Raw genomic sequence first — 72,089 nt, forward strand, 5'->3', positions numbered from 1 at the left:
TCCTTTCTTTCAATCAATTTTCTATCTTTAACATTCTTATGACTATTTATTTGTATGTTATTTGATAAGTTTCCTAGTCATTCCCTTTGCTAATATTTCTATTCATGAACCTATATTATTCTTATTGATTTGTAAATGAACTATTTATATATTGAAATGTAGATATCAGCTGAGATCACTCTGCCCTTTAATATTTGGGACACAATGAATTGTACCTCCTTTCATGGCCATTGGACTTACGCTGTACCTTCCTCAAGATTTGTGAAAATTGACTTTCCCAAGGTTTGTAAACACTCTTCAGTTTTTCTCGTCACATCTCTCATAGAAGGAGAATTTGATCCCACCTGAAACAGGTAAGTTTACATATTGTTTTGCCACCACGTCATGCAATACATATATTATAGCATGTAGAGCCAGATAAATAATCTAGATTCTTTCCTTAATATCTTCTAAAAAATGCACAAAGTATCATATACGTTTTAGAATTTACTCAAGATTTGGGTAATATTTACATCCTTGTTCACCAGAATTCTCCACTGGGAAAAGGAGAAAGCTAAGAGTGGGATGTGATGATCACCTTTGTCCTAGAATATTGACTTTTGATCTGCTATAGATGTCACGTACAGTTTTCCTCTATTTTGGTTTGCACTTTGATTTTATATATGGCATTTTTTGCAACATAATTTTTGATGTATTCCAATTTATCGGTATTTTCCTTTAACCTTTCTGCCTTTGATATATTTCAAAAATGCTTTCCCTTTCATGTATATTCATGTATATTTTCTTATAGTATTTTTATAGCATTATTTAATTTTTAAATTTTTTTTTTAAAAGCAAGATTTGTTTTGGAAATATGATGTAAGATTAAAATGTAACCTTTCCCCCCAGATAATTAACTAAGATTATTAGATATTCCAAAATTTAAAAATCAGAAAATGATTGAGTACTGTTAATAGAAATGTAATGTGAGCCACACATGTAATGTAAAATGTTATTATAGTCACACTAAAAAAGTAAAAAGAAAGCCAGTGAAATTAATTTTAATAATACATTTTATTTAACCTAATATATTCAAAAGATTATCATTTCACTGTGTGATCAACATCAAAAGCTTTTTCAGTTAATTTTATTTGGTATGTAATAACTGTATATGGGGTACAGAGTGACATTTTAATACCTAGAAGTGATCAAATCAGGATGATTAGCATATCTGTCACCTCAAACATTTATCATTTCTGCTATGAACATTCAAAATCTTCTCTTCTAGCTTTTCAAAAATATATAAGAAATTATTGTTAACCACATTTACCCTACAGTGCTATGAAACACTAGAAATTATTTATTCTATCCAATTATAATTTTGTATCCATTAACCAACATTTCCCTACTGCCCGCTCCCCACTACCCTTCCCAGCCTCTAATAAGCATAATTCTACTCTCTATTTCTGTGAGCTCAATTTTTTTAGCTTCCACATGTAAGCAAGAACATATGGTGTTTATCTTTCTGTGCTTGACTTACTTAACATAATGTCCTCTAGGCTCATCCATGTTGCTGCAAATGACAGAATTTCCTTCCTTTTTAAGGCTGAATAGTATTTCATTTTGTATATATACCACATTTTCTTTATCCATTGATCTACTGATAAACATTTAAGTTGATTTCATATCTTGCTCTTCTGAATAGAGCTACAATAAACATGGGGGTGTAACTACCTCTTCCATACATTGATTTCCTTTGTTTTTGATAAATATCCAGTAATAGGATTGCTAGACCATACTTGACAACAACAAAACAAATAATCTGATTTTAAAATGGGCAAAGGATCTGAATAGACATTTCTCAAAAAAAAGACATACAAATGGCCAACAGGTATATGAAAGGATGCTCAACATCACTAATCATCAGGAAAATGCAAATCAAAACCACAATGAGATATCATCTTACCCCAGTTAGAATGGCTATCCAAAAAATAGAAAATAACAAATGCTGGTGCAGATGTGGAGAAAAGGGAATTCTTATACACTATTGGTGGGAATGTAAATTACTACAACCACTATGAAAAACAGTATGGAAGTTTTCAAAAATTAAAAATACAACATCAAACGTTATTAATATTTCAAAACAAAAAAATAAAAAATAAAACAGAAAAAGAAGAGGCGGGTGGATCAGTTGAGGTCAGGAGTTTGAGACGAGCCTGGCCCACATGGTCAAAGCCCGTCTCTACTAAAAATACCAAAAATTAGCCGGACCTAGTGGCAGATGCCTGCAATCCCAGCTACTCCAGAGGCGGAGGCAGGAGAATCACTTGAACCCGGGAGGCAGAGGTTGCAGCGAGCCAAGATCGTGCCATTGCACTCAAGACTGGTTGACAAAAGCAAAACTCCGTCTCAAAAAAAAGAAAACAAAACAAAAGAAAACAAAGTTCACAATATTTCATATTCTTTTTTTTTTTACTCAATCACTAAAATACAATATGTATTTTACACTTACAACACATGTTAATTCAGCCTATCCACAATTCCTGTGCTCATTAGCTATATGTCACTAGTAGCTACTGTATTGAATAGCACAGGCTTAGAGGAAGGTTTCTCACTCTCGGCACTATTGACATTTTGGACCCAATAATTCTTTTTTTTTCTTTTTTTCTTTTTCTGAGACAGAGTCTCGCTCTGTCACCCAGGCTGGAGTGCAGTGGTGCAATCTCGGCTCACTGCAACCTCCACCTCCTAGGTTTGAGCAATTCTCCTGCCTCAGCCTCTTGAGTAGCTGGGACTATAGGCGCCTGCCACCACGCCTGGCTAACTTTTGTATTTTTAGTAGAGATGAGGTTTCACCATATTGGCCAGGCTGGTCTCAAACTCCCGACCTTGTGATCTGCCTGCCTCGGCCTCCCAAATTGCTAGGATTACAGGCGTGAGCCACCGTGCCCGGCCAGACTTGATAATTTTTGGTTGCAGGCTCCTGTGCACTGTGCGTGATTAGCTGCATCCCTGGTCTCCACCCTCTAGATGACAGTAGCAATTCTCCCCCAGTTGTTGCAACTGAACATGTCTGCAGACATTGACAAACGTCTCAGTGGGAGTGGGGCAAAATTGTCTCCAGTGGAGAGCCAAAGGTCTAGAAAAACAGGGGAAAAAATACATGTGTGAAATGAGTCTTAGGATGATCTGAGAGGAAATTTTCATTTTAGAACCGAACACTGAACCGTGACAGTAATACTTATAACAATTAAAAGTCTATCCAGTTCCCATGTTTTAAATTCACAAAAAGGAGAAAGAAGAGAGGAAGAGGAGGGGTGGCAGAAGGAGAGAGAAATGAGAAGAAGGAGAAGACAGAAAGGAGAAACCTCTTTTTATATACCTTTGTGCTTATTTTGGGCCCCTATCCACAGAAAAAAATAATGACCCAGCATTGAACCCACTTTGGTGGCTGGCATCAATATGTAATTATTTCAAAAACCCTGAGGATCTTGACTTTGAAAACAAGCCAGTGCTTGGGTTGCAACATGCCTCAGACAATGACTGTGGGTTCAGGTTGTTGGGGACACCCAGTGTTCTCAATCCTAGAACTGCTTACTTCAAATAACAGCATTGAATATCAGAAGCAATAAGATGCCAAACTCTGGGTGCACTGATCTCTTCCAAAGTCTTTCTTATCAACCAGGACCTTGGTAATTGGAAGCCTCAGTTAACTACACAATATTTTTGAAGTCCTTAACTTTGTATATGTATACATATAAAGTCTACATAAATATATATAACCTCATATATAAAGAACTTTGAAAACATATATATAAGCTTTATACATATATTAAGGACTTTGAAAACATTAAATATATGTGTGCATGTGTGTGTGTATATATATATACACAAAAAAATCAAAATTATAGAAGATTAATTCAAGGAAAGAAAGAAAAAAATGGGGAAGGGCTGAAGGGAAGAACTGAATCAAGAACATATCTTGGAAAACCTAACACTTGTTATAATCTTATCCACCTGAATTTATATGTGTCTATACAATATTCAGAATGTTGACTTTTAGGTACAAGAAGATCCTGAATCATCAAAAAATAGCCTATTGTTTTCACTCTACTTCACAGTTTTTTTAAGTTTCTTTAACAACAAGAGCTAAAAGCTAAACAGTTTCTAGTTGCCCCTTGGTTAATAAGAACATTACACTAACCAGGAGTTTCCACTCCTCAAGTGTTCTAGCTCATGGGGGATTTACTTCAACTGAGCTCATTTGAAGATACTAAGAGTCTAGCTGTTGAGCTTCCACACTAGGTACTCTAGGTACAGCAGACAACAATCTGTGTCATTCCAAGTATCTTCCCAGGGACACTTAGGACTATTGGTATAGGAGGAATCGTTCAAGTGGCTCCGGCAGACGTAGCTTGTGGATGGCTTGATGACATGCTCGACCGAGACACTTCCGGACACACAGGCGGCAGAGCTGCGAAAGAGCAGGTGGGCCTGAGAGAGAAATGAAAATGGTGTTAACTTCATAGTGGTGGGAGATGGTGTGGAAGGGGGAAATCAGAGAACTGGAAGAGGGGAAACTTTCTAAAAGCAGAAGAGAAGCTGGATCTGTATAGGAACTATAGAATGATGTAGCGGACACTAAATACAGGCAGTGGATCCCGATTTGCCCCTCTGGAAGGGATGCATTTCTTTAAGATGATCTTCCAAGGGTACTTAGATTACCAATGTTGAAGAATGAGGCTAACCAGAGGCAAGTTAGGAATGCAGTGTGAGGTCTAACGGGAATGCATCTCATTAATGTATTGAATGTGCCAATGAAAGTAATACACTGGGCCAGGCGCAGTGGCTCACGCCTGTAATCCCAGCACTTTGGGAGGCCCAGGCGGGCAGATCACGCGGTCAGGAGATCGAGACCATCCTGGCTAACACCGTGAAACCCCGTCTCTACTAAAAAAAATACAAAAAATTAGCCGTGCGTGGTGGTGGGCACCTGTAGTCCCAGCTACTTGAGAGGCTGAGGCAGGAGAATGGCGTGAACCCGGGAGGCAGAGCTTGCAGTGAGCCGAGATGGCGCCCCTGCATTCCAACCTGGAGACAGAGTGAGACTCCATGTCAAAAAAAAAAAAAAAAAAAAGAGTGCACATTCTGGGGTCAGATGGCTTAGAATCTTACCTAATTCTATTATATAGCTAGCTGTGTGACCTTGCCTATGCTTTTCTTTTCCCATTTGTACCTGGCATAGCAACCAGCTACTACCGTATAAAGTTCCCACTGCTCTAAAGTTTTAAAAATTCAGTGAGATTGATCTATGTTTCAAATTTAGCCCAGTGCCTGGCACACGTAAAGCTGAATAATGATAATTGTCTTAATATTCTCCAAGCACACAAATAATCAATATAGGCTCAAAATATTTTCTTACTGTATAGATGTAAGAAGTTCTCTTCTGAATTTCAGATGCTCGACTTACCTCTTCTGGCATCATAGTTGCTCTTAATGCCCATGGTGGAAATGGGAATGAAGCAATGAGGTATGCAGACCCACCTACTCCCTGATCTGGGGAACAGGCACGCAACCTCACCATTTAGTCGGGTTTCTGAAATACTCTGTGTCCTCCCCTACTGACTCTGACTCAAGTCTTTTGAATTTGCCATCAGATTGTCTCCCAACATTACAAAGAGTTTTGGTTTGCTCAATCATATGCTTATGCCAGGACAGAAATGGAAATTCAACATTTTTGGGGTAAAAACAAGGTTTTCTGGTTTTCTTTTTTTGAGACGGAGTCTCGCTCTGTTGCCCAGGCTGGAATGCAGTGGTGGAATCTCGGCTCATTTCAACCTCCGCCTCCCAGGTTCAAGCAATTCTCCTGCCTCAGCCTCCTGAATAGCTGGAACCACAGACACCAGCGACCACATCCGGCTAATTTTTGTATTTTTAGTAGAGACAGGATTTCACCATGTTGGTCAGGCTGGTCTCCAACTCCTGACCTTGTGATCCATCCGCCTTGGCCTCCCAAAGTTCTGGGATTACAGGCGTGAGCCACCACACCCGGCCGGTTTTCTGGTTATTTTCTTGTTATGGAAAATACAAAGCAACACTCTGGTTATATGTAAATGCCCCTTGGTTTTTAGTGAATATACACAGCATATAAAATCCCAGAAGACAGGTCAGTGACAGCAGGGCTTGTCGCCTCCCACAATGCCACCTTCAATTAAAAAGAAAAAGGAAAGAGAAAGGAAAAAGAAAAAAAAGAAAGAAAAAAAAAGGAAAAAGAATAAAAGAAAAGAAAAAGGAAAAAAATGCTACAGATGAGACAGGAAGGGGAGAGAATGTGCTTATGGAAGAAGAATGGATACCCAGCCCTTGGTTACCTTCACGGAGCAAGAGCGCCTGCTCCACGCTGCTTTTTGGAGCCGCCAGATCAAGCGCACTTTTGCCCTGAGCATTTCTACGCTTCAGGTTAGCTCCATAGTCGGTTAGCAGGTGGATGACCTCCACGTTGGACTGCCTTGCTGCAGCATGGAGTGGGGTGTCCAGCCACTGGCCATGGTCGACACTGGCTCCTTAACAAAACAGATGGCCACAATTCAACACTAAATGGTAATGTAAAGCACAATGAGCTTCAAATATAGTAATTGCATATAAAGACATTTTAAGTACCATGACATATTTGACAAATCTTTGAAAACATGTGATTTAAGCCTAGAACCTCAGCAATGCCTACTAAGACTACTTGAAATTATTTGGTGAGAAAAGTGAATTTAGATATTTTTAATTATTTTAAATATTTGCTTTCCCATACAAACTGTGTGGCATACAAAATAAAGTATTTGAGGCTCTTGTTACATAGTTATTATGTTTGGGGGCAAAAGATAAAGCTAAGTTTATTTAGTATTTATATTATTTGGGGCTCAAGAAATGATTTCTGAACTTACTACAGAGAATAGTAAATGATGGGAAGTAAAAAAGACAAAAACTTCCTCAAGATAAAAATTCACAATAAAGGTTTTTACTACAATCTCCACCTTTATGTCAGGGGCTAAGTTTGTTGAATCTTTAGTCAAATAATAGTTTCAAGATATTTCATTTTTCCAGCCAAGCACAGTGGCTCACACCTGTAATTCCAGCACTTTGGGAGGCTGAGGTGGGTGGATCACCTGTGGTCAGGAGTTCAAGACCAGCCTAGCCAACATGGTAAAACCCTGTCTCTACTAAAAATACAATAAATTAGCTGGGTGTGGTGGTGTGCGCCTGTAATCCCAGATACTCAGGAGGCTAGGGCAGGAGAATCGCTTGAACCCTGGAGGTGGAGGTTGCAGTGAGCTGAGGTCACGCCATTGCACTCCAACCTGGGCAATAAGAGCGAAACTTCATCTCAAAAACAGAAAAAAAAAAAAAAGAAAAAGATAGTTCATTTTTCCACAGACTCTCGGTTTCTGTATATGCCTTTTAGAATTGCTTTTAAAATGACTAGATACTGTAGCAGGATAGATATAAACTAGCCTGTAGCAAATGTCTGTTGTTTTTACTGTCCAGCATCTTCTTGGCAAGCATACCTAGATTTCCCGAAGGGAAACCACCCTCTTGTGAGTTTCAGTTCTTGTGTTTCCAGTGAAGCCTAATAAATGCAGAGTAGGTTGAAATCTAGGCCTAAACCAATCAATGTATTGTATTTCCTTGGCCCCCATGAGGGGTTCAAAGATGGGCATGTGACTCAAAAAGAGCCAATGCTCTTTCTTGCTGTGTATGGATAAGGAGGGCTGTAAGCCCAGGTATTGCTGGCAGCCATCTTGTGACAACCAGGGAGAACAATATCAGGTAAATGGAGTTAACATCAAAGAAAGCAGGACTGAGAAATACAGTCATTTCTCTAGAGAAGTTTTGTTTTTAGCATTCAAACATAAAATGCTAACCGAATATTTTCCAACCATGACAAGAACTTCATCTTTGAAGCTACAGAAAACCAACAAAGTTAATAGGTTTCTTCATGAAAATAATTTTGGAAATTACCTAATTCTAGAAGTTTCTTCACACAGTCTACCCTCTGGTAGGTGCACGCCACATACAGGGGAGTTCCAAGCTGAGGCACCTCATGGTCAATGTTAACATTATTTGCCAGCAGGATCTCCATGCACTCTCTGTGACCTGGTGGAACACAAGATACCCTCACTCAAGTAAGGGACATATTAAATATTCACAGAATTATAGGATTGCTTATCTGAAATGGGCTTTAGAAATAACTTAGGTTGGCCAGGTGCAGTGGCTCAAGCCTATAATCCCAGCACTTTGGTAGGCTGAGGTGGGTGGATCACCTGAGGTCAGGAATTCGAGACCAGCCTGGCCAACATGGTGAAACCCCATCTCTACTAAAAACACCAAAATTAGCCGGGCATGGTGGCACACGCCCGTAATCTCAGCTACTCGGGAAGCTGAGGCAGGAGAATCGCTTGAACCCAGGAGGTGGAGGTTACAGAGAGCTGAGATCGCGCCGCTGCACTCCAGCTTGCCTGACAGAGCGAGACTCTGTCTCAAAATACATAAATAAAAAAAAATAAGTAACCTAGATCTCTTTTTGCAGTAGAAAAAAAAATTTTTGTTTGTTTTTGGAAATCTTAGGTAGAAACCCCCAAAATAATACCAATAAAAAGAGGAGCATGGCCATGCTTCCCCACTCCAGCTTCTCTTTGCAACCCGATTTAACTTTAACTAAACTAAGGGCTCCAAGTAGCACAGTTGAAATCACTCTCCAGAATGATGCCACCATTTTACAAATGGAAGTGACAAGACCCAGAGGGACAAACGACTAGGCCTATTATTACTCTGAAAAGCTAGTACTCAAACCCGAGAGAACCCTGTCCCCTCTCCATTATAAATCTCTCATTCTCTTCTTTCTCCATGATGTGAGATTGGATATATGGCCTGCAACTTTATTTTGGTTAGTCTGGAAAATACCTATGGGAAAGAATAAAGAAGTCTTACGTGTAGAATATATTTAAATACACTTTCAAATTCAGTGGCTAACAACAACTATGTAAGCAAGCATTCTCTTTTGAGAGTTTGCCCAATAAATAGATAGACATGATTAATTCGCAACCTGTGAATGCTTCGTTCAGGAGAGAGTGCTTCTGAGGTATTGATGGGAGCTTGCAAAGAGTTCGTTCTCTTTGAAGATTTAAATGTCTCCCTAAAAAAATCATGTCATTACTAATTAATTTAGCCAACCTATTCTTTGCCGATAACATAAAAGTAAGCTTCATTTTAGACCTACCTGATTTATCACAAATTCTAAATTAAGTATAAATATGCATTAAAATGTACAAATCAGGACTGTCAATTCAAACTATTTGTTCACATAATTAAATATTATACCTGGATTACAGCATCAGTATGTCAAGGTATTGATTCAAACTATGACTCAGCTTGTTCATAGAGGTTTAGAGCTATAAGAATCCAGAAATAATATCTAGTAAGTCCCTAAAACTACTTGGAAAATACAGGGTATTTAACACATATTTTTGAATAATTCTTGTCTTTTTTTTGAAGAACAAGAAACAGCCTAGTTTGAGTTAAATTTAAATATTCTCAGAAAGTTTTAAAAATGAATACAGAAAAGTTAAATGGCTAGCACTAATACAAAGTGTATAAAATAATGAATTTGCTAATCATGCTTCCATTCTGTGGATATTTATCCTTAACATGCTTTTACAATACAGAAAAATATACAGAAACACACAAAGTATGTGTTTATTACGAGCATATATATGTTTTATAGGCACACAGATACCAAAAGCTCCAAATATAATCAGCCAAGCACTGCAGACATACCTAATTAATTCAAACCATTCCCAATACTTATCAATTTTTAAACATTTGTGCGGAAATACAAATAATATTAATTTTTACTTCAAACATTTATATCAAATCAATATTAAATTTTTAATAAAGACTTTTTGTAATACCAGCACTTTGGAAGGCTGAGATGGGTGGATCACCTGAGGTCAGGAGTTCGAGACCAGCCTGGCCAACATGACGAAACCCTGTCTCTACTCAAAAATACAAAAATTAGCTGAGCACTGTGGCAGGTGCCTGTAATCCCAGCTACTTGGGAGGCTGAGGCAGGAGAATCGCTTGAACCCCGGAGGTGGAGGTTGCAGTGAGCCAAGATTGTGCCATTGCACTCCAGCCTATGAGACAGAGCAAGACTCTGTCTCAAAAAAAAAAAAAAAAAAAAGGCTTATATGACCAAGCACGGTGGCTCACGCCTGTAATCCCAGCACTTTGGGAGGCCTAGGCAGGTGGATCACCTGAGGTCAGGAGTTCGAGACCAGACTGACAAACATGGTGAAACTCCGTCTCTACTGAAAATAGAAAAATTAGCCAATTGTGGTGGCGGGCACCTGCAATCCCAGTACTTGGGAGGCTGAGGCAGGAGAATTGCTTGAACCTGAGAGGCGGAGGTTGCAGTGAGCAGAAATCATACCACTGCACTCCAGCCTGGGCAATAGCATGAGACTCTGTCAAAAAAAAGAAAAAAAAAAAAGAAAGACATTTATATCGTTTCCAAAGTAGTTCATTATTCTACAAATTAAAGGACTTACATGATGTTTGGGAAATGACTAACATCAGCTATTATTTAATAAATGTGTATTAAATACATTTAGAACATAAAATACATAGATAAATTTAGATTTGGGTCTTTTGCATCATTTAAGGTGATCCACTGGAAAAAAAATTGGCAAGTGACATGTTTAATAACCTGGAACAAATCTTTCACTTTTGCCTTTTGAAATAAAGTATTTCATCCCAAATTACACCAGCAAAGATCACTATTCTAGAGTGTTTTAACTTCACCATTGTATTTCTGATCTCAGTTAAGAGAACAACTCCCTCACTGGCTATCATCAAAATGTCGCTCTTTGGGTGTGTGACCTTTGACAAATGGCCTTGTCCTTTCAGTGGCATCTTCTCCTTCATGTCTAGTCTGTGCATATAGTTTTTAAATTCCTTGGATTTACTATTTTCCTTCACTTTGAAATTAACTGACAACACAGGAGTCTGGAGTCAGCTTCAAGATTTCCAATGCTATACTTTGGAAAGTTGCAGCCTTTTCTTTCCGATAATTATGACTTTGAAGTCATCAGTCCATCTAGATTGTGTAACTTATTATGAACAGTTACATTTACTATTCCATTAGAGATAGTATCAGCCTTGGGTTTCAGATACTTTCATAGTTTATTTTAGGTTAGTGGTTGGTATTTTATGGACTTTAGAGGATAAGCTATTCTTGCCTACCAAGGACAGAGACATAAGCATAGTACAATTCAAGTAAGTCACAACTACTGCCTTGGCTGTACCAGCTGCCACCAAAACACCAGCAAAGAGGCTCTGGAAAGGCCTGCCAACAGACCATCCCCAGGAAATGGGACATCTGAGTCAGGAAAGCATTCCAAAGTTATAAGTAGAGTTCTTTGTGCCACACTGGTATTTCCTGAAGATTTAGACAAATTAAAGTTACTGCTGTGGGATTTCTAGGCCACACATATTCTAATGGTGAGGAAGATCAGGGTCACCCTTGAATGACTAACACTAGACCATTGATTCATACAGATTGGAGTGAGCCCATCAATGTTTCACATGCATTGTGGTGGCTCATTTACCTCTCTTCACTGCCTCATGGATGGGCGAGGCCAGGTGCACCTCAAACTGGGCCTTGGCTCCAAACTCCAGCAGCACATTGACACATGCAGCACTGCCGCTGCAGCAAGCATTGAAGAGGGGCGTGGCTCCGTGAACTGTCACTCCATTGACCTAATGACGGGCAAAGAGAGAGCCAGAGGATTTGTTATTTCATTCTCACCATCTCCAAGTATGTCTTCCTGTGTATTTGCCTAGAGGAATTCCCCGTGCTGGTGAATAGGTGAGGGAACTCCACATCTTTACAGTATTATGAAACTTCATGAAGTTATTGGGTGGATTGAGCGAGTTACTATATGTCAAACACTTAAAACATTATGTGTCGCCCAGTCAGCACTCAATAAGCATTTGCAACAACAATTATTTCCATTTTCCATTTTCCATTAATATGACTCCCCTCTGAATCATGAACAAACATGGCAGGAACCAAAAGCACTGGAGAAATCAGCTAGCTGTGGTCCCAAAATCCATGCTTACAAAATCCTTGGCAATTCTCCACAGATCTACTGTCTTTCTTGCCACAACTTCCTCTCTGGTCTACTATAATCCAAGCAAATTACGCATGTCAGCTGTTACTTCTAGAGATAGCATGACCAAGCCAAAGGGACATAGAAAACAGCCATCAACATGGGGTCTGCAACCATCTTTGGTACCTTGTAGGGATGTGGGAAGCGCATGAGAACCAGCAGGGCTGGGAAACATCTCTGTGTATCAACAATAGATTGGAAAGAACATCAGGAGCTGCAGGAGTGGTAGGGAGCTCTGATGCCATTGAAATGTAGGACAGTCAAGTTTTTGATGTGAAACAATTTTGCTTCAACAACTAAGGATACATGCTTGTGATAATCAGGATTCTAAATGTCCTTGCTTTGGACACAAAAAAAAGACTTGTTTCCAGAGTTGCAATATAACCCGTGAAACAGGGTCTTGCTCTGTTATCCAGGCTGGAGTGCAGTGTTGTGATCATAGCTCACTGCAGCCTTGAATTCCTAGGCTCGAGCGATCCTCCTGCCTCAGCCTCCTGAGCAGCTGGGACTACAGGCATGCACCACTATGACCCACAAATTTAGAAGAATTATTTGTAGACAGGGTCTAGCTATGTTGCCCAGGCTGGTCTCAAACTCCTGGGTTCAAATGATCCTCTTGCCTCAGCCTGCCAAAGGGCAGGGATTACAGTTGTGAGCCACCACACCCAGCCTAACCCCCATTAAATTGGAAAGTTAAAGATAAGATGCTAAGATGGCAGAGACAGGCAAGGTCAGGGGAAAATGTGTGTCAATTCATATTGCTAGGGGTTTCTATATTTTTACTAAAAAGTATTTGGTAGGACTAGTTTGATTTGTGTTTTTCTAAGTATCATCCTCATCCCCAGTCTAGGAATTTGTCTTCTTATGTGATTTCCTATAAATTTCTCTCTTAGTTCACGTCAGCAAACATTTATTGAGCATCTACTAGGTGCTAATGTTTTGGAAACAATGATAAGACAATTGCCTCTCCTTGAGTAGGCTGAACAATTGCCTCTCCTTGAGTAGGCTGAATTCTATTAGGGAAGACAAACACAAAAAGAAGTTTTTATTGCTTTTTGTTTTTTGTTTTTTTCGGACAGAGTCTTGCTCTGTCGCTAGGCTGGAGTACGGTGGTATGATCTCGGCTCACTGCAACCTCCGCCTCCTGGGTTCAAGAGATTCTGCTGCTTAGCTTCCTGAGTAACTGGGATTACAGGTGCCCGCCACCACGCCCAGCTAATTTTTGTATTTTTAGTAGAGACGGGGTTTCACCATGTTGGCCAGGATGGTCTTGATCTCTTGATCTCGTGATCCACCTGCCTCGGCCTCCCAAAGTGCTGGGATTACAGGCGTGAGCCACCGCGCCTGGCGAAAAATAAATCATTTTGAAAATATAATAAAGAATTTAGATAACTATGGGAGTAGGACAAAGGAGAGGATAGACTTGGGAAAAACTTAGAAAGTAAAATTAGCAGGAGTTTTTCATTAATTAGATAGGGAGATGAAAGAAATAAGATGACTCTCAGGTTTGCAGCTTGGGAAACCACGAGGATGTTTCACCAGGCCTCTGAAACTAGGAACCCAAGATGAGGAGCAGGTCCCAGAGGGAAGAACATGATAAGCACAGTTACAGATGCACTGAGTTTGAGGTATTCATGGGACTGCCAATTGTGGGGGACTTTCTACTGAAGGTCAGCTTTCTCTTATTTCATTTCTCATTCTGATTTAAATGTTAAATGGTGTGATACAGTATTTATTGGCTGTTTCTTTATAAACTTGACAAAGACAAAGAAACATGTCTTATTCTTCTCTTTGTGCCCAACAAAACCTCCTCTCTGACCTGATATTGTCAGCAGTCTGCCTGTGACTCCAGTCATCTAGCTTGAAAGGAAATGGCTCTCACACAGCCTTCTTTCATCATTACCCATGAGCTGACTAAGCGGTGACTTAGAGAAGCGCTATCTAATGAAAATGCACGACCACTTGGCAGGGCACGGTGGCTCACACCTGTAATCCCAGCACTTTGGGAGGCCAAAGTGGGCGGATCACCTGAGGTCAGGAGTCTGAAACCAGCATGGCCAACATGGCAAAACCCCATCTGTACTAAAAATACAAAAATTAGCTGGGCGTGGTGGCGGGCACCTGTAATCCCAGTTACTCAGGAGTCTGAGGCAGGAGAATCGTTTGAATCTGGGAAGCAGAGGTTGTAGTGAGCTGAGATTGTGCCACTGCACTCCAGCCTGGGCAATAGTGTTAGTGAGACTCTGTCTTAAAAAAAAGAAAGAAGGGGAAAAAAAATTGAAAAAAGAAAATGCATGACCACAATGGCCTCAGGAAAAGTAGTTTCACAAGGAAGACTTTTATATTCAGTTCTCCATGTGGAAACCCAATTTCCACATAAAATTTTTTTAAATTGTCATTAAGCACTTAAAAACATTGCAGTTCATAAAATAAATATTGCAAGGACTGAGTTAAACAACAAAATTAGAAACAAAGAGCATCCGGCAACTAAATACAGAAGATTTTTAGAAGTTGTGATTTTATGATTCTATTCTGGTATCTATATTATATAATGCACCTCAATCACGCTTCGAAAAAAGTTTGGAGATAAATTTAAAATAAGACAAAGTCCAATTCTGTAGATTTCCCCCAATGTATTGTTTATTAAAAGGTCATTTATTTTGATAATTTTGCTCAATAAAAATAGTTGTCCATTGAAGATGTTGAATTAAGAGTGTTTTCTATTGTTCTTTAAAATCTTGTTATTAAACCTCATACAGTGTTAGTGGGATTATGAATTAGTACAACCATTATGGGGAACAGTTTGGAGGTTCCTCAGAAAACTAAAAATAGAGCTGCCATATGATCCAGCAATCTTACTGCTGGGTATATACCCAAAAGAAAGGAAAACAATACATCAAAGAGATATCTGCACTCCCGTGTCTGATGCAGCACTGTTCACAATTGCGAAGACCTGGAAGCAACCCAAGTGTCCATCAGCAGATGAATGCATAAAGAAAACATGGTGGCCGGGCACGGTGGCTCACGCCTGTAATCCCAGCACTCTGGGAGGCCAAGGCGGGTGGATCACGAGGTCAGAAGATCGAGACCATCCTGGATAACACAGTGAAATCCCGTCTCTACTAAAAAATACAAAAAAAAAAAATTAGCCGGGCGTGGTGGCGGGCGCCTGTAGTCCCAGCTAATCAGGAGGCTGAGGCAGGAGAATGGCGTGAACCCGGGAGGTGGAGCTTGCAGTGAGCCGAGATCACGCCACTGCACTCCAGCCTGGGCGACAGAGCAAGACTCCGTCTCAAAAAAAAAGAAAGAAAGAAAAGAAAACGTGGTACAGTAAAGATTTCTTAAGGTCAGCAACACAGTTTTAAAAGGTTCCTGTGAGTTGCCATGTCTGAATATTTACACACAGGGGTGTAAGCTGAAGAGAGAGGAGTAGCCTAAATGATGGAATAAGGACATGGATAGAACCAGCCCAGCCCATACCCACAGTGGGTAAGCCATCTGGAAGGTAAACTGTCTTTAAACATTAACAGATGCATCTGGCCAGACAGACCCAAGTGGGCAGGGGCAGTACTCACGTGTGCACCATTTTCCAACAAGGCTTTGGCACAGGCCACGTGACCTCCAAGGCATGCCTCGTGGAGAGAAGACACCCGGTTAATTGTCACGAGGTTCACATTGACACCCTATAATTTAGAAAGAAGAGAGTTTATTTGTTTTTTAGAGACTGTGGTCTCACTACGTTGCCCAGGCTGGTCTCAAACTCCTGGCCTCAACTGATCTTCCTGCCTCAGCATCCTGAGTAGCTGGGATTTCAAGTGCAAGCCAGCAAGCCCAGGGGAAGAGAGTGAAATGCTGCATTAGTGATAGCGATGAAAGCAATGTTGTTTCACATGTTTCTGACATTTTCAGAGTCTGTGGGTGTAATGTTAGCACCATAGAGAGAGAAGTAGAAGTTACAATCAAGGAAGCCTAAACACAGCATGAGAGTTTCACATTTATTTATCCAAGAAAATGTTAATTCCACATTCTGGAGCAGGTAATGTACTAGGACCTGGGTCTTCAAAACTTATGACATGTGTCTCTCTTCTCCCAGAGCCTACTGGGGAGGCAGAAATGAAAGACAAAAGAGCAAGAATATTGCTATACTGGAAGCATGTTCGAAATTCATTTGGGAGCATAGGATATCCTGGAATCTGGCTTGGGCAGTAAGAAAAACTTCGCAAATGAGGTAGTATTTAGCTAAGACTTGAAGCATAAAATGTTTCAAGCTGTGAAGACCAAGAAAGAGTATGCCATTAGGAAAGAATAGAAACTGCAAATTCAGCTTCCTGTTGCTTCCTGTGGCAGGGCCACAGTTGGATTTCTGGAACAGAAAGAACCCACAGAAATAAGAAGCAGGAGATGGGAGGAGATGAAGGAGGACAGTAAGCTGGAGCTAGGTCATGAAAGGCCTTGATTTCCAAGCAAGGAGTGCATGTCTTAGAGGAAATGGAGCACCTATGAAGTCTGCTAGGCTGCAGAGGGTCTGGAGCTAATAGATTAGCCCTTTTAGAAGCCTACTGGTAGCAGCGTGGAGGGTTGATCGCAGGAGTAGGGATGTAAGATCAAAGCAAGGAGAGCCACAGAGATGCCACTATGAGTCTAGGAACAGGCTGGCATGGGCCTGCTGTGGGTGTGAATAACAGCAGGTATGAGGTATAGATGATGGAGTGCAGACAAGTTCAGGAGGTCGAACTGCATCTGGAACAAAACAATAACTCCCAGGCTTAAGAGTAAGTAGACTGTGCTCCCAGGATTCATGTGCTGTGTAGTAGCAGCACTGCTTTGGCCATGACTCCACTGTGTGCAGGGGTCCCTGAAGTCCTAGAGTCTGGGGCCAGCGGACTTCTCCTAACCTTCATTTCCTCACCCAGGTATGAGTATCTCCACCCCGTCCTAACACATTCTCCCTCCCCATACTACCATGTGTCCCCTTCCTTGTCCTGGACTCCATGTGACAGATGACAAGGTCAGCCTAGCTGCTGGACAACTCTGACTTCATAACCTGATTTTAATAACTTGACTCTTACCATTTCCCTCCCTCTGATGATCACTTTCTATCTGCTAAAGTGTTGACAAAAACAGTCAAACTCTGTAAAATATTTGAAGAGATTTATTCTGAGCCAAATATAAGTGACCAATGGCCTGTGACAAGCTCTCAGGAGATCCGGAGAACATGTGCCCGGGGTAGTCAGGGCACAGCCTAGTTTTATACATTTTAGGGAGACATGAGACCTCAATCAAACACATGTAAAATGTGCATTTGTTTGGCCTGGGAAGGTTGGACAACTCAAAGTGGGGGCCTGGGGCTCCAGATTATAGACAGGTTGAAAATTTTTCTGATTGGCAGTTGGTTGAAAGAGTTATTATCAATAGAAATGTATGTCTGGGTTATGATAAGGGGTTGTGGAGACCAAAGTTTTATCATGTGAATGAAGCCTCCAGGTAGCAGGCTTCAGAGAGAATAGATTGTAAATGTTTCTTATCAGACTTAAGGTCTGTGTTGATGTTAAATTCTGCTCATCTTTTCCTGAGTTCCAAAAGGGAGGAGAGTATAATGAGGCATGTTCAACCCTCCTTTCCTGTCATGGCCTGAACCAATTTTTCAGGTTAGTTTTGGAATGCCCTGGCTGAGAGGAGGAGTACATTCAGATGGTTGCGGGGGTGGGGGCGGTGCTTAGAATTTTATTTTTGATTTATAAAAGGAATTAGGTCCCTGGTCTGTCCTTCCCAGCTGAGTCCTGCTTCTGATCCTCTGCCTTGTAACTGACCAACTGAAAGCTTCCAAAACCCAATGCCATGACCCTGAACCCCAAACTCCAACTTACACGCCCACCATCTCCTGCCAGATCTCTGGCTGCATCCTTACTGTGGCCAGCAGCTGTGATTTCCCATAACTGTCTGTCCCTTCATCATAAGGCATCTTTTTGACTCCTGAATTCTGTCTATTTTCATGTCCTGAATATGACGTCATTGCCCTAGATCTGTGCTACATATTTCAAACTGGGCATCTAGTAAGAGTTAGAAAAGGTCTTTTCATTTTTGTTTTCCTTTTGAGAAAACAAGAAAAAACATACTAGTCCACAAGGTGGCAGAAGTGTGCTAGAAAAAACTTTGTTATGGCGCAAAATCTCAGAATCCCTAAAATTGTAGAAACGTAAGGCTGGACAGGCCTGAAAGATCATCTAGAGTAGATCACCTCAACTGTGCATGAGAAAATGGAGAAGTAGAATGTTCAAATACTTTTTAAGACTGGTTGTCAGTGACAGCCAGCAGTGTAACCAAGAGCTCCTGAATCTTGGTTTAATGTTTTACTCACATTTACTCACAGTGGCTTAATGTTTTACTCACATAGGCTTAATGTTTTACTCACATCAGCTTAAAGTTTTACTCACATCGACCATATTATCTAAATGTAAAATAAAGTTTATAAAAGTAGACAAATACATTTTTTAACAGTGTATAAGGGTAAAAAAGTAGGGGTGTAAAAGGAAAAGGTTGAACTTTTCTATAAAGAATGCCCCTTACACATTTAATCATATTATTGAAGCTAACATGCTTATTAAGTATAATTAGTGCAATGTGGGATCCTGGAACAGAAATAGGACATGAGAGGAAAAACTGGTGAAATCCCAATAGTGAGCAGTTTAGTCAGTGGTATTGTATCAATGTTAACTTCTTATTTTTGACTAATGTACCATAGCTATATAAGATGTCAATATTAAAGGAAGTTGGGTGAAGGGTACAGTGTATATGGGAACGCTCTGTATCCTTTTCAACTCTTCTTTAAAATTATCCAAAAATTTTAAAAGCCCATTAAAAATACACCAATGAAAGTATTGAGGTGGGAGACTGAGAGAGAAGAGGTGGGTGCAAGACGTTTCATTGTGCACCTTTTTAGTTTTATTTATTTATTTTTGAGACAGAGTTTCACTCCTTCACCCAGGCTGGAGTGAAGTGGCACGATCTCGGCTCACTGCAACCTCCACCCCTCACAGGTTCAAACGATTTTCCTGCCTCAGCCTCCCAAGTAGCTGGGATTATAGGCGCCCACCACCACACCCGGCTAATTTTTGTACTTTTAGTAGAGACGGGGTTTCACCATGTTGCCCAGGCTGGTCTCGAACTCCTGACCTCAGGTGATCCACCCACTTCAGCCTCCTAAAGTGCTAGGATTACAGGCGCGAGCCACCACATCCGGTCAGTCCACCTTTTTAGATAATTTTAAGTTTTGAACTATGTGAATATATTACATATTAAAAATAAATCACATCAAATTTAAAGTACTTAAAAATAAATAAGCAAGTGATAAAATCAGGTACAAAGTTCATTTGATCATTGCTGGCAGTGCTGATTTCCATTTGCCTCTACTTTTTAAGAAGTAACACAACTCATAAAGGAGAGAAATCAAAAAACAAATAAATGAAAAAATACATACAAATGCACAGAGAGAGAGAGAGAGAGAAAGAGAGAGAAAGAGAAAGAGAGAGCGAGCAGTGTACCCAGCTGTTTAAATTCAAAGTAGCAAGAAAGCCAGATGATTGCCAAGTTGTGGAAGAAAGAGGTGATGGCTTACCTCCTCTGTGTAAATGTAGACCCTAAAACATACAAAGCAAATGGAGCCTGCACACTTTCATTCATTCATTTCACAAATACTTACTAGGCCCCTATTCATTGTTCAAGGTGCTGGGGATGTAGTCATAAATATAAATAAAGTAGCCTTCATAGTAAGACGTCAATAAATGTTCCCTAGGGAGTCAGATTTAGCCATTGTCAACCTATTTTAATGTGCGTTCTTAAAATAGTGTATCATTGGGATAGGCAGTCTCTAAGACAGCACCCAGTAATCCTGGAATCCAGGCGTTGGCTCCCTTGCATAATCCCTTCCCCTTGAGTGTAGGCGGGACTTGTTGACTCACACCTAATGAGTAGAATATGGCAGAAGTGACAGAATGTCATTTTGGAGATGAGGTTATAAAACAACTGTGACTTCCTTCTTAGGTGCCTCTTGCACTGTCTCTGGGGGAAGCCAGCTGCCATCTCGTGACACAGCCCTGTGGAGAGGCTCATGTGGCAAGGAATTGAGGTTTCCCAACAACTACATGAGTGAGTTTGAAAGCAGATCCTGCCCCACTTGAGCCATGAGATGACTGCAGCCCCGGCTGACACGTGGCAGCCTGTGAGAGACCCAGAGCCGGAATCACCTAGCTAAATGCTCCCTGGCCCACAGAAACCATGAAAATCCAAGTATCTGTTGTTTTCAGCCAGTATGCTTTGAGGTCATTTGTTAGGCAGCAATGGCTAACTTAACTTCAGGACTGCTGATGCTAATGCATGCTGGAAGAGCATGAGGTGAGTTAGTGCAACAAACATTTGAGAGCATCCTCTATCGTCCCTCATAGGGAAACTTCTTATGAGATAAAGGAAGACCCAGAGGAAAAGAAGGGAACTAGGCAGAAAATGAAGGAGCTCTCCAGGGAAGGAGAGGCAGGAGGAATAAATGGTGAGGTATGAGAGGGCATACATACCTAGAATGGCAATGGTGGGACCTGGATAGGGTGAGCCACACCTCTGCTACAGCCAAAGCTAATAAAGAATGATGTGTAATTATAGCATAAGCATGAAGGATCAAGTCTTCGGTTCACTTACTTGTGCAATTAAAGTTTTAAGGGCCAGTAAGCGCCCCTGAGCTGCAGCTTCATGAAGTGGGGATCGATCAGCCCAGCAATCTGAAACACAAATCAAGCTCAAAGTCAAGGCCTGGAGACTTCTTCCTGCAACTTGTCCATGCTGCCCATCCACTGTGAGAGGAGGTTTGGGGGAAGAGGAGGGAAGAGGAGGAAAGCAGGTACCATGCATCAGGCTCTCTCGTCAGCCACTTTCAGGGAGGCAAGCTACTGAATGTAAAGTCCTTTACGGTTTGGTGGTGTGTGCCAAGAGAAGGAACAGTCAATCTCTCTGGCTTTTGGGGGGCAATTTTAATAAGCAATAGATTTAGTTCAAAAATATAGTGCCCATTGCTTGAATCCGATAGCTCTACATAAGGCAAAATGAAGGGCCAAAAAGGTCAATGAGCTTTCACATTTTATCCTTTCCTTGCCTTCCACCTTTACCCCACCCCAAAGACCCAATAGCCTGTGTATTATGAAGGAGACTCTAAGACAGGGGTCTTATGCAGAATGTCATTTTTCAGGCAATTTAATCTTCCAAAAGGTTTTCCCTAAAAACTTTGTTGTGGGCAGCTTAGTGTGATGACTGAGCATGGGCCAGTGGAGCCAGACTGCTATGGTTCAAGTCCTATCTTGATCACTTTCTCTGCCAAATTCAGCAAGTTACCACAATTATTTGAACCCCAGTTTCCTTACTGGTAAAATGGAAAAATAATAATCTGATATTTGTCAAGTGCATTGGTCTCTAAGTAGGCCAATCAAATACAATCACGATGTTAGGTGCTCCAGACATTGTATGATTAATAAGTAGGCACAGTAGAGCAGTGCCCTAAGGAACAGCCTTAGAACTGCCTTCCAGACATATTTTTCTTATAATTGTTTGTCTGCAAACAAGACTAACTAGTTTAAATGAGCATTTGAGAAGTAACCCCCCATTAAACCTGCCAAAGGGCAATCAATTGTTTTGGAAGAAAACCTACTCCAGTTTGCAAAATGTGGGACTTTTTCACATTATGGTTGTGCTCTTCATGCACTGAATAGAATGTAATATAATTTGGATTTAACACAAAGGCTCCTCAGCCTCTTGTGGGTGATCCTGACGGTGTTAAGAACTCGCGTTTCCATACCTGTAAACTTGGTGACATGAAAATCCCAGCAAAAATTGAATTTTGTGAATTTGAAATAACTGAAGGCCTTAAGGAAAGAAAGAATTTTTCCAGTGGATGAGAATCAGGGTTAGAAACATTTCAATAAGCCTTTTTCCTACACTGAAACTCAGTGTATGAACTTCTCTGACCCTTTGGGTTCTGAAAATGGGGAAAACTTGAATGTACTTTACGGGGTTGGATTGATATTGGAGCAATTGGCATGAAAATGTGACTTTCAATATATCTAGATATAAAAGTAAATTTAAATGTAAAACATAGATGTGTGTATATACACATTTTTTTAGCATGGCGCACTGAGAAAACCTGAACCAGGACTCCTTAGAGAAATGTTGATCCCAGATCTGGGCCAGGTAAAATATAAGATGGGCCTTAAATATCTTGCAAGAAAGAAATAAAGTGCCGACCAGGCTCACTGTAATACCAGCACTTTGGGAGGCTGAGGCGGGTGGATCATGAGGTTAGGAGTTTGAGACCAGCCTGGCCAACATGGTGAAACCCTGTCTCTGATAAAAACACAAAAAAATTAGCCAGGCGTGGTGGCGCGCGCCTGTAGTGCCAGCTACTCAGGAGGCTGAGGCAGAAGAATCGCTTGAACCTGGAGGCAGAGGTTGCAGTGAGCTGAGATTATGCCACTGTACTCTAACCTGGGTGACAAAAAGACATAGATGCTGGCTTGATGGGGCTTCCACTGGCCAAATATGGGGCAACCTGAGTATCAAAATAAACAATGAGATAAGAGATTATATCCTATCAAATAAAATGGTAATCTAGAAGTCCTCACTGATATAAATGAATATATAATGACAGAGAAGAGAAAGTGATTCCTTATAATAAAATTCCAACTTAGAAATTGAAGAAATAATAGAATCAGCTTCAACTCATTTCCCTGCAAAATAATTACTAACTAGAAAAGGAACAGGGGTAATTTTATAGAACAGAATTGTTGACATCACTTTGCCCAAGTGATCAAAGTTAACATCAGCAGTGATCAAAGTTAACATGGGTGATGGAACAGATTGTCATCTGATGGAATGCGATGAGCAACATCATGTGCCATAAGAAGAAACATAATGAGAAGAACACACCACCGCTTCTGTGACATTTCTGCCCAAAATGCATAACCAAAATCTGATAAGGAGGAAACTGTGCACCAACCCAAACTGAGGGGACATTTTGCAAAATAATTGAAGAGACTGAGGAACAGTTTCACATGAAAGGGATGACGAAATGCACTATCTAAAGGCATCACACCTGATCCTTTTGCTATAAAGGACATTATTAGGACAGTTGGAGTCTCTGGGTGAAGAGAAGCAGGAAATTTTTTGTACTGTTCTTGTAACTTTTCTGTCGGTTGAAATTAGTTCCAAACATTTTAACAAGAAAAAAAAAAGATAGATAGATAGACGATAGATAGATAGATAGATAGATAGATAGATAGATAGATAGATAGATAGAATCACTGGTGATCCCATACTCCTGATATGAATGTGTATTGCTTTTTATAATAACAAAGAAAAATAGATTTAAAAAATCCCAAGAAAATAATTATATGTAATAGACATCATCAATTTTTTTTTTTTAACTTTTATCTTAAGTTCAGGGGTACATGTGCAGGATGTGCAGGTTTGTTCCATAGGTAAACTTGTGCCATGGGAGTTTGTTTTACAGAGTATTTCATCACCCAGGTATTAAGCCTAGTATCGTTTAGTTATTTTTCCTGATCCACTCCCTCCTCCTAGCCTCCACCCTCTGATAGGCCCTAGTGTGTGTTGTTCCCCTCTATGTGTCCGTGTGTTCTCATCATTTAGTTCCCGCTTATAAGTGAGAACACGTGGCATTTGGTTTTCTGTTCCTGTTAGTTTTCTAAGGATAATCGCCTCCAGCTCCATCCATGTCTCTGCAAAGGACATGATCTCATTCTTTTTTATGACTGCATAGTATTGCATAATGTATATGTACCACATTTTCTGTATCCAGTCTGTCATTGATGGGCATTTGGGTTGAGTTCATGTCTTTGCTACTGTGAATGTGCTGTAATGAACATATGCATGCATGTGTCTTTATAACAGAACAATTCATATCCCTTTAGGTATATACCCAGTAATGGGATTGCTGGGTCGAATGGCATTTCAAAAACAGATAAAAATTTTTAACATGAGCATATATTGCATTTGTATTTACCCTTGTCTTTAGTTTGTTGAAAGTTGACAAGTAGAATATTTTAAAATCTCTTTGAGGCCGGCACGGTGGCTAACGCTGTAATCCCAGCACTTTGGGAGGCTGAGGCAGGTGGATCACCTGAGGTCAGGAGTTTGAAACCAGCCTGGCCAACATGAAACCCCATCTCTACTAAAAATACAAAAATTAGCCGGGCACGGTGGTAGGTGCCTGTAATCCCAGCTACTCGGGAGGCTGAGGCAGGAGAATCACTTGAACCTAGGAGATGGAGGTTGCAGTGAGCCAAGATCGCACCATTTGCACTCCAGCCTGGGTGACACAGTGACACTCCATCTCAAAAAAAAAACAACTTTGGATATTTATAATTTGCATAAACTGGAAATAATGAGACAATGTATGAATATAATTATCAATTAGTGAGGCTTTTCCTCTAATACATCTCCATCTCATTCAATATGAAATATATTTCAGACACGTTATGCTCTTGCCTAATTGCTCTTAGAAGTGAACGCAGACACTGGGGTTGATTGGACAGTCTTCACCCATGGCTGCCAACTCAGCACCCTGACCAATGGAAGAGGCAAACCCATAAGTGTGGCTTTGTCATTTCATTGTTCTGACAATAGCCAGTCAACTTCAGTCACTTGAAGGTACTGTAAGTATTCCATTTAAAAATAAAAACAAGATTTAAATGGCAACTTGCAGTTAAAAGAGTTAACTTAGGTTATCAACACGAATGTTTTCATTATTTCTTTTTTTTTTTTTTATACTTTAAGTTCTAGGGTACATGTGGATAACGTGCAGGTTTGTTACATATGTATACCTGTGCCATGTTGGTGTGCTGCACCCATCAACTCGTCATTTACATCAGGTATAACTCCCAATGCAATCCCTCCCCCCTCCCCCCTCCCCATGATAGGCCCCGGTGTGTGATGTTCCCCTTCCTGTGTCCAAGTGATCTCATTGTTCAGTTCCCACCTATGAGTGAGAACATGCAGTGTTTGGTTTTCTGTTCTTGCGATAGTTTGCTGAGAATGATGGTTTCCAGCTGCATCCATGTCCCTACAAAGGACACAAACTCATCCTTTTTTATGGCTGCATAGTATTCCGTGGTGTATATGTGCCACATTTTCTTAATCCAATCTGTCACTGATGGACATTTGGGTTGATTCCAAGTCTTTGCTATTGTGAATAGTGCCACAATAAACATGTGTGCGCATGTGTCTTTATAGCAGCATGATTTATAATCCTTTGGGTAGATACCCAGTAATGGGATGGCTGGGTCATATGGTACTTCTAGTTCTAGATCCTTGAGGAATCGCCATACTGTTTTCCATAATGGTTGAACTAGTTTACAATCCCACCAACAGTGTAAAAGTGTTCCTATTTCTCCACATTCTCTCCAGCACCTGTTGTTTCCTGACTTTTTAATGATCGCCATTCTAACTGGTGTGAGATGGTATCTCATTGTGGTTTTGATTTGCATTTCTCTGATGGCCAGTGATGATGAGCATTTTTTCATGTGTCTGTTGGCTATATGAATGTCTTCTTTTGAGAACTGTCTGTTCATATCCTTTGCTGACTTTTCGATGGGGTTGTTTGTTTTTTTCTTGTAAATTTGTTTGAGTTCTTTGTAGGTTCTGGATATTAGCCCTTTGTCAGATGAGTAGATTGCAAAAATTTTCTCCCATTCTGTAGGTTGCCTGTTCACTCTGATGGTAGTTTCTTTTGCTGTGCAGAAGCTCTTTAGTTTAATTAGATCCCATTTGTCAATTTTGGCTTTTGTTGCCGTTGCTTTTGGTGTTTTAGACATGAAGTCCTTGCCCATGCCTATGTCCTGAATGGTATTACCTAGGTTTTCTTCTAGGGTTTTTATGGTATTAGTTCTAACATTTAAGTCTCTAATCCATCTTGAATTAATTTTTGTATAAGGAGTAAGGAAAGGATCCAGTTTCAGCTTTCTACTTATGGCTAGCCAATTTTCCCAGCACCATTTATTAAATAGGGAATCCTTTCCCCATTTCTTGTTTTTCTCAGGTTTGTCTAAGATCAGATGGCTGTAGATGTGTGGTATTATTTCTGAGGACTCTGTTCTCTTCAGCAAAGTCTCAGGATACAAAATTAATGTGCAAAAATCACAAGCATTCTTATACACCAGTAACAGACAAACAGAGAGCCAAATCATGAATGAACTTCCATTCACAATTGCTTCAAAGAGAATGAAATACCTAGGAATCCAACTTACTAGGGATGTAAAGGACCTCTTCAAGGAGAACTACAAACCACTGCTCAGTGAAATAAAAGAGGACACAAACAAATGGAAGAACATACCATGCTCATGGATAGGAAGAATCAATATCGTGAAAATGGCCATACTGCCCAAGGTAATTTATAGATTCAATGCCATCCCCATCAAGCTACCAATGAGTTTCTTCACAGAATTGGAAAAAACTGCTTTAAAGTTCATATGGAACCAAAAAAGAGCCCACATTGCCAAGACAATCCTAAGTCAAAAGAACAAAGTTGGAGGCATCATGCTACCTGACTTCAAACTATACTACAAGGCTACAGTAACCAAAACAGCATGGTACTGGTACCAAAACAGAGATATAGACCAATGTTTTCATTATTTCTAAAACTTGTCTTCAAGTGGGCTGTGGTGATCCTCAATTTCTAGTAACTTTCCATTACTTATGAGTCCCATTAGACTCAACTCATATACACAACATGGATAAATCTCACAAACCTAATATTGAGTGAAAGAAGCCAGACACAAAAGAACGTGTACTGTGTGATTTGGTTTCTATAAAGCAGCAGTCCCCAACCTTTTTGCCACCAAGGACTGGTTTCGTGGAAGACAATTTTTCCACAGATGGGGGTGGGCGGGGAATGGTATCAGGATGAAACTGTTCCACCTCAGATCATCATGCATTAGATTCTCATAAAGAGAGTGCAATCTAGGTGTCTCACTTGGGCAGTTCACAATAGGGCTCACACTCCTATGAGAATCTAATGCCACCACTGATCTGACAGAAGGTGGAGCTCAAGTGCTAATGTTCCCTCACCTGCCGCTCACCTCCTGCTGTATGGCCCAGTTCCTAAGAGGCCATGGACTGATACCGGTCTGCGGTCTGGGGGTTGGAGACCCTTGGTATAAAGTACACAGGAAAGGAAACTCGCCTTTGGTGTTAGGAGTCAAAAGCACCCCAAGGAGGGGTGAGGACTGTTTGCAAGAGGGTATGGTGGAGGCCGTGCTGATGATATGCAATTTCTTGCTCTTAGGTGCTGGTTCCTGATTGTGTTCACTTTGTGAAAATTCACGCAGTTGTTCACTTAGGATTTGTGCATGTCTCTGTATTTACATTATACTTTCATAAAGAGTTTCTAAAGTAACACAGACTAGCCCTCTTTCTAACTGTAATCTCTGATCCTCTTCACAGCTCTTGGCCTTTTCCCACTCCCAGGGCAGGGTATGGCCTTCTGCAGCCCGCCCAGCAGCTGGAGACAGAAGGGCAGCATGTTCTTCACACGCTTCCCACCTCTTTCTTCTAGGGTACAAACCTCTAGTGCCTTGGGAGTGGGGAGAAACAAGAGGGACAGGAAAGGGAAATGGGATGGGAAATGTTAACTGGAAGAGGAGGCTGGTCCTGCTTGATCAGTCTCAACTTCAGGCCTCACTCCAGGTCTGTGGCATGCCCTTCGCACTGGGGCTTATGCCCATGCACCTTTCCTACCCATTGGCATTTGGCCACCTCTCCTAGTGTCTCTTATCACTGCAGCATCCTCTGATGTCCCCAACTCCAATCCTGTGCCTCTGAGATCAAGGTAACAAGTCTGTGGTGCCATCTTTCATTCCACCAAGAAAGAGGGAATGGTGGTTGTCCTGGGCTTCTCCCTCCCCACACTGCTGCTTTCAAATTCTCTTCCTCATATTCTTGTGGTATGGGGGGTTCAGTAACTTGTCTCTCTAAGCAGATTTCCAACTTGAGAGTGAAATAGCAGGCTCCCCTCCTTTTGAATGCCCCTTATCTAAACTTATATTGCTCCTAGAGTACCCATCCCATAGCTTCCAGTGAAGGGGGGAAGAGCCTTGCTTTTATGAATGGTAACACCCCAAAATGCATGACAACCACTGCTCCACATGAAGCTGTCTCATGGCTAGGAAGTATCAGAAACAGGACTGAAACCCAAGTTATGGGGACTTTAGAACACACCTTGTTCTGGTTTTAAGAACTATTGGTTTTTAATTTCTCCTTATTCTCATGGTAGATTGACTTGTCTTGGGTTGCTCTGACATCCATCTCCTCTCTATAAATCAGGGGTCCCTAACCCCTGGGCCATTCCATGGCCTGTTAGGAACTGGGCTGCAGAGCAGGAGGTGAGCAGCAGGTGAGCAAGTGAAGCTTCTTCTCTGTGCCCCAGGCTGGAGTGCAGTGGCGCAATCTCGGCTTACCGCAGCCTCTGCCTCCCAGGTTCAAGCAATTCTCCAGCCTCAGCCTCCCGAGTAGCTGGGACTACAAGCACACACCACCACTCCCAGCTAATTTTTGTATTTTTAGTAGAGACGGGATTTTGCCATGTTGCCCAGGCTGGTCTTGAACTCCTGACCTCAAGTGATCCACTTGCCTCGGCCTCCCAAAATGCTGGGATTACAGGCGTGAGCCACTGCACCCGGATGCTTCTTCTGTATTTACAGCCACTCCCCATTGCTTGCATTACCTCCTGAGCTCTGCCTCCTGTCAGATCACCAGTGGCACTAGATTCTTATAAGAGTGTGAACCCTATTGTGAATTGCGCACACAAGGGATCTTGTTGGGCGCTCCTTATGAGTCTAATGCCTGATGATCTGTCACCATCTCTCATCACCCCTAGATGGGACCATCTAGTTGCAGGAAAACAAGCTCAGGGCTCCCACAGATTCTATATTACAGTGAGTTGTATAATTATTTAATTATATATTACAATGTAATAATAATACAAAATAAAGTGCACAATAAATGTAATGCACAAGAATCATCCCAAAACCATCCCCCCACACCCCGGTCCATGGAAAAATTGTCTTCCATGAAACCGGTCCCTGGTGCCAAAAAGGTTGGGGACCACTGCTATACATGGTGTGGAATAAATCAATTGTACCGCCTTAAAAGTAGAAATCCTTTTTGTTTCCCAACTGGAAACAAAGTAACTCTCAAGAAAGTAGCCTTTCTAGTTCCATCATTTCCCAGAACTTGCTTCAAAGGACCTTCAAGGGTTTTCACACAGAACCCTTTTCCAGAAACTGCCACGGTGGAGTCACCTGCTTTTCTATCCTTGTTCCCAACAGAGTCTCTCACTCTTACATTCTCATTTTGCAAATTGGAGCTAATTGTGAGAAATTAAGGATAAAAGTTACTTGGCAGCTTGGGAGTTTTTCCATTCCCTTCAGGAAGTATGCAACTGAGCTCTCCAAATAAATGAATGCTTAAGTAGGACTCAATCATTCTCTTCTAAGGCAATCTATATTTAGTTTTTTGGCAGACTGCCCGTGTCACAGGGCTGCAAACATATTATGAAGATAGTTTACGCTACAAATATGTTTGCTTATTCCTGATGAGGTGTGTGGAAAATGTTCAAGTACTTTTTCATTTCCCCCTTTGAATTTTTCTCAGAATGTGATTTGTATCTCAGACTGTTTGAATGACAACTTCACAACAACTTCTAAAACCATATATATTTCAATAACATTGGTTCAGATGGAGTACAGTTGTCTAAGTTCCAACCATTTGAGATAAAAACCGATTAAACTGTTTTTGTCATTTTTACTCTAATTTTAACAAATATTTCAGATTACTGTTTTTTTATTTAAAAAAGATGACCTAACGGGCGGGCACCGTGGCTCATGCCTGTAATCCCAGCACTTTGGGAGGCCGAGGCGAGCAGATCACGAGGTCAGGAGATCGAGACCATCCTGGCTAATGCAATGAAACTCCGTCTCCACTAAAAATACAAAAAAGTTAGCCCGGCGTGGTGGCGGGAGCCTGTAGTCCCAGCTACTTGGGAGGCTGAGGCAGGAGAATGGTATAAACCTGGGGGGTGGACCTTGCAGTGAGCCAAGATTGTGCCACTGCACTCCAACCTGGGCGACAGAGCGAGACTCCATCTCGAAATAAATAAAAAAAATAATAAATAAATAAATAAATAAATAAATAAGACGACCTAACTGGTTATAATCCCCAGTGCACATGGAACAATCTTTATTCTCTTTATTCAAGTTCTAAAAGCATATGAGGCCAGTGGCTCACGCCTGTAATCCTAGCACTTTGGGAGGCCAAGGCAGGTGGATCACCTAAGGTCAGGAGTTCGAGACCAGCCTGGCCAACATGGTGAAACCCTGTGTCTACTAAAAATACAAAAATTAGCCAGTGAGGTGGTGGGCGCCTGTACGCCCAGCTACTAGAGAGGTTGAGGCAGGAGAATCACTTGAACCCAGGAGGCAGAGATTGCAGTGAGCCAAGATCACATCACTGCACTCCAGCTTGGGCAATAAGAGTGAAACTCCATCTCAAAAAAGTAAATAAATAAAATAAAATCATATGAAACATCTTCTGTAGCATTTATTAAGGAAAAGAAAATTCATAAGGAATTTTAATTTTGAACCAAAATACAGGCAAGAGCCTAGCAGAATTAATGGTATTTTATGTGAAACAAGGTAACTGGGAAAATAGAATATATTTCCTGAGATATCTAAAATATTGTAATAAAACTGAGTTAAAATAAATATTCTCCAGAATGTCCAGTTCTAGAGAGGAAATGAGACACAGTGAGCTGTGTTAGACACAATTAACTATGTTGCAGTGTATTAGAAAGAAGGCTCCTTTGAACTCTTAAAGGCCAGAGAACTGAGCTAAAGGGGACTGGTGGGGGGCAGAGCTTCTGCCAAGGACTAGTTGTCCCAACCTAGGAAAAGCCAGCAGGCACCTGATATGCAACTTAGAGGATGGTTAGGCCAATGTTTGTGGAGACAACCAGCAAAACTAAATAAGAGCAGAAGGCTAGGTCGAGGTTTGGGCATGAATGAAACAAAGGCTATCCTATTGGAATGGAAAAGACAGGAAAAAGGATTCAGAATGCTGAGTTAGGCAGAGGCATAGTTGTCAAATCATGGTCAGTCCATCAACAAGTGATTTTTAGCATAACCCTTAGAAGAGTACTGATCTTTCAGACACAGCTTAAAATAGCCTTTTTGTTTTGGTTTTGTTTTGTTTGAAAGAGGGTACTATAGTTCTACAACCTGTTACCTGCACTTGTAAAGGTCCTCCAATTCTGAAAACCAAGCTTTACCCCAAATTTGGTGCAAACTTGTTTAGCAGCAAAGCATGGTCAGGACCCAGGTTAAGCAACTTATTATTTTTCTTTATATTTCCACCTAGTGTTAATACTTATATGTCCACTATGGAAAGATCAAAATGTTTGCTCGTGGGAGGCAGCTCCAGGCCCCATCAGAAGTGCTGTATAATAGACAGCATGCACATTGTGTGATCTTTCTAACATTCAAAAGCTATTGAATTCTGAAACATGGCTGGATGAAGGGTTGTGAATAACAGATGATCAATCTGTATCTACACTATATTTTCTTTCTTGATGACCAAGTCACAGTACTAAACATAGCTTAGTACAAATTAGCAAAGCTTGAAAAATCATGCAACACATCTCTCCTGAGAAAGTGCCTGCAGAAATATCTGTGGACTGAAGGTGGGATCCAGTGATCCATCTGGTGCTCTAGGCATAACACCAAAGGCCAAGGGCAATGTTTTAAACTTTAAAAAAGAAAAAAATATACATATAATTGACAAAATTAACAAAGAAGCTTAAAAGCCAAAACTAATAACAGTCAACCATGGCTTAATTCAACTATGATGAGTGATCAGCAAATGTAATAGTTTAAGCCACAAAGACATATAAAATAATGTATTCCAGACTATGAAATCCACCCCTACCGCCCCACTGAAAAAACAACAACAACAACAACAACAAACAAACAAACAAAAACTTTCCAAAAGGTTTTACAGCACAAAGAATGATATTTAACGAGGCATGTGGTGTTAAATGCAGCTTCCAAAAAAAAAAAAAAAAAGAGTGCTTTGGACCTGTGAAAGTCTAACCTGTGTCCTGGCTAGGTTTTTCCTGCCCTTCCTTACTTTTGACATTGCTGACAATAGTTTACAGGAATAGCATATGCTAGCAGAATCAAGAAACTTAACCTTGGGCTGGGACTTTTGTAAGTCAATTAGCTAATTTACTGATTAAATGTCATACATTTTCCCAACAAACATTCGTCTGACCAATGCAAAAGTGACCAAAAGCAAAGGTGATTTCTGGTTTAACACTTTCACAAAATTTTGTTCTTGGTTTTTAATGCGCCTAACTTTAAATATATTGTTGTGGGATAATTTAGGAATTAGAGAGACTGAGGGGTTAAGGAGGATTTATTATTTAGGTGTATTGGCCTACTTGCCTTAATATTTAAAGGACTGGGTTTGGAATACAGAGTTGTTATTTTTTAAATATTTTGTGAGGCAGGGGGAGATTTGTAATAATACAGTATCTGACTGTTAACAGTGGTATCTAAAGAAAAAACACAGAACCATGTGAAAAATACTGGTCCTGGCATATTACTGCCTACATTCTTATAGAAAGACTTACTTAAGGGCCAGGCACAGGGGCTCACACCTATAATCCCAGCACTTTGGGAGGGCAAGGCGGGCAGATCACTTGAGGTCAGGAGTTCGAGAACAGCCTGGCCAACATAACGAAACCCCATCGCTACTAAAAATACAAAAATTAGCTGGGCGTGCGCCTATAATCCCAGCTACTCAGGAGGCTGAGGCATGAGAACTACTTGAACCCCAGAGGAGAAGGTTGCACTGAGCCAAGATCTGCACTCCAGCCTGGGTTACAGAGCAAGAATCCATCTCAAAACAAACAAACAAACAAAAAACAGAAAGTCTTTTTTACCAAATCTTGGTAAATTTGTGGAGGGGGGGATTCATGTATATGTATACACACACACACACACACACACACACACACACACACACACGCAAAAGAAATAAAACTGGGAAATTAACATGCACCATTCCCTGCCTCTTTACCAATAATTGAAAAATGCTTTTGACCTTAGAATACCATGCTACTTGCAAATTAAACTATTTTAAGAGATTGAACAAGTAAAGATATTTGCACTACAAAATGAATGAACTATATTTAAGAGATTTGTATTCCAGCTCCAGATTAAATTCAAACCATGCTTACATGGGTTTTGACTGTAAGAAGGTTTTATACCTTTTTTAAGAGTGCACTTAAGGCTGGGGCGTGGTGGCTCATGCCTGTAATCCCAGCACTTTGGGAGGCCGAGGTGGGCAGATCACGAGGTCAGGAGTTCAAGACCAGCCTGGCCAAAATGGTGAAACCCTGTCTCTACTAAAAATACAAAAAAATTAGCTGGGCATGGTGGCGCATGCCTGTAATCCCAGCTACTCAGGAGGCTAAGGCAGGAGAATTGCTTGAACCGGGACCTGGGAGGCGGAGGTTGCAGTGAGCCGAGATTGCACCACTGCACTCCAGCCTGGGCTACAGAGCGAGACTCCATCTCAAAAAAAAAAAAAAAGAGTGCACTTAATTAAAGACCACAAAGACAGAAATAATGTACAGGAGCAACAGGAGAAAACATTTTTAACATGTTCTTGCCAATATTGACTTTGTTGGACTTCATCTAATTTAAACCAGAAGAATGATGTATCTATGAGAACACCAAAATTATTACTGAGAATTTTAGAAAGCCCTTGCCCAAACTGACAAATTAAGTTAGAAGATAACTTTTCAGATCATGCTTAACTTGAAACTTAACAGAAGCATTCCTTGTTTTTTTTTTTTTTTTTTTGTAACTAGTCAAAGTAACATACCTCCCTGAAATGTGTGACAAATATAATCCCCAAAAGAGATCTCTTTCCATGGTCCGGACCTTCTGACACTTTCTGAAACTTCACAGTTCTTCTCATTTTCCCCAGTTAATTGAAGCATTCTGATGCTTCGTCCTTGGAGGTCTTATTTCTTTAGATAAGACTGCTGTTGTCTAGTGTCTTCCGAGTTGTCTAGTGTATTGGAATCACATAAGACTATTTTGAAAGAGAATCCTGGATGCAAATTGAAATGGATACTAGATAAAGAATGATGTAATCCTGGAACCCCTGCGAACACTAAAAATACATGGGGAAATTCTGAACTCTGTTTATGAATAAATACTCCTCTATTAAGTGACAATCCCAGCAGTGACAGGGATATGTGACTCATTTACTTTTGTAGCATCTCACTACAATTAAAGGAAATCATTTCTTTCAAGAAATCGACACTATTCTCTACAAAGCGTGAGAATTTAAAATTTGCCCAAATTTTGGCATTTCATATTAGAATAAACTTTGTTTGGAGTGCTTTGCATGCTACCATATAAAATGGGTTTAGTGAAGAGCTTTTCCTGACAGCGACAAGTGGTTAATCAATTCCAATTGCTAATGACAGCAAAAAAATACACATAGCTTGCCACTTCCAATTGCTAATGACAGCAAAAAAAAAAAAAAATACATATAGCTTGCCACGTTTGCTGCTTTAATCACAATTTATTAGTCTTTCTATTTCCTGAGAAATTTTAGTCTGGTTAGAATGCCCTTCATTTTTAAAGTTTGCTTTAAAATATTAAAGAAAATAATTATATACAAGTAATTATTTTGGCCAGTAGAAATGAAGTTTCTCAAAATACTCTTAGTAAGCCACTACCTATTTACTTCTTAAATAACAACTGCTACAAGATCTACTAACTTGCAAAAAAATAAAGCTGAAAATCCTCCACAAACTGATGCAGTCAACAGCATTTGCTACTTTAAGTGACAATTTTTCAAACTACCCACTTAAAATCAAAGTATAAATATAATCTGCCTTCTAGAAATACTATTCATGTGAATTACCCAGGAGGGATTTTTATTAAAAAATAGGAACAAATTCATGTACTTTTACCTGAAATTCCACCATAGATCTCTTCTGCTATCCTAGCTGCTTCTTTCCTATTTCCTTTGACGATATAGAAATGGGTTAGGAGAGCCAAAAAAACTTTAATTAAAAGCTTAAAGAAAAAAAAGGTAGCAAACATTGTAATAAAAATGTTTTTCAAGCCACAGAAAGCAGGAGCATCCTCCATTTTGGCTTATGCTCTGTACAGGGTCCTAGGACTGTAAAATTTCACTGAGTTATAATTGGTATCATATGACATCTATTTTAAACCTTCTAGCACTCAGTGCTCCTGTTACCGAGAATTCGGTTTGTAGGTTCTAATCTAACTGATTTGGCGACTGCATGTGCTGACTCCACAGCAGTGTTAAATAAATTGAAGAAACTTCCTTCTAACCAGAAACATCCAATAGTTCTAGAACTACACAACTCAGTACTATCTAACCAATAAGATTCATATCCAAACATTTTATACTCCTAAACCCCTATTTTTCCTATTTTATGTCAGAAAGCAGGGTTAGAAAGATAGAAACTTCTCAGCTTCCATAGAAACAAAGCAAGTTATTTGACATACAAAAAAAGTGCAAATATGCTTTATGTTCTAAGTGGGAAGTACTACTCCCTGGGGCATTTCATTTTCTCTTAATTCTGAAGTTTATAGAGGATTAAGTCCAAATCTAAAATATGACCAGTTAAAAAAGACCATTTACCTGGTCGGGCGCAGTGGTTCACTCCTGTAATCCCAGCACTTTGGGAGGCTGAAGCAGGCGGATCACCTGAGGTCAGGAGTTTGAGACCAGCCTGGCCAACATGACGAAACCCCCCTCTCTACTGAAAGTACAAAAATTAGCCGGGCATGGTGGCAGGTGCCTGTAATCCCAGCTACTCAGGAGGCTGAGGCAGGAGAATTGCTTGAACCTGGGAGGCAGAGGTTGCAGTGAGCCAAGATCGCACCACTGCACTCCAGACTGGGTGACAAGAGCAAGATTCCATCTCAAAAAAAAAGAAAAGGAAAAAAAAAAAAAAGACAATTTACTCTAAAGCTGTATGTATTTATTTATTTAGTTTTAAGATGGAGTCTTATTCTGTTGCCCAGGCTGGAGTGCAGTGGTGCAATCTCGGCTCACTGCAACCTCTACCTCCTGGGTTCAAGCAATTCTCCTGCCTCAGCCTCCCGAGAAGCTGGGATTACAGGCTTGCGTCACCATGCCTAGATAATTTTCGTATTTTTAGTAGAGACGAGGTTTCGCCATGTTGGCCAGGCTGGTCTCAAACCCCTGACCTCAGGTGATCCGCCCACCTTGGCCTCCCAAAGTGCTAGAATTACAGGCGTGAGCCACTGCACCTGGTCAAGCCTTTATTTAATAAAAGGCCTACCTTGGATGCCTCTCCAAGTAAAAGTGTCACACTAGAAGCATCAGACTACTTGCCATGGTAGTTCCATCTGGGACAAAGTCCCACGGCAAGGTTCCCTCCTGATCATTCACTTGCATTTCAAGCATTGGTAAAGGTGGTGCCCATTTCTGAAAAATGTGGGCTATCCTTGATCATGGAAAAGTCATAGTGAAATGGACAAAAGAGATGCCCTAGGTTCTGGATGAAGTACCCAAATATTTCATGAATCAACCTTCTCCAGCTGGGCAATTTTCTCTTATCAGCGGCAAACAGAAGTGAAATGGGTTTATTTTTAGTTTTCCTCATCACTCTAGGCCTCTGCCTTCATTCTTGGCTATGTTAGATTTTGTAAATTTCTAAAATCAATTGAAAAGACAAGCCAAAATATAGTTATACCAGCAGCCTAATAAATCTTAACGAATGCTTTATGCAAAAATATAGGAATTTCTCCTAGCATGCACGCAAATTAGAATGACTGCCTGGTTAAGAACTGTTTCACTACATTAAAAAGCTGACATGTAAGAATACAACTTTGAACCACAACATACAGCTCATCGATTTCAGTGTATCAGAGCACTATAAAGACCTTGAGTTGTCTTAACTCTCAAGGAATGGATACTAACATAAGATTTACTTTACTGAGCTTATATTACCTGGTAGAATACCAGTGTATGAAAATACATGAATATAACTCTTTTAGTCCTTTTCATGTATCTCTTTCTTCAATTATACTCTAAGTACGCAATCATTTAGTCATGTCAGACCAGTAATGTATATTGTTCTATAACATTATTCAATCTTGTTTTGGTTTTTTCATTTAAAACATGGCTGTCCAATGTTTTACACGCCAAAAAAGTTGGCCATGAGAAGCTCAACTTTTTTAAGGTTCAAATGGATGTCTATACTATTTCCGAGAGACCATCTTTTTTTTTTTTTTTTTAATTGAGACAGAGTCTCGCTCTGTTGCCCAGGCTGGAGTGCAGTGGATCTTAGCTCACTGCAAGCTCCGCCTCCCGGGTTCACACCATTCTCCTGCCTCAGCCTCCCAAGTAGCTGGGACTACAGGCGCCCGCCACCATGCCCGGCTAATTTTTTGTATTTTTAGTAGAGACAGGGTTTCACTGTGTTAGCCAGGATGGTCTCGATCTCCTGACCTTGTGATCCACCCGCCTCAGCCTACCAAAGTGCTGGGATTACAGGCATGAGCTACCACTCCCGGAAAGGCCATCTTTACTATATTTGAACATTACATTTGAGATGGGCATAACAGGCTACTGATACACAAGGACATTTGATTCATGCTGTCTATCACGGATGAAATAATCAACAGCACCAAGGTTTCTCAGCCTCAGCACTATTGACATTTTGGGACAGCTACATCTGTTGTGGGGGATGGCCCAGAGCATTGTGGAATGCTTAGCAGCAACCCCGACCTCTACTCACTTGATGCCAATGCCCCACCCCCATCTAGTAGTAACAACCAGACATTGCCGGATGTCCCCTGGGAAACAAAATTGTCCCCCCAAACCCCAGTTGAGAACCACTGAGCCATACCCAAATAGAAATGATAAAGGATAAAGTAAAATCAATTCCCCCAAGTACTATAGACTACAAATCAAATTCTACATAGAACTTTTTCATAATTTTATATTAAAAAATCCAGCCACAGGATACAATTTAACATCTAGCCACATTCATTTGGGAATGCAGAGATGGATAAAGAGGCTTTAAAAATACTTCACAAAAGTAAACACAGACCTATACTACCCTGACTTTGCCAAAAATAAGTTTTGGCGTAAGATAAATCAAAACATAAACATAGGTGACTGCTTTCCACTGCTTTCCACAAAAGGGGTGGGAGAAACTAAATCAGGGATATCCAATCTTTTGGCTTCCCTGGGCCACATTGGAAGAATTGTCTTGGGCCACACATAAAATACACTAACAGCAGATCACGAGGTCAGGAGTTCAAGATCAACCTGGCCAAAATGGTGAAACCCCGTCTCTACTAAAAATACTAAAGTTAGCCTGTGTGGTGGTGGGCGCCTGTAATCCCAGCTACTCAGGAGGTTGAGGCGGGAGAACCATTTGAACCCGGGGCAGCCTGGGCAACAAGAGTGAAACTCTGTCTCAAAAATAAATAAATAAATAAATAAATAAATGAAAATACACTAACAATAGCTGATGAGCTGAAAAAAAAAAGAAAAAAGAAAATCACAAGTCTCATAATGTTTTAAGAAAGTTTACAAATTTGTGTTGGGCAAAGTAGAAAGCATAATTATGTAGCTCACATACGCAATACAGTTTGTAGATCTTTTCCTTTGTCTCACATGATAACGCTAGGGCAGTGAAAAACAAGGGCTTATTTGGGTAAGGAAACAAAGGCACAATTGAACTTGCTATTCCATGAGTAAGAGAGAGAAGATATTCTAGAAACAAAAAATGACAGAGTAATTCATCGCCCAAAGGGTATTTCTTGTTTTACTAATAGACCAAGCAACACATCCAAATTGCATTGGAAAAGAATGTGTCGGGGGCAGGGATAGCCTGTTCCACTAGTAAATAACAGTCTGGTCATAAAATAAGACAAACAGAAAATTAGCAAAATGTCATTCTGGTCTTTATTTTTGGACATGTAGCATGTTTTAACAAATCAGTTTTTCATAGGCAACCTTTTGAAACATCAAAAGAAATACAATATAGTTTTCACAAATTCCTCATCCTGTAAATTCACTTTAAAATCAACGTAAGTAGCAGGGTAGAGCAATGTGTTTCCACATACCGACCAGTGCAACACTGACAGTTACAATTAAGGTATCCAGGAAGGCTGAAAATCAAGATTTACGTAAAACAAATTTACTTCCATTTGTTAAAAGTAGTAATTTGCAAATTACATGTCTTACAAGCAAAGACAACTAACTTTAGATCTTATTTCCATCTCAAATAAATGACAATTTAAGAATTAAATGACAATTTTAAAAAATCAAGCAAAAATATAAGGAAAAAATGGTGGCGTGCGTCTAAAACCTGTTGAATAGAATAATAGCCAAATATTATAGTTTCTCACTTTACAATGAATATTGGCACTGTTTATTTCATGTTTATATGTGAGTTTTTATGCATAAAAATCCCAGTAAGACTGAATGCTTTAGATCAGTCCATTTTTCTCCAACAAAAGTGCCCCTAACTTCTAGATTTCAAAAACTGCACTCTTGCTTTTGCATTTTAGTACAAACAAAACACAAATATATTTCTTTTATATCAGTGCAACCAGGTAATAGGCATGTTATTTTTTAAAAAGTAACAAATTTTGTGAATGTTGTCGTTTTTAAAAATCCTATACAGTATCACAACACTGTCAGAATCTATGTAGTGCACCCACAAGTGCCTCACTGTTTTGAATTCACAGTCCTTTTCTCACAAAAACCTCAAGAGTTCAAAGAATTGATAATACACACCATGTGAATAATTTGGGGTTAAAAAACCCATGGCTCTGGGCAACAACAATTACAGTTAATACGATCCAACAACAAAGACTGTTGCTAAAATTTTCAACTCGGTTTGCTATAAATAAAACATTCTGAAGTAAAGCTTTTTGCATACTGACAATACTTATCAGACATCAGCGAGGCCACAGTGAAGGGGAGTGACTTACATTAAAAGGACAGGGTAGCAGCTGGTTTTGGGATGGCACACCTCATACATTCCGCTCAGAAAACACGAAGGCATTTATAGAAAACTCAAATATGCACTGAAAAATATGGAGGGTTTCTCTGCACTATCAACAGTGATATCGGTCCCCAGTATTGAAAAAGCAAAAAATATCTTCATAAACACAACTGAAGATGAAGGCTCTACCTAGGAGAATGCATACAACAGGTACTAGTAGTGTGTTGGTGATTTTTTTCCCGGCATTAACTGGCATGAGCATTTTTGGCATGTTGGATATTTATCTCATATCAACAATGATTATGATGAAGTAAGCCATTTGAATGGTAAACAGAGAGTGAATGCACCCCTGGTCCTTAATGGCGGGAAACATCTAGTTCAACATTCTGCACAGAGCAGGGGTTCAAAATGTGCTGGTTACTAATGGACTATCTTACTCAAGGAACCTGTTAATTATATGTAACACCTACTGAGTGAACCTAATAAATGTTTAAAGATGTGATTTAGATTTCTAATAAACGTATATGAACATGATATAAAACAGTTCATATAATTGTTGTAGTTCCCTAAAGAAAACTTGTAAACATCTGGTGAGTGTCTAATGGTGTAACATTAAAAACTGGCCAAAAAATGCCCAGAAAACGTTTGGCCCTTCAGCACCCAAAGCTCTCAAAATATAATGTTAAAACATCTCTGCTACAGGGATTTCAGTAGTCTGAAAAATTTCATACCTGAGTGGCTTAAATGTTCTCTCCTAAATTTTAAATAAGTGCAAGAAGTTTCTACACTCAGGAATTGCATAACTTTTTAATCTTTCCTCAACAGAAAATATTGAATGATATAGAGGTAGCATAACTTACTAAATTAACTCTAAAAAAAACAAAACCCCCCAAAAGCAAGGTTATTTTCCATAGTCTTAATAGAACTATTAGAAATGTTGAAAATCTTACAATCTAGGCTTTCTTCTACCTGGTTTTAGATATCTCACTATTCTCACCCTCTCTTTTACTGTGAGAATAGTTATTAGTCCAGGCACCCTGTGGCCCAGTGGCATCTACTGCAACATCAATGATAGAATCTGGAGTCATCCATCTCAAGAAAACGAGGAAGAGGAAGCTGAAAACTGCCAACAAAGCAAAGATGTAGCCTGTTACTGGGCCGCAGTGAGAAATAAGTCTGTCTAGTCGTTTGTCCATTGGCAACACAGCTTCCATTGATACCCGGTCATACACCTAGAGGGAAAGAAGGCAAGTGTGAGCACTTTCACCCATCACCCCATCACCTGTCCCATGATAAACAATGACCAGATCCTGCAGGAACATTTTATAAACAAACGCAAACAAAAGTTGCTTGTGTTTTGTTGCTGTCATAGTAATGATATCCTTAATGAACTTAATCACAATAATCATTGCCATTTGATTCAAAACTTACTGGGTACTTATTCTGGGCAAGACACCAGGCTAGAGGCTGTGTGATACAAAGAATAAGCCACAGTACCTCTCCCCTAGGGAGTCACCATCAATTTTAGCCAACTACTAGAATTCCAAAGTCCCGCAAAGTCTGAACAGCTTTTGGGGTCACCACTGTAGGGTCAATATTTAATTCAGCAGTACTGAAGCAGGATTTGCCTTTGAAGATTCCTTGACTAAGCTGAGATGCTCTCACCGGCATCTGGCAGACATCAACCACGAGCAGAGAGCTACAATCTAGCATACTTCTGGGAACACAGAGGCTCCTCTTTCAACAGCCACATGAGGCTGTACATGTTGCTGAGCATGGATGGTGAGGACATACAGAAGCATTTCATGGATTTCAAATAAAAGAAGATAAAGAGATGGCGGAAATTTCAGCAGATACTATAGGTCAAACGTTGACAAATGAAATAATGTTTTTTGCTGAGCAAGTAGGTGGCATGCTTTTTAAACACTGCCAAGTACTAAGCTCTAAAATCTCAAAAAACAGAGATCTTTAAACATACTTGTTCAGAACACATCAAATGGGCCAACATTCATATTTTGTAATTTGAGTATTACTTCTGTTTATTCTCATATATCAGACCTGTAAACCGTCTCCTTTTGAACTCAAGAAAGTTATAACATGCGGTGCATGTTGTACAGGTCAACAGCCCTTGAAAGGTACAGCATGTTTTCATCCAGCTCTTTTACCCTGAGGACGTCCTGAATACAAACATTTTAATAAGAATTACATTGAGAATTATGCTGAGACTGGTGAATTGCAATTTAAAAAGTATGTTTACAACATGAACTCCAAATTCATTTCATGATCGATTTTCTAAATAGCACAGTTAAACTAAGAAGGAGGAATTGAAATGAATTAAAATGTCATAGGGTTAAAAGAGTAACTACAAACTGACTTTTTGTCCGGCTTTATTTCAGGTCAATTAATCTACTTATAGTTTTAAGTGATAAAATAACAATTTACTACTATGAAGAGGATGTTAGCAATGACAATCGATTATAGGCAAGGATTTACTTTTTTCTAAAAGTGTACTATAAATTACCATAGAAGTAAAAAAATACAGATGCTGTACTATTACTTTAAGTATAACTAAAAGAAAAATGTGGTTACCAAAAAAATCCCAATTAACCCCTTTAATATATACTGACAAACCGTCACCATAGTTCTTTCCCTGTTAACTTATTACGTACAGTGGCTCAGGCTTCTGAGGTTTATATGATGTCAATCAAGAAGGTCAAGTCGCAACTTACAGTGCCGTGGTTCTCAAAGGGAGTGGAGATCAGGATGGTATCATCAAAATAACCTGTCTAACCAAATATCCCTGCCAATTATATCCCCAATTCTATCTCTGCTCCTAAAGGATAACATTGGAATATAGGGAGTGGTTGGGGAGGCAGGGGGACATCAAGATGGAGTAGAGAGAGTCTGAAAAGGCTGCCCAGGGACTCTGACATGCACTCCTCAACAGGTAAGCACTACACTCCAACTTTCCATGTTTCATATGGGGGAGATAGTACAAGACTTGTAGAAGGTCAGAATGTCTCAAAATGCTTCAGTCAAAAATGTTTGACTGTTGCAAATATCTCAGGTTTCAATGGAAAACGTGTAAGACAATTTTTAGAGATAAGTTTTTAGAACTTCCATTCAAATGAGTTCATCTTATACACTGGAATTCATCATTCAAACCAAGTAAGAAAGCCTTACAGTAAAGAGCTATTCTCCTCAGCTCCAACTTGCTATCTACTCTAGGTTAAAAACTCATTGCTCCACTGAATATCACGTTGGTAGCATTAGTCTAAACTACTACCTTCTCCATGTTCCACCTGGTTATCTTTCCGGTTCACAATTTCTACATACTAAGAAGCTGAGTTGTTTCTGTTCAGCTTGTTACATGGTAATAAGAGGCATGAGGCGGAGAACATCATGAAAAGGATGTAAAGGATGAAACTGAGAATACAAGCAGTCCCTAATTCAAATTCAGGAAGCATTTCCCACAACTGTAATCTCCTACCTAAGGGTGTTAATCTATTTCCTATACCCGTCAATTCTCTGTTGCTGCTTTTCATTTGTGATTTTTCCCACTTTTGTCACGTACAGTTTGAATTCTAACTTACTATGTTCTCAATCAGCCCAAAGATGCAAAAATCCTTTTCCTGGAGAAAATCATATTAGTTAGCAAAAGGGCTACAAGAGGTTTAGGAAGTAGCCTGAATAAAATATTCACAAGTTATAAAGTTGCCGCAATCAGCAAAACCATGCATTTCCTAATAGAGTTGTTTGCTTTAGAATTATCAACAGCTTCAAGAAAATATCTAAGAGTAGATTTAACACTCATCTTGTCTCTATTCATTGTGACTTTCAGAACATTTTGTAACTTCTTTATGCCCATTTTAATGACGGGGCCAGACTGTATTACTGCTATTTTCAAATGTCAAACGCAGTAACTTGACTAGACACTTAGCCCGGTAAGTGTACCAAAATCTGTTTCTTTTCATCTGGAAGAGGTTTCATCAACTTAAGCAATAGAACAGAAATGGTAAACGTCTATGTAAGAAAAAGCAAATGTGTATGTGAAACATCAAGTAAGAGTTCAGACACAATCTGTTCTCACCATGTGACATACCTTTTCAGTTCTTTCCGCAACATTCCTCCAGGTGTAGAAAGTCTTGACTATGTTATGGATGTTTTCTGGAGCCAGCAATGTCCCTGACTTCAGTTGCAAAACAGCCTTTTCCAATCCTTCACACAAAGATTTTACTGAAGGCTCACATAAAATAATAAGGTCTTCTGGAAGCACCTCAGGAATTCCACCAACTCTGGTACTTACAATCTTAAAAAGAAAGAAAGAACGCATGCTCCACCATAATCATGCCCTCAGGAAGATCAACAAAACCAGTTAAAACATTATTATGAAATGTGTCTCATTATTTTTCAAAACATACAGAAATCCCAACCATGAATGCCCTCAAAGCTTTTTACCTGTAAACCACAACTGGCTGCTTCCACGATCGCCATGCAGAATGCTTCAGTAAGGGAGGTATTAAGAAAAATATGTCCTTGAACTAAGACATCTCTAACATCCTTGTGTTCTAAAGCTCCCAAAAGACGCACCCTGATTTTTCAAATGAGAGGGGAAGAAAGAAGGCAGTGAAAACTCATGCTACAAAAGAAACTTAATTTATAAACCAAGTCTGCTATTTATATGACACTTAAATTCTTATTGCTGCTAATGTTCTCCACCTCAAAAGATTAGTATCACCAAACACTGATGTAATAGAAACAGCCTTATAAAGCAGTTGGGTTAAAACTCATACAGCGAACATTATTTCTAACTTCTGTTACACATACCAAACTTTATCTTCTCCAAAACTAGTTTGTATGTAATAATATGAATAAACTTTGATAATTAAAATGTTAAAGTGCCATTTCTAAACAGGAAAATGGCCCTTTTATTAAAATTGACGCTTTACATGTACATGCCTTGTGTTGTGTGGTTATTGAGGAAGAGACCTGTCCAAATCTGTATGTGCAGAGCAATTTACATGATTTGAGCCCTATTACTTAAATCACTATACAGTATGGCCTGGAAATCTGCAAACGCTTCCAATTAAAGCAGTTGTTTTTTGTGCCTTTCATGGTGCCTCCAACAATGGCCCGCCAAAGTCAAATAATATTGGGCTAATGGAAAAAATAAAATTGTGAATTCTTCAACTAGGTTTCCTATTTTATATAAAAATTTTGAAAAGTCCTTGCATTAGATTTATATCAATTATATGTATACCAATTACATGTAGGAGAAGCAACACACCTAAGGTAGGCATGCAGTTAAAACCAAATAGAGATAATTGACAACTTCTCCCTCAAGACAACATGAAATTCATCAATACCTGTCATGCAGCTGGTATCTTTCCCGAACTTCTTCCAAAATGATTCTCTTTGGTCCCTCTCCTCCAATTATGAAATTTAAATCTGGATATTTCTGACAGAGTTCAGGTATTATACCACTAAGCAAATCGATCCCTGAAAATATAAATTTGAATGTTGGAGATATTAATATTTAAACTTAAAAAAAATTCACCAGAACTACTGAGAAATCCACTCATTTTGAAAAGTATTAGCTACGCACTCCATAAAGGAGAGAAACTCTCTTAAACCTTTCCCAGGAGAGTGGAATTGTTCGCAAACTGGCAGTGGTCCCCCAAGACTTACAATTCTTGAAGATGTAGACCTTGACATGCATTACCTTCCACACACCCAAAATATGGCCTATTCTGTTCCATCTCAACAGACTATTCTTTAAGTTATTCATTTGTGTTTACACATTACATACTTCTAAAAAAGGTAAATTTAAGGTGGTTAAGGTTTGAGTTCATTTTCTCCAGAGCAGGCAGCTGATTGGAGATCTGGGTCTTGTCCCAGCTTTTTTACCAGCAAGCCCGTTGATCGTGGGAGAGTTTTATGATCTATAAAGATTCCTATGTACCTAAAGTTTCTTTCAGCTATAAGATTCTATCAGTCTGTGATTCCACCTACTGCCATAGGAAAAGGCTAAGCAACGAAATCTAACTGCTGCCTCCACTTTGTTTAAAACGTGGCTGGTACAGAGAATTTTGCAGTGAACACTACATTATTAGCAAAATTTAAGTTCAAACCAGCTATAGCCCACTTTCCTGGAATGGGGGTAAATGAAGGCGGCAGGGCATGAACTGTTAGATCACTACAGTCCGTAGAACAAAAGGATGCATCTTGGTTCCTTTCTTCTCCAAAATGATTTTCTTATAATATATAAACACAATCTCAGGTAATAGAAAACAATAAAGTAAATTGTGCCCTATTAGTCTGAAAAAGTGAGTGGCTATCCAAAGTCACAACAATGTCAACACTATTTGAGAATCTAGTTCACTGTTCACTAACAATTACAAATCGTACATATTCAAAAGTAAATATAAAACAATCCACCTAGAGCTAAGTTTACTAATTTTAAAAATGCACACACACATAAAAATTGTATTTCTTACATTAATCTTCCACCCCAAATAGGCAGATCAGTTATAAAATAGATGACAGGAGAAATGACATATATATATGACATATATATACACATATATATGACATATATATACACACACATATATATAGGGTCATTTTTATTAAATAATACAAAGTAGAATTCATTAACTAAACTCTGCTAGTACTTTCAAACTATTATTATATGTATCAAAAATTCCCACACAGCTTTTCTGAATATGAAGGCTTCTCATTAAAATCATAGCTATCTTTGTTTCATGTCTACTACCAAATCACTCAATTAGATTTCTAGATAAACCAGAAGGTAGTTTAATGACTTTTAACATTTAGTCATCTACAATTCCTTCAATCCATTTTCTTCCTCACCCTTTTCTTTCTCATACAAGGTTAAGAGCCCATTCTTCAAACAAATAAAAAACAACATAGAGCAATAGTCATAAATGATAATAGCTAACAGGAACTGAGTGCCTGCTGTGACAGGCAATATACTTTAAATTCATTATGTCATTTACTCCTGACAACTATCTCATAAGAAATGGAACTGATTACTATTACCAGTGATCTATATTCTTATTCTAAGAATAAAGGCTTTTCCCCACCACTATAAAAAAATTTATTCTGGAGCCTCTAAGAAGGGTATAACGCAATGGAACCTAGAGACTTTCGACTGCCATGTGAACACAAAACAGACAATGAAAATCTCTGATTCAAACTGCTTTTAAAGCTCAGTCTAACAATATTTTTAAGAACCTTCTGATCTATACCTAGGATATGAGTGGCTGGGCATGGTAGAGGAAGAGGAGACCTTAGCTCAAGAAAAGCTGGACTCACGTGTGTCATCTCTGTTACTTACTGTGTAACCTGGGTGAGTTACTTACCCTCTCTGAGACTCAATTTCATGTAGATAACATCTACCCTACAGTTGTTGGGAGGGTCAAATGAGGTATTATACCACGAACAGGCTTTATCAACTGCAGAATACAAATGTAGGTTGTCATTACCACTACAGAAGGAAGCGGGCGAGCGTGCCTACACATGCACAGAGTGCTGGTAAATCCTGACTGAGAGCAAAACAGACTTGGAAGAGGAGGCTCAGGAAGAAGGCAGCCAAAAAGCCTGGATAGGGAAAACTTTGATTTATCCTCTCTCTCACTTAAGACATTCTAGTGGGACTTTGATATCTGGTCCAATAAACTCCTGAGGAAATTAATTTGTTAATAAGGAATGGACCATTAATAGAACTACTCATTCTGGGGCTACAGGTATGGCTGTTCCTTCTAAGAATGTTACTTTCTGCAGGGTGCCTGGCATCTGGAGAGGGTTCGATAAATATCTGTTTAGTTACTGAATTGAGTACAGGAAAGGCCATACCATCACTCCATTGGTGGTTAGCTCAGCTGGTTAAAATATCACGTTAGAGAAGGAAAGGTAACAGGTTTAATCTTTGTATGGGTTGTTAATTTTGCTGATCCTTGATCACACATGCGTCATACTCTTTCTTAGCTAGCTATCTCAAGAAGATATGCTATTTGGTTAAAAAATAAATTAGGTACATTTCCTAAGTTACAAAAAACACATCCCTAATGTCCCAAGAGGAATTCAGAATACAGAATGCCAGTCGGTTCACACGTCCCTGATTAAAGAATAAAAGCATGTCATTGCCTTCAAACCAGAAAAGGAAGTTCAGGCCAAGTTTCCTTGCCAACCTCCACTTAAATGGACTGCTGGGTCAATCAAGGTTCTCCATTCCAAACGTAAACTGACCAAGGCCCACATCTAGATTTTAGGCCACTCCCTAGCACACTGGCACACCACTGAGCTCAGTGCTTATCAAGAAACAGTTGTGTTTGTTCACACATCTGTTTGATGTCAGTTGTACTTGTCATCGTGTTGAGTAATTTAATTCAATATCACATAAACTGATAAAAAGAGTTTCTACAAAAACTAAGCTGAACAGTTTGAAAAATCCAATAAAGGAAAGTCACAGAAAAAAGTTCTTGGCAGATGAGGGGTGTCCTAAACTGCTGTATAAAACTGAAAACAAATTAAAATTCCTGAAGCATATCAGTTCATATGCCTTTAAGTTCTGACCCCACTCAAAAGAAACTCAAAGTAGCAATGGTAGATTATGTTTTGTGAAAGGGAGTGTACAAGATGCAGCTGAAACCAGTGGCCCAGCACTCAAAGCTGGCAGTCCTACATCAAACTACTGGCAACTCAGTGTGTATTAATATTTTGAGTTAAATTCAAATATTAAATATTTAAGGGGGTATGTTTTTTTTTTTTTTTTTAATGATTCCCTACTATAAATGACACTTTTGATTAGTGGACAGGTTTTCAAATAGCACTCAGAAGACACTGTTTTTTATAACCAGACTGTGTCAGACTTTTAGTAAACAAGCCTCCACACATTCAACTGCAGTGTCCATTAAGTGCTGTAGAGGTACAAAAAACAGCCTCCTTGGCCAGGCGCAGTGGCCCATGCCTGTAATCCCAGCATTTTGGGAGGCCGAGGCAGGCGGATCACGAGGTCAGGAGTTTGAGACCAGCCTGGCCAACACAGTGAAACCCTGTCTCTACTAAAAATACAAAAAATTAGCTGGGCATGGTGGTGGGCGCCTGTAATCCCAGCTACTTGGGAGGATAAAGCAGGAGGATCGCTAGAACCTGGGAGGCAGAGGTTGCAGTGAGCCAAGATTGCACCACTGCGCTCCAGCCCAGGGGGTGACAGTGCGAGACTCCATCTCAAAAACAAAACCCAAAAAACCTCCTTGATAATAGTGGATAGTTACAAACTAGGCTAATAGTTTATAGGAACTATCACTGAACCCTTCCGAGGTTCCCAATGTTGCTTAAATTACACAAATGAAAAAAACTGAGACTTAGAGATGTTAAGCAACTTGTCCTCAATCACACAGCAGGACAGACCCATCATCTGATCCCGGGACATCTAATCCCCTTTTCTTCATCACTTACCTGCCAATATGTTATTAATGTCTTATACATGATGAAATGAAACAAGCAAGCTACAATACAGTAATGTGCAGAGCAAGCCCACTCACTGATTTTCAGTATATGTACGTACACATAAAAAAGACAGGAAAGCTATAAATCAAAATATTCATTAGGGTATCTCTGAATAATACAGTTACCGCTGATTTTAGTTTTCATCTTTGTGCTTTTCTTAGTTTCCAAAATATCTGCAATGAAAAGACATTACTTTGGCAATCAGAAGAAAAAAGCCATCTGTGACCTCTGCCCTTTACTTCTTTTTTTTTTTTTTTTTTTTTTTGAGATGGAGTCTCGTTCTGTCACCCAGGCTGGAGTGCAGTGGCACGATCTTGGCTCACTGCAAACTCCGCCTCCCGGGTTCACACCATTCTCCTGCCTCAGCCTCCCAAGTAGCTGGGACTACAGGTGCCCGCCACCGCGCCCTGCTAATTTTTTGTGTTTTTAGTAGAGACGGGGTTTCACCATGTTAGCCAGGATGTTCTCAGTCTCCTGACCTCGTGATCCGCCCACCTCAGCCTCCCAAAGTGCTGGGATTACAGGCGTGAGCCACCATGCCCGGCCTGCCCTTTACTTCTTTACCACATGTGCAGGGCTGTTTTTATTTTTAAAAAGACCTGAAATGTAACAGCATCAGGTTATTGTTCTTATTTTTAGTAACCATTAAAACATCAAAGGTTGGGGGACAGCATTCACCACCATCCTGAAAAATCTCTCTTCTTGGATATATAAACCAATATTAGAACTTTCTTTGCTATAATTTATAGCATTATAAAACCATAAAACAAAATGAAAAGCCAAACAATCATTACATACAAGTATTCAACAGCTTTCTACAGGGAAAAAACTCTACAATGCAATTATAGCTATCATTTCATTACCTTTTCTGTAAACAAGTCTGCTGACAACAACAATAGTTATACTATCATGCCTTCTAAATGGGTCTGGAGTGAAGTCAGTAGGATCTACAGCATTAGGAATGACGGATACTATTTCAGGATTCAGTGCTGCTCTTAGTACAGTATTTTCCTTACTAGTATAAGACACACAAATGATGTGGTTTGTATCACAAAGAGACACGGTTAGAAGCTTGTTTGTAAGCACCGAGCTGACATCAGCAAATCCAAAAAGGGAATGATCCGTGAAGACTGTCTGAAGCCCCATTGTCTTGGCGTGGAAGAGAGCATCATGGGCCATGGCAGAAAAAGAACTATGTGAATGGATTATCGTGACTCTCTCCCGAACGAATATGTACCTGAGCAATGGCAGACTGTGAAAGAGGGTCGTGGCTGTAGACTGGTTGTACATGACTTTCAGAGGCAAGTAATAGACTTTGAGGCCATTAGTGAGGTAACGGATGCCTTTTCGATTTCCATAAGCATGGGTGACAATTATAACCTTATGCCCTCTTTCAATCAGGCACTGTGAGAGCTGGTAAATGTGGCTTTCCACGCCTCCCATATTTGGGTAGAAAAAGTCAGATACCATGCATATATTATGGGCATGGGTTCTACATGTGGAAAGACTTCCAGGGCTAACCCGAGAGGGTGTAGCTGAGGCACGGTGGCCATCCCCAGCTGTTCCTCTACAGGCCATACTGAGATGGTTTAGGCATCAGTTCTTAGAGCAACCCAGTTAAGAGATGTGTCCTCTATTACCTGAAAAAGAGTAAAACAGGATCTCAGCTCAGAAACAAAACACATTCCTATTACAAATCCAGATACAGATACTGTTTTAATGTTAATGTAAATTTGTTAGCTTTTCCCCAGAATTAAAAACAAAGCATATCATCAATTTACTCATTTGACGTTTACTTGCTTGGCATTTATATACAACAAAACTAGGTTCTACAATGTCTTAATTTCGTCCTAAAAACACTGCTACATGTGTAACTTTAAATAGTAAGTTTGTTACACCACAGCATATCATGGTCCCCAACAAACCAGTCTCTTCCAATAATTAAGTATATACAAACACCATCCATACACACAGGTTTACATATTTCCCCTTTACTCTTACACTTTACCAGCTTCTATTAATACTTATTAAATGGCCACTATACATCAGCCACTACATGCTAAGAGTCTTCTATATCTTATTGCAGCCTCACCAAAACTCCATGAGTTATCAACTCCATCTTAAAAATGGAAAGTCTAAAGCTTAAAGGGGTTAAGAAATTTGTTCAGTTACTCAGTGCTTAGAGGTAACACAATGTAGCAGTCTGTTTCATTAGTGGTCATGTCTCCTGGTATTTATGCCCTTCTATAGTATAGTCCCTTTCCCTTGCATTTGGACCTGGTTTAGCCCATAGGAGGTAGTGAAAGTGATGTGCAAATTTTTGGCCTCAGCCTAAAAAAGGTGTGGTGGTTTCCAAGCTGTGGTGGTTTTCACTTGTGCACTCTTAGATATCCTAAGCCAACATGTAAGAAATCCATCTACTGTGCTAGAGGGGCAAGGGAAGAGATGACAATATGGAGAAAGAAGAGCTCTGAGACTACATGGAAAGAGCCAGAGGCCCAGTCATCCAGCCAACTTACCAGCTAAATGCAGCCTCCTAGTGACCACCGGCAAGACCAACAGAACCACCCAGCTGAGCCTAGCTCACTGCAGTATCATGAAAAATAACAAAATGGCTGTTGTTTTACATCATTAAGTCTTGGGGTGGTTCGGTAAAAAATAACAGACAACTAAAACAGGCCAGGATTCAAACTCAGTTATACGGTCCACTGCCTGTTTTTGTAAAGTTTTATAGGATCATAGGTGTGCCCATTCATTTATGTGAATGGCTACTTTTGTGCTACAAGAGCAGAGTAGTTGCAACAGAGACCATATGACCCACAGAGTTGAAAATATTTACCATCTGGTCCTCTACAAAAGTTTGCCAACCCCTGCTGTAGAGCTTAGTCACTAATTCAATTAATCTCATAAAGTTTTGCTAGTATTACCTGTGTGGTTTACACTAAAACACACCTGGAGCTCTAACTATCTTTTTGAGAGCACCTTTTTCAAATGTCACCAGAGCACATGCTGCAAACAATCCACATGTTCTCCTTCCTTATTCAAAAAGGGTGATTATTTAGGCCGGGTGTGGTGGCTCACGCCTGTAATCCTAGCACTTTGGGAGGCCGAGGTGGGTGGATCACCTGAGGTCAGGAGTTCAAGACCAGCCTGGCCAATATGACGAAACCCCATCTCTATTAAAAATACAAAAATTAGCTGGGCATGGTGGTGCCTGCCTGTGGTCCTAGCTACTCGGGAGGCTGAGGCAGGAGAATCGCTTGAACCTGGGAGGTGGAGACTGCAGTGAGCCGAGATCACACCACTGCACTCCAGCCGGGTGACAGAGCGAGACTCCGTCTCAAACAAAACAAAACAAAAACACAAAAACCAAAGAGGGTGATTATCTAACTGCTCCCTTCACTTTTTAAACTTTTCTTTCAGTTATGCAGGCCTTTCAAACTCAATGAGTGTCCCTCCCTTCAGTGTGGTGTCTAAAGATAAAGGCTAAAACTAGAGATGGGCTGTATCTGGGACCATTTTTCCATTTAAAGTGCAAAATGTTTATCTCAGGGGTCCCCTAAAGCCTTATTAATATGAAACGCCCACTCAATATTTAGTACTATTATACATTCTTAGATATCTAAAGCTAAAAAGAATCTTGGATATCTAGTCAAAATCTTCCTCAGCTTTACAAATAAGATTTCCAAGGCTCCAGAAAACACAACTATACAACGAGAAACCATCCTAAAGCTCCGAGTTTCCGGTTTCACCTGCAAACTCAGAAAATGCCAATTAACTGTATGTGCAAAGGCCTGTCTATTCTCTCCAACAAATTCATCTACTTTTTTTTTTTTGAGAGGGAGTCTCACTCTGTTGCCCAGGCTAGTGTGTAGTGGAGCAATCTCCGCTCACTGCAGCCTCTGCCTCTCGAGTTCAAGCGATTCTCCCACTTCAGCCTCCCGAGTAGCTGGAATTACAGGTGCACACCACACCAGCTAATTTTTGTATTTTTAATAGAGACGGGGTTTCATCATGTTGGCCAGGCTGGTCTCGAACCCCTGACCTCAGGTGATCCACCAGCCTCGGTCTCCCAAAGTGCTGGGATTACAGGTGTGAGCCACCGTGCCCGGCCTCATCTACATTTTAAATACACTCTCAGAAAGACTCCAGAAGTGTTTGTTGACCTGAATTTACTAATTAAGATTCAATATTACCAAATATCGAAATTCCCCAAGTTTGTACTTTTAGGTGGCTTAACTAACATTTTCTTACTGTGGTCACCTAATCCCGAACTTACAGTTCTACCAGTTTTAAAAGATGAACGATAACAAAAGCAGTGAGTAATGAACCAAATATCATTTAAAATTTTGTCCTCAGCCTGCAACGTTCTGTGAGGAGTCTGCCCACTTCCACCAGGTTTTCACTCCAAACATCTCTGACATAAAAGTTCAATATGCTGCACAATCGCAAAATCTTAGCTTTTAAAGCCGAAATGAGGCTTGGAGCTCTAGTGAATACCTCTCTCGCTTTATAAATGAGAAGCCAGACAAGTTGAGTCATTTGTCCAAGGTTCCCACCCAGCCACTTAAAGTGGCAAAGAAGACCTTACCGTAAAATTCTCGACCACGGTCAACGAGTCCCGGGCAATCATTAGCGGTAGCGGTTCCTTAAGAACCTTAGGGAGACCTGGCAAGAGTTGTGGGTCAAGAGAATGGTACTTCCACCGACAATTCCTGGGCACTGTCTGAGCTTCACTCCCTGATTCCCTGAGAGGTCGCCGGGGAAACGCTCGGGCCAAGGAGGGGATGACCCTGCTCAGACAGCGACCCCGCTGGGTTCATGGCGGGGACTGGCCAGGCCCAAAGAGAGAAGGAAAACAGCCAGAGAGTGGACGTGGGTCTCAGGCCCGGGGTTCCGAAGACCCCAGTTCCTCGACCCACCCGCCTGAGCCAAGGAACCGTCCTAAACGCACCCTCAGACCCAACCTACTCTGGAGATCCTCCGACCCAACTTCCGGGCTTCGAGCCGGGTCGGCTTCAACCCGTCCACCACCCGCCACGAGCCCACGGGCGCAGAACAGCCCCATCCAAAAGCGGGCCAGAGCGCTAGAGACGGGCGGCGAGACGCGTACTCACCGGTTAGTTCCATGGCCGCCAGTGTCCGGACCTCCCGCGGCTACAGCCTGAGTCCCTCCCTGCTGTCCCTCAGCACCAATCTAGGCGTCCGCGCCCAAGGGCCGCGCCCCCTAGGTAACCAATCACAAAGAGGCGCTGAGGTCACGTCCGAGAGCGACGCTCTGTCGTCCCCACCCTTAAGCGCGGGCTGCAACGTCAGCGCGCGCCTGCGCCCGTCTCCTAGAAGCGGCCGTCGGTAGGGTGGGTGCCCCACCCTGGTTTCCTGGTTACAGCGTCTCTATTCTGGACGCCAGTTCCCTCCCCGCTTGCTGCTGATTGGAGAGACCTTTTGTTTGTAATCAGCTGTGCCACGGCAGAACCGTGCCCGTTCTTACCGCTCTGGGACGTTTGCCAGATGTAGCAAATAAAAATACACAAAAAGTCAAAACAGATGAAACTATGAAGTTTCAATTTCAAATAAAGCACAAATGATGTTTAATACAAGCATGTACCAAATATTGGGGATTTCACTACACAATTATTCGTTTTTTATCTGACATGTAAATTTAACTAGACATCTTGTTATTTATATGGCAACTCTACACTCTGGGGGAAACATATGAGGTCTGATCCGAAATATCAACTTCCACTCGAACTGGTTCAACTAGTTATGATGGTACTTGACCAGGAAGCTAAAGAATCAGTGAGAGTGGTGTGATGGTCATCCATGCGTCACAGCTGGTACTTGGAGTCCCCCATCCCTGCCATACGTGCGTTTTCGAGAACAAATTCCTTTCTGAGCACCATCACCGCCACCATTACTGGCACCCATTTTATTAAGCTTAGTGTAAGCCTATTCATCCCTGAAAATGTCAGCTTCTTTCTGATGCTTTTCCCAAGCCTCTAGAGAATGAAATACTCTCACTTTTTAGTGTTAATAGTACTTTGGCCATGTGCTGGTATAACATTTATCAGATGATATTCAAGTTGTTTGCTGATTGCATTCTCCCTCCTCACCCTGATCCTTGATTACTTGTCTCTTGAGATCTCACATGGACTTCTTTCTGAAAACTAGAAATTGTATTTGCTTGTTAAATGTCTGCCTTCCCTGCCAGATAGTAAGCTGAGGCAGGATCTGTTCTTAGTAATGGATGTTCAGTAAGTTTTAGTTTAATACATGAATTTCTTTACCCAATGTCAGCACGCTCCCTGACACATATTAGATGCCCAATAAAATGTATTGAAAGTATTTCATGGAGTGTACCTTATACAAATTACAGTGCAATAACATCATTGAAAGAGCATTTTAGTTGTGGGATTTGAATTGAATGAATGAGTTGATGAGTAAGGCAAGAGTAGCCATAGATACTTTGCCCTGTGTTGATATTGATGAAGCATGGGAGAATTACAATGATGAAGACTCAAGGACACTTAATTAAGCTTTATAATTTGTAGTTGGTTTCACAGATAACAGCGACACTACCAGATAGGTACAGCATTGCTTTGGTCTCCTTTTCATTTTTGTAATAGGTTTTAAGACAAAGACGGGGGTAGAAATCCTGGAAGGTATAAATGAGGGTTAAGCCTCGTTTATTGAGCCCCTGGTTTGCCCCTGCCATAGTTCTGATCACAATCCACACTTGAAATTCCACCGTGAATCTTTTTTCAAAATATAACAAATATTTCTTATTTTTATCATCAAACGTTTACTGAGTGTCTGCTCTGTAAAAGGCCTTGTGGGGAATACAAGGAATATTAAGCATAGTCCCTGTGTTTCAACAGCTTTTTATTTTTTCTAGCTTTTCCTATACATGTTATCAATAGTCAAAAGAAATCCACTTTTCTTAAAAGGTTCTTTGTGTTTCAAATATAGAATAGGCTGACCTTTATAAATAGATATTAATAGAGGCACAGTGTTGCTGAGTATCTGTGGGGAAGGGTGTTGAGGAGCCTGCAGGCTGTTCCAACAAAGTCTGAAAACATTGAACATTTATTTAAAGCTCCAGCTTCTGTGCTAGGCACTGAGCATTAAAAGGTAAATAAATCATGATTCCGACTCCCAAGGGTTCGCAGTCTCACCTGGGTACATGACTTCATTTATAGTCAGTTAAATCTTAAGTAAAGGTCTCCATTTAAGGCTATATTCTAAAAAGTCAAAAGAAATTTTTAGAAGCAAGATTAAGATATAAATCTGGAGATGATTGTAATTATAGTGTCCTGCCTAAATATATGGTCTCAAGGTATGTCCTGAGAGAATTTTCTCAGGAACCACTAAAATTAGACTAAGATACTTACATACATTATCTTATGATTGCACTTAATAAAATATGAGGGCGATTGGTACCAGTTTTAGTATTAAATGACCTGAGATGATGAAGATGTAAAATAAATGTAGATACCATCTTCCCTTGAAATTCAGTTTTTCGTAACTTCATATGTAAATTAGCTCTTTGGGATAATTTTGGAGTGGGAAGGCAACAAATATGTCTTGAGAGCCTACTATCTGTGTACAAAGCACGATGCAGAGAAAACCTGGCACGAGCTTTACTTGCAAGGAACCAAGATGGAGTTAAGGCATATGTAAATGTCTATGATAAAAAGCAGGAAGTGATAAATGCCATAAGATAAATATAAGAAAGATACTGGGAGTTCAAAGGGAAAGAGTATTTCTAGCTGCCAGCATTTAGCTAGAAGAATAAGTAGATGGGGTCGTGCAACTCTTGGGAACACGATAATTCCAAGAACAACATGAATGAGGTACAGACAGGCGCTGTCCAGCAAACACTGCTTTGTGATGACAAAGGAAAAGAGAAGGGAAAGTGGGCAGATAGAAGAAGAGTGGCATTTTCAATGCAGGTTAGAGCAAACTAGTGGAAGATCTTACTAAGGAAAACGGGCTTGATGTTGAGGCGGACTTCCAGCCAAGATCACATTTTCAATTAGTATTTTGAGACTCCTAACTCCCGATTCTGCTTCAAATAGAACAATAAGTGATACAATATAAATGAGAAAATTTAATGTTTTAGCTGTGATTTAAACAAGAAGATAAACATTTCCATGTAACAGAAACAGAACAAATATGCAAAATGATGATCAGGAACAAAGTCACATAGGTCCTGGATTCTGTATGTGGCAGCAGGAAGATGTGAACCAGGGTTCAGCCCCTGTAGAATAATAGACTAGCAGGGTTCCGTGTGTGGCTTGATATAGGAACCAGTTTTGTGAGAGACTGTTACAATGGTGACCTTCAATAAACCAGTATTCCATATTGGCAACCTTGTCTAATCATCTCCCACATTGGCTCTGGGTTTGGGCATGTGACTGGAATGGCCAAAGAGACATTAGTAAATGAGATACCACAGATGCTTAATAAGTGTATATTTACTGGGATACGTCTTGTTGGAACCTTTCCTCTTGAAAGCCAATGGCCATGCTGTGAAGCTCAGACAAGACATTGAATAATGGCAAGTCACATGGAGAGAAGCCCTGAAGAATGAGAGGTCATCTTGGGCATTCCAGCAGTAAGTGAGTTCCCAACTTAATATAACCACTGGAATGACTTCAGCCTATACCATGTGGAACGAAAGAACCACTTAGCTCATCCTAACTAACCCACATAATTATGAGAAATAATAAATCATTATTGTCTCAAAACACGAAGTTTTTGGGTGACTTGTTATATAGCAATAGATAACCAAGCCTCGTTGCTTAACTATCTCCCCTACTTGTGAAGAGACATTGAAAGAATTTTTTGCCAACAGTCTGGGGATATAACTTTGCTAACAGAACTGAGCCAAGCAACATAATTTGCAATTTTCCACTCTCACTGTTAGTCTGGGGGATATAAGCACACACACACACACACACACACGGGGAGAGGAGAGAGAGAAAGAGAGAGTGAGAGTGAGAGCGAGAGAGAGAGAGAGAGAGAGAGAGAGAGCTCTCAAGATTGGTTTATAAACCAAAATTCAAAAACAATGGAAGATATATAATACTAAGAAAGACAACACACAAATGTAACAATGGAAGAAGAATTCACTCTAGACGCAATTCAAATAATTTTTGAAATGACATTTTTTTAAAGAATAAGAATTTGGAAATAAAAACATGCAGAAATTAAACACCAGTGGATATAAAAGAATCAATTAGATACCTTGAACATGAAGATGTTACTAGCATTTTAAAAACTCGTTATATTGATAAACTTTAGGCGACACACTGTTGAAACAAAGGTTAGTGTGGTGCGAAAGAGTAACTAAGGCAGTTACTTCTTTTTGATGCGGAATATAGAGATGAAATGTCAAACCACAATCAAAGCTTTGTCCTAGGAAGATTGTTCCAAGAACTGGAGAAAAGGAAGGTGAAAGAGTGGCACAGCTGGAGAAGAGACCAATTAGGCTGTTTCAGTAGTCTGGAAGCCTCCTTGCAATTTAAAGTAGGGTCTGTAGATCAACAACAGCAACTGGGAGCTAGTCAGAAATGCAGACCCTCAGGTTCTCCAGACCTGCTGAATCAGAATCTGCAATTAACAAGGTCTGGAATGATTAGTATGTACATTATAGCTTAAGAAACCAGCTCTAGACTAGAGGCAATGAGGACCCGATGTTTTCTCGTGGCAATAAAAAACAAAAAAGAGAGAGACAAGGAAAATCACAGGATATTGGGATTTGTTTGAGCAGTGTCCTCCTTTTTGTTTTAGCACCCTTTTTTGAAGACCATCCTCCAGTAGCCTCCTAAGGAAGAGTGCATGGGAGATGGGGGGATTTTCTAAGAACTTGGATGTCTGAAAATTTATTTGTCAGCCCTCCAATTTTATTGATAGTTTGGGTGCCAAATAGTAGGCCGGAAATTATTTTCCTTCAGAAGTTTAGCAGCATTGCTCTAGCCTGCTAGCTTTTGGTGTTGCTGTTGAGAAGTCTAATGTCATTCTGATTCCTGGCCCTTTGTTTGAAATTATCATAATTTTTCTTTACTCTGGAAACTTATATATTATCTCTTATTCTCCTGTGTCCTGAAATGTCATCATTTTGTGCGTTGGTATAGGCATAGTTTCACCTTTTGGACTAGGGACTCAGGGAGCCTTTTCACTTACCAACTCATGTACTTCAAAATTCTCTTGAATTTTTAAATTGTCGATTACATCTCTTATTGTGTCTCTTCTCATTTCCTGTAACTTCAGTTATTCTGATGTTAGTCCTTCTTATCTTTTCACTTTTAATTTCTTATTTATTCTACTTCCTAGGAAATTTCTTCAACTCTGTCTTCCTTTTTTTCTATTGAATTTTTAATTTATTATAATAGTTTTAGTTTCCTAGGGCTCTATTATGTCCTCTGACATTTTCTTTTTTAATAACACCTTCATTTTATTTATTAGTTGCATTGTCTCACCTTCTTCCCTCACCCCCTGGCTATTAATGATTTGAAGTTTTCTTCTGTTTCATCCAAATTGCTTTTTTCTGTGTGTTTTACTCTCTGTCTTTCATGTTAGAAATTTTCCCTGGATGTCTGGGAATTCATGGCTGCTTGCTCATATTTAAAAGAAAGGGACAAAGGAGCTGATCTGAGGTCTGAGCCCAGGAATGGGGCTTGTTGACCTGATTGGGCTGTTCCATTGATAGTCCCTCCCCCAACTAATTTTAGTTGTTTTTAGGTCTTTTCTCTTAGGCTGGTAAGATTCCCCCCAGAGAAACACTTTTCAAGTACAGATCCAACTGCCTGAATTGTAGTTGCACCTAGTATGTACGCATTCACTTTACCCTCTTGTTAGTTCAGCACCCTGCCCTCATGGATGTCAGGCATCCCCCATTCTGGATGCGCTCTCTTTTACCATAGCCAAATGACTAATAATCCATCTTTTGCCTGGGTTTGGAAGGAGCAGTCACTCCACCACAGGGAATGTGGGAGAAGATTTGGGATCAAACTGTTTCTTATACAGATTTTTCGACTGAACCTCATTTTAGCACTCCTCTCATCCTTCCCGCTTCTAGAGGTGCTTGGGACACCCACTTCTGAGCCTTTTGGGAACTCATCTTCCCCAACTTTTGGCTTAAATTATGTTTTTTTCAGGTTGGCCAAATCATTTACAACTTATCTGCGTGCTTTTCAGCTTTCAGAACATTGTTGTTTCTGCTGACTTTATCATTCACCCTGTCCTTGTGGGCTTACACTTTAAAAAAAAAAAAAAAAATCCCGGGCCGGGCGCTTTGGCTCACGCCTGTAATCCCAGCACTTTGGGAGGCCGAGGTGGGAGGATCACAAGGTCAGGAGATCAAGACCATCCTGGCTAACATAGTGAAACCCCGTCTCTACTAAAAATGCAAAAATTAGCTGGGCATGGGGGCCTGTAGCCTGTAATCCCAGCTACTCAGGAGGCTGAGGCAGGAGAGTCACTTGAACCTGGGAGGTAGAGGTTGCAGTGAGCCGAGATTGTGCCACTGCACTCCAGCCTGGGTGACAGAGCGAGATTCTGTCTCCAAAAAAAAAACTAAAAAAAAAAAAATCCCCTAACTTTTAGGAGTATTTACTTTACCCAGGGCATTGGAAAAAAGAGAGAAAACAAACAAACAAAACTAACATGTTTATGCGCTATCTCTATTTAGAGTCCACGCCGTCAACACTAACATTTTAGAGATATACCACGAACATGACTAGAACCCATCAATAAATGTATCCATGACTTTATTTAAATTGTGGAAAGCTGAAATTTAAATCATTGTAAATTTTTAGCTTCATTGGGTTACACACTACACAATGACTGAAATAAGGTGAGGTCAGATGATTCCAACAATCGATCAAGGCCAGGTAACAGTGCCATTTTTTTATAGGGGTTCAAGAAGCAGTCTCATTCATTATATTTAATGTTCATTGATGATACGTGATAAAATAAGAAATATTTTTACACAAAGGGTTGGCTAACTTTTTCTGTAATGGACCAAAGAGTAAATATTTTCAGCATTGCAAGCCATACAGTCTCTGTCCCCAAATACTCAATTCTGCTGTTGTAGAGTAAAAGTAGCCATAGACAACACATCAACAAATGAGCATAACTGTGTTCCAATAAAGCAGTATTTACCAAAACAACAGGCAATGAGCTGAAATTGGCCTATGGGCCATTGCTTACTGACCACTGTTTCAGAACAAACAATATCAGTGATAAAATTACCAAAGACAGACTTTCTTTCACTAAGCCATTAACAAGGGTCAAATAACAGAATTTTTTTGCTCATTTTCACTTCATAAATATTTTGAGAATAGATTAAATTGCTTTCTGGAGTTGCAACATCTGAATAATTCAGACATGCATATAATCTAGCTGAGTTTGAAAAACATGAGTTATGTAAAATTACTCTTCACTTTTTAAAGAGATAATTTCATTCGCTCGTCACAAAATCAATGTAATAATTTATTATTTATTAAACAATTATTTATTGAGTACCTAATATATGCAAGACATTGTTCTCACACTGAGGACTAAGACTAAATTAGACAAAGTCCAGCTCTTGCTGACCAAATCTATTAAGCTCACAATTTTCACTGAACTATGGCTTTTTTAAAGGGCCTTAAAACGTAATGTTTGTATAATTTCCTTTATCAAGTCTCTCAGACAGTATTTTAATCTTCATTCAACTCTGATCATCGTGCTGCCTAATCTGTTTCCATCTCTAAAGGGCCTCCTGCCACACCGTTTTAGTCACAGATTTATGATGTGTGCTGTCACATTAATAATTCTCTGGCCCTGTGGTGTAATCAGGGACATCATGCATTGCTGGCATTTATTGTGTTTGCTTAAAGCTCTTGGAGTTTCTCACATACTTTTACTTTGCAACAAGTTGAGAATTTTCAACTCATGTTCCAGGGCTGTTAGTATGACAAATATTTCCATGCAATGTCTAGTGAACTCTAATAAAGCAACAGGCCAGTTACCCCACCTCCGCCCTCAAGGACCAGACCCATCCTGACCCAGCCTCAGGGATCCAAGTGCAGATCTTGATGGTAATTGGGAATTAAGGAGGAAGCAGAGGGAGGGGTTTTAGAAGCACAAAGCCAGACCACATTGAGTTTTGGCTTAGCTTAGAATTCCTTATGATAATCTCCATCTAAATGGCAATTATGAAGCCAGAGGCATTTCGAGCCAAAACATGGTTTGAGTTGGTTTTAGGACAGATCCAAGGATCCAGTATAAGCCAAGAACATCTCAGAGGTCCCAAGCTTCTGGGATTTGCTCAGTCTCCCTTCTTTCCTTCAGAATAATTCCTTTGAGTTATAAGATACATTGTATTGTTCAATTTTTTAACTCTAATGAAATTATCAATTCTGAGATTTAGGGAAATAAGATTATCATTTACATTTGACAGATGAGAAAACTGAGGCTTGATGACATTGTTCAGGCTTACAATGTGTTTAGGTGGCAGAGTCTGTCCTTAAATTCATGTCTTTTCTCCTCAGTGATTCATCCCCTCTTTTTGCCAGTCGAGGATAAGCAAAGTAACTCCTTTAATTGTGTGGTATCGTTGAATTGTCTTCTGCACCAAATCTCAAAGGAATTTAACCAAATATCATGGAGAAGTGGGGAGTGGTAGAGACTGAATGAAAAGGCAAAGCAAAGAGTCGAATGCTGAGTATGTTTCCAAAAACTAAGTTATGTGCAAGCATTTTCAGAAGCCTGATTAAAAATACAGTAAAATGAGAAGGAAGAAGCCTGTTGACATCAAGGTCATAAAGTGAGAGCAAGAAGAACAGTGGCAGAAGAGGAGTGACTGGCTTGGCACCAGTAAATGGCAAGAGCAATGACAATGGCAGCACAGTGGGGACTGGTTCCAAGGCCAGGTGAAGGTTAGCTCGTGTCCCCAGGGCAGGGACTGAGAGTTAAAGCCAGGGAAGCATCAAAGGACCTGGAGCCCCAGGCTTCGGAGAATTTCAGTGAATGAAGGGAGAATTCAGGAACTGCTTAGGAACCCTGGCAGAGGAAGGGTAGGGATTTAGGCCAGGATCAAACAATGCCACTACCATGGGCTACATTTGTTTACTATTCCTTTGTTTATCATTGTCTTTCTCCTTTTGATTGTACTGTTCCAGGGTGCTCTGGCCTGAGAAACCTGGGTTACACAAATTTGATCAGGACAACAGTTTCCAGTCATAATGAGGTTACAGTATGGTGGGGAGATAAACAGAAACACAGCTATTTACACAAATGTGTTGTAAGTACCATAATGGGTTGTGTGTGTCTATATACATATCTATCTATGCAAGATACTATGCAGGGATTAATTTTAAGTTATTTAATACATAACTTAACTCTGCTAATGCTGCTAAATTCCCTCTGTTATGGCAAAATTTCAATGAAGTCTATGTCACCAACAAATTAGATGTAGGAGTACTTTGAGGAAAAAGGCTTTATGTGGCCGGGTGTGCTGGTTCATGCCTGTAATCCTAGCACTTTGAGAGGCCGAGGAGGGTGGATCACAAGGTCAAGAGTTCGAGACCATCCTGGCCAACATGGTGAAACCCTGTCTCTACTAAAAATACAAAAATTAGCTGGGCGTGGTGGCGTGCATCTGTAGACCCAGCTACTCGGGAGGCTGAGGCAGGAGAATCACTCAAAAACAAAATGCGATAGCTGTAGAACAGAGAGAAGAACTGTGTTGCCATGAGAGTTGGGATGTCCATGACACTGAGATTTGAGTAAGTGCAGAAACTTGGAGCCAGAGGTGGCCAGAAGAAATGCAAACTCTCAAAGAGGTCAAGGGCATGGGATGGGGATCAGGTCAAGTTCCATTTAATCTCAAAGCACAGAGTGACTCGCAGTGGATTCTTGGGCCGCATTTGCTTAGCCTCATTTAGAATCTTAACCTTTCTGAGAGCTATTCCCTTGGTTTCCCAAAACTGAGGTTCAGTGTTTGTGTGTCTCCCTGCACCTTCCACTTCGAAATTCCTTTCTTTCTTTAAAACACTTTTTCTTTAGCATAAATACAGAGTGGAAACATATTAAATAACATAAAATTCTATGGCTTGAATAATGGTGTTTATTTTCTTTAAATACACTTAAATATGAAACATCAGATGGTAGTTCATTAAACTGGAAGACTATAAGCTGGACAGTAATCAGAAAGTCAGTACTGATCATACGAATCAAATTCTGCATAAGAAAGAATCAGAATAATTCACAAGAGTTGCGATTAGCAAAGGACTCAGAGACTACAGTTTTCCTCATCTGCTCTGAGTAATCAATCACATGGCACCTGCCATTCCATGACCAGCACACCTTTCTCATTCACCAAAAATCAAAAACAAAAACAAGACTAAACAAAAGGATTACATGGGTCCCCTCTTCTCCATTCCTTGGCGTGCAGAGGCATCTGCAGCTAGAAGACATCCATGAACCAGGGACTCCTTAGCTGTGAAGGGAAGGTTGGTCTGGATTCACTGTGGTGCTGTGTAAAACGAATTTTTTTTTAACACCTGGGGAAAAAACAGTGACAGCAACTTGGCAAAGCAGCATGCTGTTAAAAACGACAGGGATAGGGAACTTGGAACACTGAATCAAGGATTCTCTCGGCCGTGGGGCCCTTGGGCAGCCCTTTTCTCCTTTGGAAAGCGGCAATGCTTTGCACATGCTGTTTTGCCATTTGCACATGGTCTGGTATGAAAGGGGCATCTGTCCTCACAGCTGTTGCAAAAGAAAATAAAGATGAGAATTCAGAATCAATGACTGGATTCGAAAGAATAACTCTGTTCTGATTTGATTAAGTTTTCAGAGGCAGTTTTTCAGACATATATTTAAAATGTCAGTATAAAATCCTGCATGGTTATCCCACATGGATTCAAAATCTATTAAAGTGAATCAGTAACCTCCAAGTGTTCTATTCATGAATAAATTCCTTGCTATATAAATCCGATGATATTCCCTCCATTAAAGAAAAAAAACAAACATATATTGACATATACAATGAGAGACCGAACTAAAGAGGTTGATGATCTGAAACCTCCCCTTCCTAAAATATTATTATTAAGCAATATCCTAATAATTGCTTAAATTTTACCAACTTCATTGTTGTTTAAGAGCTCTAAACCCAGGCCAGGCGCAGTGGCTCACGCCTGTAATCCCAGCACTTTGGGAGGCCGAGGCAGGTGGATCATGAGGTCAGGAGATCGAGACCATCCTGGCCAACATAGTGAAACCCCGTCTCTACTGAAATACAAAAATTAGCTGGGCGTGGTGGCATGTGCCTGTAATCCCAGCTACTCAGGAGGCTGAGGCAGGAGAACCCCTTGAACCAGAGAGTTGGAGGTTGCCGTGAGCCCAGATTACGCCACTGCACTCCAGCCTGGAGACAGAGTGAGACTCTGTAAAAAACAAACAAACAAACAAACAAACAAACAAACAAAAAACTCTAAACCCATAATAACAGGCAGGATTTTCTTAATTTCATGATTAATCATCACTCTGTATACCCTTGCTTATTCCTTAGCTGCCAAACCTCTGTTCTATTATCCAAAAGGGACTTAGGCACTAAAGGGAAAAATTAGCTTACTAAAGAATCCCACCAAATTAAAATGGCATTTACATTAAATGTCATGAGTAAAGGCAAGACAACTCAAGGCATTTACCTGCAGGTGTCTGGGTGAAACAGCTTGTGCTTCTGGCAGCAGGTCTCCAGACTTTCTTTGCACTCAAAGCAACTGCAGTTTTTGGGGTGCTGGATTAGATCTTTGGGACATGGTGTTTTACAGACACACTCGCAACGATCTTCATCAAACGTCATGTGTGGTCCACAGAGAGCTGGTTCCTGGAGATGAGGGTGGTCTAAAGAGGAACAGAAATGTATTGGTCAGATAGTTGTAGCGTGGATAATTGGATCACCAAAGTTGATTGTATATTTTACGTCATCCGTGAGTAACTTGGATTCACCCAATCTCCTTCCTATAGATTTATACCCCTATTTTTTTTTACAAGGTGAGGAAGATTAGCCTCTGATTTCACAATACAAACACAGGTTTGTGTGTTTTCTTAGGTTTGTGATTTTTAAAATATCATAAGCTGAATGTTTTTGATAAAATATTTTTAGAGCTTTCTATGTTGATGACTTGTTTAAAATGCAAACTTCCACAACCAAGTATTAGTAATAAAATATAGGATGTCTAAGGGGTTATGAGTCTAGCTGTCTCCATTTTTTGGTGGAGATTAAAAGGAGAGACATACAAAATAATTGGTGTTGTAGAAATACACCTCAGACATTCCAGACCAGGGGTAGCAATAGTAATGCATGTTCTCACTGCAGATCATAACACTAGTATAAAAGATATAACAGCAACAATCAACTTTGATTCCACCAACATCTGCTGGAAGATACATTCAGGTAAAGGGGAGGGTCTGAGAAGTTTTTGACATACTCAGCTGACAGATATTTCTTCTAGAAGGTGTATAAAACAATTGAATAGCTACTACTTCAAATCCATTTCTGATTAACAAGTTGAAATTCATTGCAAAATAAATGGAAGAGACAGAAACTTTGGAAGAACTTGACTCTGTCCCTTTAGCATTCTTGAAGGTTTTGGAGGGACATACATGTTTAGTAGTTTTCTCCCCAAACCTGCTTCTCTCCCAGTTTGCCTCATTTAGGGAATGGTGACATTATTCTTGACTTGCCTGCTCTGGTAAGTCTGAGCATCATGTCCACTCAGTTCTGATTCTCTAAATTTGTTCTTTATTTTCCATCCCCCTGCCACTGCCACAATTCAGTCTGTACTTTGTGTTTCTTGTGTAGATGGCTGTCGCTCTGTCGCTCATCTTGCCACCACAAGCTTTATCCCTCCAACCTATTCTTCACATGATTAACAAATGCAAACCAAATCACTTCATTCCACTGCTTTGAATGCATTAAAAGTTTCCCTTCTCACAATAAAAACCAATTTTCCCACCAGGACATACAAGGCCCTCCATGAACTGGACCATAATAACCTCACAGACTCATCTTCTGTTTCTCGCTCTCATATATCCTGTGTGTTCCATTTACACCAAATGACAGCACTTTCTGTTGCCCTGATATTCCAGTGCCTCCCAGTCCCATGCCTTTGGCCTTGTCTTTCCTTCTGCCATCCATTTTCCCTGACATCTTTCCCAATGTCTGCAGGTTTAGCTAAGTGTCCTTATCCTGTGCATATTTCCGTCCGATTCTTTCTTGCACTGATTACATTTGTCTGTTTACTTGTACGTTTCCCCCATTAAGTAAAATGTCCTGAAGGGGAAAGAGCAGGTCTCATTGTTCTGTTATAAAATAGGCACTCGATGGATGTTTGTTGGGTTTATCTGGTGTAATAAAAGGGTCCTGAAGCAGGCTTATGTATGGAGGTTCTGAGAATCTCATCCAGCATTCCAAGACATTGGGTTAAACCATATGTTCTTGCCAATATCTGACTTTAATGACATATCAAAATGACAATCTCGTGTGGTTCAACTTTATAGTTTAAACTGTTCTCTAATGGATGATGTTTGAGAATGGGTGCTGGAAGGCTAAATCTGAGAAGTCCCCATTTTGAACTTTGTGAAGAGGAAAAACGTGAGCTTTGTAAGTCACACGCCAGAGAGGCAGATGTCGCTTTGGGGCAAGACAAGAATAACTTGTTAAAGGACAAAGAGGCTCTTTAAAAATTCTCAGTGATCACTAGGTGGCAGCAGAAGTTCACTAAGAATACTTCAGACAGGCCCAAGGCCGCTGTTGGACAGGGTGGTTTAGGGAAACACAATCCACAAGGTGTTTGCAGAACTTCAGCAGGCTGTTAGGCAGACGCTGTGCTCACGTCCTCATAGCCAAGTGAAAAGGAACAAAAACTGGATGCAAGAGAACTGGTGGTGAAACAGCAAGTAGCTGAGGGTGATATCCTGAAGTATTATGTATTGATTTCCATCCCTAGGGAGTTTGACGATATGTTCTGTTCTCAGCTTTGTTCCTTTTACCATTTTTATCAATAAACTGATAGAATTTTTCAAAATAAATTCTTGAAATTGTGGCTGTCTTCAAGAAGGAAGAGATATATTAAGTATTTTAAAATACAGAATTGGGACCTCCTCGATTTATTCTTTTTTTTTTTTTTTTTTTTTTTGGATTGTTTGTTTTAACAATTTAGAGCAATGACCTGAATCTAACAAGATGCAATTAAATTAGACTTGGATTCACTAACCTAAATGTGCTCATCTGGGCAAGAGAAGTCATTGTAGAAAAGGCAGTTGGCTTAACAGTCACATGTATGGAAAAAAAGTATAGTGAGCAGTAAGCTCAGTAAATGCCATCAATTTGATGGGGCCACTGGAGAAAAGAATGTGAACTTGGTCCACATTGGGGACTTATGGGAGATGAGAATGAGAAACAATTGTGATCCAGTCCACCCTGCGCCTCTCGCTTACCTCGTTGCTACAACTTCCCAAAAGGTTTCCTGCCTCTTTCCCTGCCCCGAGTCAACGCATCCTCTTCTACACTGTTGCTGGTATGATTTTGTTAAAATTCTAATGGGTACTGTCACTCTCCTGCTTGAGCCAGTTTTGTGGTTTCCCTTTGTCCTTAGTATCACATCCAAGCTCCCACGCAAGAATTACAAGGTCCTTCTGCTTTGTCCCTGTGAGCCTGTCCAGCTTCTTCTCTCACATCTAACCAACCCCTTCCCCATTATGTCCCCACCCGTTATATCCCCACCATGCTGAACTTTTTCCAGTATATTCTTTCACCTCCAGCCCTGAGTGCTCAGATCCCCCCTGCTTAGAGTAGCACTTCTCTTCTTCCCTATTCCTCTTTCCACCCTCTACACACGTGTACTGGCTGAGTGCCTTCCCAAGAATTATCTCCAGCAGAAATCAGCTGCCTCACCTAAGGCTACATCCCCTCTCCAAGGCAGCCAATGAACGGTCTACAGGGTTCAGCCTCTTCACCTAGATTTGAGACTTACCTCCACAGGGGTTCCCAGCTTCAACTTCCCGTTGGCTTAGGCTGATGCCTCTTAGCAACAGCATTGTGGTCAGCTGCCTCTCTCTTTACTCTTTAATGCCTTGTGCCTGCCTACAAACCTCCTCCATATAAAACTGTCTCAGAGGCTTTGTGCCAGGAAATCCTCAGCTAGAGCCTTTAAGTTCTAAATATATTGCCCTTCCCACAGTAACTTTCTTTCTCTCTCTCTTTTCTTCTTTCTTTCTTTCTCTCTCTCTCTCTTTTTTTTTTTTGGAGGCACAGTCTCGCTCTGTCACCCAGGCCCGAGTGTGGTGGCATGATCTCGGCTCACTGCAACCTCTGCCTCCCAGGTTCAAGAGATTCTCATGCCTCAGCCTCCTAAGTAGCTGGGACTATAGGCGCACATCACCATGCCCAGCTGTTTTTTTTTTTTTTTTTTTTTTGTTGTTGTTGTTGTTGTTGTTGTTGTTGTTTTTTAAGGAGTAGAGATGGGATTTTGCCATGCTGGCCAGGCTAGTTTTCAAACTCCCAACCTCAAGTGATCCTCCCGTCTCGGCCTCCCAAAGTGCTAGGATAACTGGCATGAGCCACCATTCCCGGCCAACCCCACAATAATTTTCTAAGACTATTAAAACATGAGTCACATGGAGAAAGAATTAGATTTGTTTTACATGGCTCTGTAGGGTAAAACCTGAACTAATGAGTTGATGCTCTTGAGCTGGGCTGTCCAACAAGGTAGCTATGGGCCATATGTGACTATTGGGCATGAAATAGAGAGTCTAAATTGAGATGTGCTGTAAGTGTACAAACACACTGGATTTCAAAGACTTGGCACAAAGAATGTAGGCTAGCACATAAAGTTTTTTACATTGATTGCATGTTGAAATGATAGTATATTGGATAGATTGGATTAAATAAAATATATTAAGATAAATTTCACCTGTTTCTTTTTACCTTTTTAATATGAGTAATGTAAAATGTAAATTACATATATGACTCTTATTGTATTCCATTGGGCAGTCTGGTCTGTTCTAGAGAGAGATTTCAGTTCAGTATAACAACAGGAGTGTGTCCACCCCTTGGTGCTGCCCCATTGGATGGCGAGTCTCCAAATAACTAATGTATGTTCTGGTAGAGGATGGCTGAACACTTGGTGGGAAGGGTGTAAAGAACATTCAAGATCAGCACGGGCATTTAAACTACATAAATATTAAATTTCCTCACATGCTCTGGGTCAAGCTTTCGTGAAAACATTTAGAAGGAAGCTGAGAGGCAGAAGAATGGAGAGTAGGTTGCTATTTACAGTTTTTAGGACAGATTTCTTAGAGTTTAGCCCTTACTGTTCTTGCTTGTAGATTATAGTGTAAAACAAGCAAGGGTAAAACTGCATGACTACTTGTGATTTTTTTTTTTTTTTTTGGTGGAACCATGTGAAGCTCTCTGGAAAATAAATTAAAATGCATTCATTTTCAAGCAAATGTTCATCACCCAAAGTCACAGAATTACGGATTATGAGCTATGACAATGGACTATATCTCATTTTGCTCCCAACTCCCCTTAGACCAATAGCCATATTTTGCTTTTGCTTTGCCTTAATTCCAGAAAAACTTTTCTCTTATTCTCCATTTATTTTTTCAAATTACTGGCATGTTTTCATATGATGCAATTGATAGAAACCAAGTCCAAAATTACTTTATGTTCCTGTGAGACTTTCATACAAATAAATTAGTAAACTGCAGTTGACTAGTATTTAGTTCTGAAGCAGCTTTCATTCAAGTTTAACATCCCCTTTCAATTTCAATGCTTCAGGATGCTCCAGTAACTCTGGGCTTTTCTTTGAGATTAGAAAGCAAAGTGATGCATTGATGGACTTACTATATGATTATGGTACAGAGGGTTCTGGAATCTGACCACTTCTATCACTCTCAGCTGTGTGACCTTGAGGAAATTACTTGATATCTTGGTGTGTCCATTTTGTAATTGTAAAAAAGAAATACCAATAGCATATTATAGGGTTGTTGTGAGACTTAAATGGGCTAAAACATATAAAAGATTTACAACATTGCCTGGCCATACTAAGTACTCAATAATGTTCACTGCTATTGTTACTACTTTTATTATTACTGTTATTATTTTACTACTACTATCATTACCTTCTGTTCCAGCA

At 40.1% G+C, this 72,089-nt stretch overlaps 3 protein-coding genes across 13 annotated transcripts in view; all 3 read right to left on the reverse strand.

The window, feature by feature from the left end:
- Positions 1-1,034: 1,034 nt before the first annotated feature.
- On the reverse strand, positions 1,035-35,538 carry ASB11 (ankyrin repeat and SOCS box containing 11). 4 transcript variants are annotated; one of them, XM_002806154.4, is made up of 7 exons: positions 35,302-35,538; positions 20,889-20,968; positions 15,776-15,883; positions 11,637-11,787; positions 7,990-8,124; positions 6,351-6,542; positions 1,035-4,473 (listed from the first exon to the last, which is right to left on the reverse strand). In XM_002806154.4, exons 1-7 carry the CDS (start codon positions 35,480-35,482, stop codon positions 4,349-4,351), a joined length of 972 nt encoding a protein of 323 aa, XP_002806200.2. In that variant the 5' UTR covers positions 35,483-35,538; the 3' UTR covers positions 1,035-4,348.
- A 3,747-nt stretch (positions 35,539-39,285) lies between these two features.
- PIGA (phosphatidylinositol glycan anchor biosynthesis class A) lies at positions 39,286-55,202 on the reverse strand. Of its 8 annotated transcripts, XM_077987957.1 has the most exons (8): positions 55,008-55,088; positions 54,482-54,558; positions 50,754-51,530; positions 47,742-47,834; positions 45,723-45,855; positions 44,815-44,947; positions 44,459-44,665; positions 39,286-41,588 (listed from the first exon to the last, which is right to left on the reverse strand). In XM_077987957.1, exons 3-8 carry the CDS (start codon positions 51,466-51,468, stop codon positions 41,322-41,324), a joined length of 1,548 nt encoding a protein of 515 aa, XP_077844083.1. In that variant the 5' UTR covers positions 51,469-51,530; positions 54,482-54,558; positions 55,008-55,088; the 3' UTR covers positions 39,286-41,321.
- Positions 55,203-64,990: 9,788 nt separating this feature from the next.
- VEGFD (vascular endothelial growth factor D) overlaps positions 64,991-72,089 on the reverse strand; it is a 41,777-nt gene continuing 34,678 nt past the window's right edge. Inside the window, exons 5-7 of the mRNA XM_001101077.4 lie at positions 72,076-72,089; positions 66,594-66,789; positions 64,991-65,652 (exon numbers count right to left, since the gene is read on the reverse strand). The exon at positions 72,076-72,089 is cut by the window's right edge and continues 87 nt beyond it. Coding sequence (XP_001101077.2) covers positions 65,526-65,652; positions 66,594-66,789; positions 72,076-72,089 — 337 coding nt within the window. The 3' untranslated portion in view covers positions 64,991-65,525. The remainder of the gene's footprint in view (positions 65,653-66,593; positions 66,790-72,075) is intronic.

This window comes from Macaca mulatta, chromosome X (genome assembly GCF_049350105.2).
Source record: "Macaca mulatta isolate MMU2019108-1 chromosome X, T2T-MMU8v2.0, whole genome shotgun sequence".
NCBI classification, from domain to species: Eukaryota; Metazoa; Chordata; class Mammalia; order Primates; family Cercopithecidae; genus Macaca; species Macaca mulatta.

Excerpts from the sequence above, each read along its gene's own strand:
- ASB11 (XM_002806154.4), bottom strand. The coding sequence starts at position 35,482 with ATGGAGGATGCTCCTGCTTTCTGTGGCTTGAAAAACATTTTTATTACA. Across the intron at positions 11,788-15,775 it reads TGTTGGAAAATGGTGCACAC|GTCAATGGAGTGACAGTTCA; the intron begins GTGAGTACTGCC and ends GCCCGTCATTAG. Across the intron at positions 8,125-11,636 it reads CCATGAGGCAGTGAAGAGAG|GTCACAGAGAGTGCATGGAG; the intron begins GTAAATGAGCCA and ends GTGTTCCACCAG.
- PIGA (XM_077987957.1), bottom strand. The coding sequence starts at position 51,468 with ATGGCCTGTAGAGGAACAGCTGGGGATGGCCACCGTGCCTCAGCTACA. Across the intron at positions 45,856-47,741 it reads GAAATTGAGTCTCAGAGAGG|GGATCGATTTGCTTAGTGGT; the intron begins GTAAGTAACTCA and ends TTATATTTTCAG. Across the intron at positions 41,589-44,458 it reads TTGCGGAAAGAACTGAAAAG|GTGTATGACCGGGTATCAAT; the intron begins GTATGTCACATG and ends CTTTCCCTCTAG.